General features: G+C 36.3%; 2 protein-coding genes across 5 annotated transcripts; one reads left to right on the plus strand and one right to left on the minus strand.

The window, feature by feature from the left end:
• Positions 1-15,638: 15,638 nt before the first annotated feature.
• chrna2b (cholinergic receptor, nicotinic, alpha 2b (neuronal)) lies at positions 15,639-31,092 on the plus strand. 2 transcript variants are annotated; one of them, XM_047801687.1, is made up of 8 exons: positions 15,639-15,885; positions 18,906-19,465; positions 20,222-22,841; positions 25,214-25,365; positions 26,467-26,511; positions 26,834-26,943; positions 27,837-29,001; positions 30,416-31,092. In XM_047801687.1, exons 3-8 carry the CDS (start codon positions 22,772-22,774, stop codon positions 30,539-30,541), a joined length of 1,668 nt encoding a protein of 555 aa, XP_047657643.1. In that variant the 5' UTR covers positions 15,639-15,885; positions 18,906-19,465; positions 20,222-22,771; the 3' UTR covers positions 30,542-31,092. The 2 variants fall into 2 exon arrangements, with proteins under 2 accessions (XP_047657643.1, XP_027005568.2); XM_027149767.2 differs by having other exon boundaries at positions 15,643-15,885; positions 18,945-19,465.
• Positions 31,093-32,496: 1,404 nt separating this feature from the next.
• ptk2bb (protein tyrosine kinase 2 beta, b) lies at positions 32,497-51,534 on the minus strand. 3 transcript variants are annotated; one of them, XM_027149879.2, is made up of 31 exons: positions 51,383-51,534; positions 45,612-45,846; positions 44,618-44,796; positions 44,295-44,382; positions 44,118-44,197; positions 43,889-43,951; positions 43,122-43,176; positions 42,520-42,660; positions 42,355-42,429; positions 41,752-41,853; positions 41,545-41,662; positions 41,322-41,361; positions 41,163-41,209; positions 40,993-41,040; positions 40,800-40,897; positions 40,603-40,684; positions 40,360-40,460; positions 39,524-39,639; positions 39,325-39,425; positions 37,451-37,540; positions 36,343-36,547; positions 36,155-36,263; positions 36,010-36,069; positions 35,785-35,907; positions 35,470-35,619; positions 35,319-35,348; positions 34,828-34,852; positions 34,656-34,702; positions 34,336-34,470; positions 34,139-34,219; positions 32,497-33,892 (listed from the first exon to the last, which is right to left on the minus strand). In XM_027149879.2, the coding sequence occupies exons 2-31, from the start codon at positions 45,795-45,797 to the stop codon at positions 33,653-33,655; spliced, it is 3,015 nt and encodes a 1,004-aa protein (XP_027005680.1). In that variant the 5' UTR covers positions 45,798-45,846; positions 51,383-51,534; the 3' UTR covers positions 32,497-33,652. The 3 variants fall into 3 exon arrangements, with proteins under 3 accessions (XP_027005680.1, XP_027005679.1, XP_047657642.1); XM_027149878.2 differs by having other exon boundaries at positions 36,010-36,090; XM_047801686.1 differs by lacking the exon at positions 35,319-35,348 and having other exon boundaries at positions 36,010-36,090.
• Positions 51,535-72,089: the final 20,555 nt, after the last annotated feature.

The raw sequence follows: 72,089 nt of genomic DNA on the forward strand, positions 1-72,089 counted from the left end.
GAAAGTGGCAAAAAATAATAGTCATTTATGTGTTTTTTGTAGTTTCTCTGATTTATTTAACTGCACACTGCATTAAACACCATCAAAAAGTGTGTTTCTATTCGTTGCCAGATTATGTCTTACAAGAACAGACAATTTTTAACCCAACTGATCTGGAAACAAATAACATTGTGGTGATATGCATTAATTTAGTTTTTAATTCATATTTAACTTCCCACTGAAATGGTTTGTTGTCAGTTAAGAAAGTTTTTGATTGCTCTCCATGACCTAATGCCTCATTAGTGCTTGCTCAAGAAACTTCAAGTAGAACAAAAACATTTTAGTTCCTTTTAGGTCCTTTTAAGATATTTTATGGTGGGCATTATAGTTCCCAATGATATTTCATCACCCCTGTGCTGTCTCTTCAAAGCATATAAAATATATAGAGGTACTTAAGAAGAAAATCAGGGGGAAAGGCAACACAAAATGAAAATAGTCATAACTGGGAGAAAGGATTTCCAGTGACCACAGAGATACAGCCTGTAGATAGTCAACATAAATAAAACCCAGCAAAAAAATTACATCAAGTAATGCAGTAAACTAATACACAATTCCTTGTGCAGCTCTTTATGAATACGTCTGTATTAATAAAAATATTTTAGATGGATTATTGACTATTTATTTTGTTCTGTTTTTTTTAATTAAAACTTCATGGTTTATTTAAAAAAAATAAGTTTATATAGATTTAATTATGCATCCTGATCATGATGAACTTTAATCAATCAAATGATCATCTCCTCTCCTAAGTGCTCACGCGCGTATCTCGAATCCGTCAGCAAGTGTTGACTAAGCTTTAAGCTCTCCAAAAAAAGCTGTCATTTTCATCAAATTAAATTCTCTGCTCGACTCTCTGTGCACATTTTCATATGGGCTCCAAGAAAGTACGGTTATGTCAGAATGACCTGGCACGGTGCAGACTAACCGGGGTATGGTAAGTCTAATTAACAAGAGTGGAGTGCATGGCCGGCTTTCCTGAGGGAATAAAACAAGGAATAAATCAAATAAAAAGCTAATGATAACAAGAGAAGTGCAGAAGTCTGAACGCTCTGGTGAATTGTTTATAGTGAAATACTGATTGAGATCATTTTATATCAAATAAAATTATAGAGTTGTTTAGCAAAAATATTTGAAAATAAAGAAACATAAACATTGAACCACTACAAGCATTTAATTACACTGTAAGAAATCATTGTATTGTATGTATAATCCATTCATAACTTACTATACGTAATCACTTTTGTAGTGATTTACACACAGTGAGGAGTTAATAATGAAATTGTTCATATCAGTATTAAAACCTCAGACCTGACTGATGCACTAATCTCTCTGCAGTTGTACACAAAGAATGTAGTCTGAAGTAATTACAGATTGTAAATACTTTGATACGTCATTTTCCATGTAGAGAGATGTGTTCGAAAAACTACTGCTCTTGAAGGAATTTCTCTCAGTTTTTGTTGTTTAAAGCTATATAAATTTCTAGAAAATTCTTGCTCTGTTGCAAAGGGAATTTGGTTGTGCAGTAAGAAAAAGCAACAGATTGCACATCATTATTCATTTCTACTCATCGGGTTTAAAGTCAGATCGGTGAATCCTGCCAACTTAAAAAGGCCAATCTAGATTCATTTTTACATTCAACTAAGCCAGGGAATGAAGACATGGTGGAAAAACGTCTAGTTGGTGCCCGACTGTAGCAATTTTATCCTCCATCCTACCATTAATCAGGACACTGTAGGCTTTCAGTGTGAGATGTTTTTACCCCTTTTGGAAACTTACACATAATTTTAGTGTCTGAAGACTTTAAATTTTTTAGATGCTTAAGAAGAAGCACTTATGGCATCTCAGAGAGCAGTTTTATATCACCATTTACTTTAAAGACAGGAACATTTGCTTTTATTTGTTTTTATAGAAAGTTTTTATTTTCTTTTTGAGCTTTTAGATGCATATATTGCCCCTAGTAGGGTAGGTAAGTGTCTACTTACATATGCGAAATGCAATGCTGAATATGGGATCTCAAAACTCTGGTAAAAAGAGTTAATAAATAAGAATGTACCACTTCTACAGTTTACTGTAAGTTAAATAGAACACTTCTGCAAATGCTGTAATAAGAACATAATGCACTTCCAGGTGGCCTTACAAACTAAAATAGATTAAGTCTGTATGATATCTTCTTTAAATACTGTGTTTAATGTGGAAGACGGGTCATAAAAAAAGCATTTTAATCATCAAAAACATGGACATACCCTAACATCAGTTGCATAAAATAATCTTCTCGATCTTTCTAAGCTAATTTGACTGTCACTTTAATGAGGTATCTTGTATTTTAAACTATAATGCATGCAACACTGTGATTATAGGGATCCTGTCATTGAATTTCTACAATATAATCCACTGAAATGTTCACAGATTTGCTGTCCATTTCTTAAAAAAGGTGCTAGTTTGTTATATTCTCAGTTGTTTCCATTAGGGACACATCACACAATAAACAGAGATGTCTATTGATTTCCCATTGGACAGGGTGACTGCATGAGACATCATGGATGAGTGACCTTTTATCAGTAAAAGTAATCTGGGAGTGTAATTAAGACAACTATAAGATTATGGATTACCTACTTCTGACTTTCATACCATCCAGTAATCGATAGCATGACTAAAGCAGTCATCGTTCCAGGCTAGGTAGTTTATTATGTACACTCCTTCTCTCTACCTTTTCTCTTAATATATGGCTCTGGGTATTTGAGAAATGTCTAGAACAGTGTTTTTCAAACCTAGGCCAGAAGTCCTCTCTCCTACCGATGTCAAAGCTTTCTTTACTGATTTAGTCGGTTATTATTATTATTATTATTATTATTATTATTATTATTATTATTATTATTATTATTATTATTATTATTGTTGTTGTTATGAATATTGATATTAATATATTAATAACTGTACGATCTCGGATCGCAAAACCCTGCAGCGGATAGTGAGGACAGCGGAGAAGATCATTGGGGTCTCTCTTCCCTCTATCATGGACACTTACACCACACGCTGCGTCCGCAAAGGCAACAGCATTGTGGATGACCCCACACACCCCTCACACACACTCTTCACCCTCCTGCCGTCTGGAAAAAGGTACCGAAGCATTCGGGCCCTCACGACCAGACTGCGTAACAGTTTCTTCCCACAAGCCATCAGACTTCTCAATAACCGAACTGTACTATACTGAGCACAACATACACACATATCATCTGTATGGACTGCACAGACCCTCACAAAACACACACACTGTTTTGCACACTTTTCTGCTGTTTTTGCACATATTGGACAATATCTCAGTCATCTGCTGTTTTTTTGCACAACTCCATATATAATCCAAAGGACCTGCTGCTAAGAACCTGCTGCTGTTCATTCTTTTACTGCACAAAATACTGTTTGAACATTCAGTATTTACACTGGTCGGTCGGCGCTGTTTCTGTTACTGTGTATTGTCTTTTGTGTATTGCATTTTTTGTACTTTTTGTATTGTCTTGTAACTTAATGTCTGCACTGTTTTTTGTCCTGCACTGTCTTTTGTCCTGCACTGTCTTGCTTGTCTTGTCCTGCACTGTTTGCACCAGGTTGCACAGTTGCACTTTATGTGGCTAAGACTACTTACATGTCCTTAGCCCTGTCTTTGTTTTATGTAGCACCTTGATCCTGGAGAAACGTTGTCTCATTTCACTGTGTACTGCAACAGCTATATATGGTTGAAATGACAATAAAAAGCTTCTTGACTCTTGATAATATTATATAATTATAAAACAGTTTTTCCAGGACTGCAGCTGAGAAGATGTAGACATATTATGTAGTTTAAATATAGATGTCTTAACATTTTTTATATTTATAGATAAATCATATTTAGTTACTACTATAATGGGATTGCTGTGTAAATGTGTATAGTATGATTCTTTCATACTTGCAGTTACCTTTTTATACTGAATATACCTGTGATAATAAAAACTAGGCAGTGGGGCAGCTGTAACCAGCTGCAAAGGGGAATGAAATGTGATATTAAGCTGGAAAGTAGATTCTTTAGGTCTGATGAACGCTGTGAGAATTCTTATTCTGATCACAAACTGACAAACTAAAAAAAAAAAGTATAATAAAATGTCTGTATACAGTATATGACTGAGATATGGATTTTTCTACTATTTCATCCTTCCTGACTGCCGGGGGGGTGAGACGTCTGTGTATACTTGCCTTGACCTTTCAGCAAAGTCACAGAGACACATCATACAGTTTTTGCAACAAATACCGCTGCCATACAGCCATAATACCCTTTCTTCTGTTCCTTGGATTCTATATGCCAGATCACATGTATACAATACAAAGCTATCTATTTGGCAGCTTGTGACAGTGATTGGAGCTTCAGGTGGTTTTAAAATCTTCTGCCATTTCTTCTGACAATTTTGGGTTATATCAAACAGTATTATTCTTCGCTCTTACCTCCAATTTAATACGAGAAATTAAACAAGGCATGTTACATATGACGAACAGTACATTCTGGGACTAATAAATAGCCTCAGCTACACTTGACATCTTTATCTATGATGATTTATTGTTACATTCTCCTTTTTGTCTTGAGCTGATGATGGTCTCCCTACATCAATAACCTATTCCCTCACACCAATCGCAGCCGAGTTTTTTAATCTTATTAATGAAGACAAAAAGCTGTTGGTAAAAATTCAGTGGCTAGTGATGGAAGTTTTGGATCTTTCAGGGATGCTTCATTTGCTATAGTAAATAAACCCTGACCAGCCACCAAACAGTAAAGCTGTTGCTAACTTTAGATACATGATATATAGATGCACTGCCTCATGCATTCCTTCTGAACAATGTCTTGATTGTAGATATTGTATAAGAGTGTTACAACTAGCATTTTTTCCAATAGCATCTCAGATTTAAAAAAACAAGGTTGAGGAAAAATATATGCATGAAAAATTTCAGCACTAAATTAAAACTCTTTTCTTACTGGGTTAATTGTCACCCCTTGGCAGAAGCTTGAGCACTTGAGTCAAACAGGGTAATACGTCAGTGCAAATGGCGCTGAAAGCAAATCTATGACCAGCCCTTTATCATATCACCTAATAACTTGCACCTGTGACTCATTTTCACCCTGATTACCTCCGTGACATATTTCCTGTCTGTCAGCGTCTTATGCTTGTCCTTTGTGTACTACATCATATTGCATATTCTTTGTTTTTGCCTTGTATCTGTAATGTGTAGATCTTTTGTTTTGTCTTGGTTTTTTACAATTTAAAGTGACAGTCACTTGTCAAATATGTACACTTTTGACAAGTGACATACACTTTTTTTAAATTGTTATCCCAACAACCATGGGGCACGGTGGCTTAGTGGTTAGCACGTTTACCTCACACCTCCAGGGTTGGGGGTTCGATTCCCACCTCCGCCTTGTGTGTGTGGAGTTTGCATGTTCTCCCCGTGCCTCCGGGGTTTCCTCCAGGTAACCCGGTTTCCTCCCCCGGTCCAAAGACATGCATGGTAGGTTGATTGGCATCTCTGGAAAAAAATTGTCCATAGTGTGTGATTGCGTGAGTGAGTGAGTGAGAGTGTGTGTGTGCCCTGTGATGGGTTGGCACTCCGTCCAGGGTGTATCCTGCCTTGATGCCCGATGACACCCGAGAAGTTCGGATAAGCGGTAGAAAATGAATGAATGAATGAATGAATGAATCCCATCATGCTAGGCTTGTGATTTCACCAGTGCTACTCACTAACTTACTGAAGTCCAAAGTAAAAAAGACAAGCACACTGTGTATTATCGTAGTTAGCAAAACTGTCCTGCAGAATCTACTGTAGTTTTTTTTTTTCAAATTCATTTTTTTTTAGACTTAAACCCTCTTTCCATTTTCATTTGGGAAATGCTTTATATACATTTGTTGAGCAAGACAACTATGTTTAACTCTTGGTAAACTAGTGTCAGGTATTTAGAGCTCATAGGAGTCACAGTGAGTGACACAATGTTAGACTGACAGCACATTGGTCTCTGTAACCTTTAAAAGCTAAGCGATCATTACCCTGACTAAAATGTTTCAGTTATGGACTGATGCAGTGGAGAATGGCGTGGCTTTGAATATCCAATAATTTATTGATTAAGAGACATCAGTACAACTTCTGACACCTCACTGCCTGGTTGGACTTCATTTCCCATCAGCCTCACAGGCATTCAACTAGGTCACCTGACTGCTACTTGCGCTAGATACTGATTATGCATGACTGTTCACAATCATCACAACAGTATATGGATAACACAAATACAAAGACTTTTTATGGTTTATGGTTTTAAATCTAGTTTATTTGTTCCTTTCTTACTCTTTTTACTGTGTTGATGCTGATTGCTAATAACCTGTTTGCTGTTTTGACTGTTACTGAAGGCCCCAGTGGAATTTGCCTGCATGCTGTAATTAAGCCTGCACTTGCCTTCAGTATAAACCACCACTGGGACAAGTGTATATGTAGTTCAATTGGCTCTCTATCAAATTATAATTAGTTCCATTGCTTCAAAATTCCCAAAGCTCTCAACAATTGAATCCAATTTGTTCATTTGAGTATTTTGAATATTGAGTATTTGCTACTAGAATACATGCATTGTTTAAGGTCTTGGGCATGTTTCTATGTTTCTATTTATGTATGTTTTTTATTCACACAGTCACACTTTGACCTTTTTTTCTTGCTCATTATTAGGTCACTGCAAGCTTTATCTACCTGGATTTTTTGACATATGAGGGTGCGAGTTGCTTAGTATGTATAGAAATGATGAGCAGGTTTTATTGTATTTGATTGAGCTTCCAAATGCAACTGGTGCTCTGCCTATACATTTATTCAGTATAGAGGTATCTCAGCGTGGCTGTCTGGCTCATTATCATGACCTTTCAGTGACAAAATGATGCAAGCAATTTAACAGTCCTACGCTAAATGCCTGTTATGTTTAATAGTGGATAACATACCATTTTGGCAGAATCATTTGTTCTTGGCATATAACAGTTAAATATTGCCAAGCTAGGCCATGTAATGGAATTGTCCTGCTAGGCTAGTGAAGGTAGTATTATCATTTCTTTGGATAGTTTTTGTCAGCTGTCCTTAATGTTTTTTACAAACACAAAGCCGATAACCAGATGATAAAATTCCCTATATTTCTAATCTAATCTAATCTAATCTAATCTAATCTAATCTAATATAATATAATATAATATAATATAATATAATATAATATAATAAAATATAATATAATGTAATATAATATAATATAATATGAACTTAAGGTATGCCTCATAATTCAAAGAACTAGCTTTAAAAAGAAATAAGCTGTATATCTATATAGTGTTAAAGAGTCTGAACAGTTAGAGGTAACACACATCTCTAAAAAACAGTAAGAAAAATGAACAGTCTGATTCTGTCAAGTTAGTGTTGGCTTCTGTGTGACAGGGAATAATATTATGTCCACACTTTCCCTTTATATCTCCTGCTGGCCAACTGTTTCCTCCCACTGTTTTCCAGCTGGAGACTTCAGTCATTATTTTAGCTGTCGCTTATCAACACACCTTATATCCTGACAGTAGTTTTAAATTGTATGCCCTCTGTTAAGGCAGATTTTAAGCATGTTAAAGCAGTTTTTTTTAATGTACTGTATGTAATGTTTTATTTAAATGCATTTTTTATCTGGAGTAATAAAACAGTAATTCTGCTTTGTTTACAGGAATATTTTAATGCATTTTAAACATGTCTGTTTACATGTTAACTTACTGTGAGTACATTTTAATGGCCAGTAGATTTTTGTTATAATTAATGTCAGATTTTTTTCCACCCTTAATTTGATATACTGTAGCAAAGAACAAATTTCAAGTGAAAATCAAAACAAAACAAACAAACAAACAAACTATAAAAAACTAACAAATAGAAATTAATGTTTTAAGGGGAAAAAATTAAAGAAACTTACAATAACCTAACCCAATATGCATGTATGTTCATTTTGGTCACAGACACATGTCCCGTTATCAAAACGCACCTTTTGTAAAACCTTTTTATTTTTGCCCTGACCACCCTGCCCCTGCCTCTCCCCTCTACGTAGACCATTATATTTTTAATGTAGGTAAGAACAGAAAAAAACATATCAAACATGATCATCCATGGTGTATATTTTTTATAAAGTGCTGACCTATTGTTTGTAGTAGATCTGAAAAGCTCTGTACTGCTCACTAGTTCTGTGGCTTCCACTGTGGTACAGCTGGCAAAATTTATGAGAGAACAGAGCCTGAACATTAAACGGTACTTTTATCTGAGTATTGAAAAGGGGTTTGCTGCTTTACTAATTAGAGTCCAGAGATTTTTGTAGGTGAGCCTACTGTATGTATGTCTGGCACCAAAGCTTCCAGTCAGTCTAAAATTGGCTTCCTTATAAAGAAAAGCTCTGTTAGAAACTCAGAAATTCAGCATTTAAAATTATGACTGTAGTAGTTAAAGGTTATACACTCATCCTGTCTAACTCTGGCATTACATAAAAGGTTAACCAAACACTCGTGCAGATCTAACATAACCCTAAAGAAATGAAAACCACTCTCTCATCTATTTTAACGGAGATTTATTATGACCACATGAAGATTAATGGCCTGTGTGACACTTATTTTCTTTTATTACTTAAAAATATGAGCTTTACCAACAGAAACAGAGGAAGATGTTGTTTTGTCAAAAATATAAGGCATAAATCATATCATATTCTTTAATATTTTTACTTGGCAGAGATGATAGAATGTGGACAGATCATCACTTGTGGTGATGAGGATGAATTAAAGGCTCTGTAGCGATTAGAAAAATAAAGGAAATGCTTTGGGTTGGTTTGCATACAAAATTCATAAACATCTGCACTCTGTTATAAATAGTCAGTGAAGCTGTCATTGTTTGATTAAACTACATCTAAACCTCATTTGTCAGTGTCAACATTACAACGTTATTAAAAGTAGTTGTAATAGACATATGAGCAGTTGGGTGTCGATCGCAGCTAAAACAAGCATTTAATATAATATAGCAACCGACAGCTTTGCAGCATGTTTTATGTGCCCTCTATCACTCACCTGACCCACACCTCTTAAAGCTTGACCGCAATCAACAAAGCTATTTGGTATCAGTCCAGAGGACTTTCCCTATCTGACTTCGGGGTAAAGCATTTTAAATGGCTGCTTCATACAGTAAGGTGCACAGTGCAAAATGCTCTGTGTTGAATTAACACCTAGATTGTTGGGTGAAATCTTACAGCTGGATTTCTAAACTCAATTGGTATTAATGCAACACTAGGAGTTTTGACGTATGTGGGTGGGGATGGAGATTATCTTACATCAGGTGTGTCTAATCTTATCCAGAAAGGGCCAACATGGGTGCAGGTTTCTGTCCAATCAAGTAGGAGCCACACCTGAGTCTACTGTTTAATCAGTTGATCTTGGGTTTCACTAGACTCAACTGCGTCTTCTTCTTGGTTGGAGTGAAAACCTTCACCTATACCAGCTGTATACAGTGAGATAAGATTGGACAAAACATTTAGCATTATGTGATATCCTACAAGATACTATTATATAGGCCCTACAAGATACTGATACAAGTATATCTGACATTAATCCATCCTTCTAGTCTGAACCTTAATGCTCTCTCTCTCTCTCTCTCTCTCTCTCTCTCTCTCTCTCTCTCTCTCTCTCTCTCTCTCTCTCTCTCTCGCTCTCGCTCTCTCTCTCTCTCTCTCTCAAGTGCAATTAATTAAAATTTAATAAACAATAATTGGGGAATATGTAATATTGTTTAGATTAAGGATAACAAATTAAGACTATTAAGGCATATATATGGTTAAATAATGATTATAAATGACTCTGGTGACTATATACTATGGTTATGAAATAACCCAGAAACATGTTTTACACTTTAAAATAAGGGTCACAATGTAGAAAAACTAAAGTTTCTATGTTTTTACAGATAAATATAAAATACGTTTTATAAAAAGAAAAAAAAAAGTTGACTGTCGACTTTCAATCAAGTCATTTAATAAAGGACAAAAGATGATGGACAAATAAATGGGGAGTAACTGTTACTTATTCTGAAACATACATTTAATCTTGTAATCATACAATTATATCATAGAATTCAGTGTATTTTAATATTTCAAATATTTATTCAAAATAGTGTGTTAGTTTTCATTTCTGCAATCAATTAAAGTTTAATCTGATTATTTATTATTGTTTTAGTAAAGTGTATTACTATTACCACACTTAACAAATGTTTATAAATGAACCAAGAATAATATTTAAAATGGTTACTGCTATAGAAAATATTACAGTAGTAATTTCTATAATTATTTAATGGTTCATATACATGCAATGATTTAGTAATTATTAGTAGTGTAATACACACAAAACATCATGTACTGTATCACAGTGTTACCCGTAAACCTGACAAATTTCCCTGTTGTCCTTTTATTTGGATGCAGGAACAGAGCATGGAGAAGTACATGTAGTAAGGTAAATGTGAGGACAGTGTGCAAAGCTTGCCAGCATAAATGTGCAGCCAACAATCAGCGTAATGGAGCTCGAGTGTGTCCAAGGTGCAGAGCCTCCTATTTCAACCATTAGGCCAGCAATCTTTCAGAGTGGTGGCTGAGAGGGATTCAGTCCTCACCTAAATGCTACTAATTAACCTCAGCCAATCAAATGCCATCGCACTCTTAATAGCCCAGAACACTTCTGCCAAATAAAAAAATTAAGAAAAATTTCCCAATGTCCAAAATGACCAGTAATACATGAAAGAGAGGTCAGAAGGCCATACACCCTGAACATACCATATTTACTTATGGTTTACATGGTTCATTCATTCTTTTTTTTTTTTTGTTTTTTTTTTTTTTTTCATTCCCTGGCTGCAATTTTTTCAGGTGACAGTGTAGAGAGAAATTTATTCATCTGTCACTATAGAAGTGCAGCTGTCCCTTTGGGTTTCAAATGCACTTATGTTAGAGTATATCCAATGAAACAAAAAGCAGCATGGTTATAGCTGAACAGCTGGGTGGAGATCTAGCAGTGCATTACCCATAAATGATTTAATACAAAGCAACCTTCCACTTTCTTTATTGCTTTGGTTTCCATCACCGTCCTCAGTGTTTTATAGACGATATATGTATGTAAGTACTGATGTATATACCTGGTAACATACCTACTAACAACTTGATTCCACACTGGATTAATAAAGAATTTCTTGTTACTAAATTTGACATTTTCAGACAGAAATTTAAATATAAGATACTTTGACTTACAGTATATGCAGGTATGTGCTTGTTGTGTGTTGTACTGCTGAACTCTCTGTGCTGTATTTACACATGGTTCCTATGATAAAACCAAGCAATTCATAGTCTTATACAGTGTGCACTTATACACCAAAGGGAGCCTGTTAACTTTAGAGAAAAGAATGACAGAGTTTTACCACTTCACTAGATTCATACTGTTATAAAGCTTTTGTCATCTGACTAACAACATAAAATACACAACTTCCCCCCACGCTACTGGAGGCGATAACTCTCCAAAACACACACACACAAGTGTAATTTCTGATCCTCCGTGGCCAGTAGCTTGTTCCTTTTTTCATCATATGGAGCAAGGAGATATGCATCTGTTTCACAAATGCATAATAAAGCTCAGTAAGCTGTCAGTGAGGCTTTTTAGAACAATTAATCATCTATGGAGGCAGATATGAGAACTCAGAGTGCATTTAATGGATTGGCACTATACTGTACAAACTAATTGGTTTCTCTCTGATCTTAAAACATCATAGATTAAACAAAGAAAATCTGAACCATTGGCACAACTGCCAAATAACCACTTTATCAGAAATAATATCTACTTTAAGATAGTATATCTCTCTCATCACATGATTTACAGGTTTCACTGGTGTTGAAGATGAGTTAAAGAAACAATAAATAGATCAAACAGACAACAATATAAAGAAGGACATAAAGAACTCTCTAAACGAACCTCCACAAGGTGAGAGTCATAAGAACAGAGACACAGAGGAGATGAAAAAAAAAGATGATAAGGAAAATATAAAAGAGATGTACATAAAATAATCTTCTTTGATTTATGAAGTTTTGTGCTGTGTGCAATGGAGTGGGACGTGATACTCTACAGCACCAAGGTGAAGTATCTGGAAACCTCTTTAATCGTGTGAGCACCAAGATCAAAGTCAAGTAATGCAATAATTTGCAAGATATATTTGCTATAAATATCACTGCTTCCAGCCATCTTTCCAGTTCTTTTTCTTGCTTCATGCAAACTACCTAAACGTGATATAGATCTACAGTGGCAGCTTAAGAGGCTGGAGCTGCAGGTGATCTCTCTTAGAAACCTGGGGGTAACCCTTCTATCATCTGTTTAATATCACAGATTTATGAAAATGATCACTATGTGTGATGGAGTGGCAAAATATTAGCATACCTTTAGCATACTTAAACATATCTTCCAAGTTTCCAATCTTCAGTCTATTCTTCATTTTGCTTTAAAATTGCTGGGAAAAATTGACTCCAATTCCTATCTACCTCTATGAGTATGCTTTTTCGTAAACATTTTTAATAAAATACTATGGACATCCGTACTGTCTGTTAGCCCTCAGTTAGTTTTCCCCTCATTAGTATTACTGGCCTGTATTTTGCTAGCTATCTCTGCTTTCTGTGCATGCATGGTTTCCGCATCTATTATGGATGCTAGGGCTGATACTGCTGATGCATTTACGATCCCCTTATGCTTGATGGAGCTGTGGGCATTCCAGAAATTGGAATTAGCCTACATTACAAGGTCAGAAAACATCAACCAGTGAAGGTTGTCCATCGTCCATCTGGCTATTAAGCGGTTCTTGACACTGTTTAGATATCACAATGTGTTGTGCTGCTCAGAGACAATGTATAATCAGTGGTCACTTTAAAAGCACCCACACAAAAAGAGTGTGCTCAGTGTGCTGACTTTATAGCTCTCTGACTTTGAAAGTGACACTAACTAATGTGCAGAAAAGGAACATTGCTGACCCATGACAATTTTTTCTGCTGCCAAGGTGAGAGCATAGCATGAACAGTCCTGACTAGCTGTCTGTTTACATCTAATCACTGGTATTTTTAAATAAGTGATACATAGACCTAAATGTATTGCAGCTAAACAGATGTAAAACAAAAGTACCACTCACTGTAGACAATGTGTTAAAATCTTACTTAATATTCAAGTGAAAATTGTATAAACTTAAAATTTACAAAAGAATTTAAAATGAAGTAGGAAAGTGAAGAAATGATGAAAAATGATTTAATGTCTGTTATAGAAGATGGCTCGTTGTATATGAGTGTTTGATCCAGTACATTGGAATATTAAGCCCTCACTGCAGTCTTGTGGATTATCATTTTCACATGCATACAGAGTGTGTAGTTACAGGTCTATTCAGTGATTCCTAAGACTTAAGACTTAAGTGAAGTTAAGTTAAGTCTTTTCTTCAGTGAGGTACTTGATCAAATGATGTAAATTGAAAGTTCAATAAAATGCTTGGGATTTGATTGACATTGCCACTTTGTTTGACATATTGCATATAATCACTGGCTAGTGTGAAAGCTGATCAGAATTGATTTTAAATTAGACCAGTTGTGTCTTTACCAGCTTACTTTAGGCTGTGCACAATCTGTGTTTTTAAATTCAGTGGAAATGAGTGTTTATTATTATTTATTTAGTGCCCCTAGCCCACCTTGTACAACCAAAGAAATGGAGTTTTTTTTAAACGATTACTTGCATAGTTCCCCACCAGCAGTTTTCCCCCGAACGTAAGCCCATGTTTACTTTTATACATTGGTGGAGCACATAAAATCTGCCCTTCTCAGTTATCCCATACACTGTACCTCAGAACATTCACATGATAAACAACACGTGATAAAATCAGTAAGATTCATGTCACATGTTATAATTGAATACAAACTGTAGAACTTCACAGTCTCTTAAATTCAGCTGCTTTTCACAAATCTGCACATTTGGTATTTAATTAATTATTGAGCGTTTTTAGCCTGTTTGTTCCTGATGATTAACTGTTCATACTCTCAAGTGTGGATAATTGTGGTCTATCACATCTATTGACTTGAATTACATTTATCTATCAATTTTCTTTTTCATTGAAATAAATTCCTGTTTCCTGCTGAGGAACAGTTGCCATTTAAATGTTTATATCACTGACAGTTATTACTAATAGGATGAAAAACATCCATCAAATTCATCTATGATTTCAATCACCATCTTTGACCCCAACTGTGTATTCAGTATAACATATATTTAATGTATACATACTGTATGCAATTAAAGAATGTATATCTGTGCTATCCTGTATGTAGCTCAAAATCTAGGATATATAATAAAATACTAAAGATTTTAGCAGAAAATCCACAGCTTATTCAATTTCTTGCCTTATTATTTAGATGGATTTAATCTTGTAATGATTCTAAGTTATGATAAAAGAAAAAAGGTATTGCACTAAAAGCTGATGTAATACGCTGGAAGAAGAATAACGAAAGCCATGCTAAGAATCTAAATGCAATAAATGAAAATTATGTTCTTCATCATGTCTAAAATACTCAATGGATTGCAGAATAAAATGATGGATCGTGTCTCTTTTTGTAGCAAGCAAATGTTACGAACATCACAACATGTTGCATTTCCATTACATGAAGGAAAGGGGCTTTTTAGTTGTTGGTTTTATGTCTCTCTCCCATGAGAATGAACTCGACATTAATGACAGGTGCAATAAAGCAGCACAGTGCAGTTTTTTTTTCTTGAACTGATGAAACTCAGGCTTTCTCCTAAAGCCTTACTGAAGGTTAGGTGTAAACATTAGCAACTGAAAATATGTTTTCAGCTGATGATTTATAAATGCAGTATGCAGTGCACAGTTCTTTATAGAATTCATGCCGGACCATGGTAAAATATCTACAATACAACAACCTTAATATCTATACACAAATACATCCAGTAATTGCTGTTTTCCTGAAGTATCAAATCATTTCCATTTCATTTCCATTCTTATCTGATGACCAATTACTTGCATTTCAGGTTTGTCTGTCAGTCAAATCAGCATTGTAGAGGCCAGTGATTAAGTAAGATGGGTTGTGGTGCAGGACACATGTACAATAGTCTGTTAAAGAGCTGCAATACAACGGTGAAAGTTATATTTGGTCAAGCACATGGTGCTCTTTGGAGTTAGCTTTGTTGTACTTGTCAGTCTATCAGCAGTAATGTGAGTAATGTCAGGACCTTTGTGCACAAACTGAAGCTTAAGCACTAGCTACAAGAACACAGGACCTAAAAATTGTTGCAACTTATTAAGTTAGAGATCTCTGTATTATTATAATTATTATTTTGATGTACCAGTCATAGTGTAATGCTGTTTGGGCAGTTTGATAAAACCAGCTGTTTCAAATTGAGAGGAGCCATAAAAAGTCTTTCCCTTGGTTCACTAAATTTCATTCTGTCTAGAAGCTCAGTGCAGATGTGTATTAGGTCAACACCCCCCCCCCCTCCCTTCTTACTGCACTTTCTGTCTCCCTCTTTCATTCTGTCTTCCTCTTTCATTCTGTCTTCCTCTTTCAACTGTGAAAGTACTTACTGTACCAAACAGAAGGAACCTGGTGGAGTTAAAGACATTTTGAGCTTTCAAACAAACTCTGCAAACTTTTATGTTGGAACAGGAGCAATGAAGTCATTGATGGATTGATGTTTTTTTCTGTGCTACCATTCAGCCTCTGAAAAACCTGGACTTATAGGCTAAAATTAGGTAAGTTTGTCCAACTTTTGTACTTGTTAGCCCTGTTACATTTGAAAAGTAGAAACAGAAGAAAAAGAAGAAGAAGAAGAAGAAGAAGAAGAAGAAGAAGAAGAAGAAGAAGAAGAAGAAGAAGTGGTCTTCTACTGTATATTCTTCTGTGTAGAAATCTTATAGACAGTGTATTACTTATGCAGACTTGAGAGCTTTAAATGTTCTCCAGAAATTGACTGATACCACAAATAGTATCTGTTAAGCAACAGTTTATTTTAAAAACAAAAAGTTATTATTCTTGTTATGCGTTTAGTTGAAGAATGAACAGAACAAATGCCATAAATGGCTATACTGTTGACTATAGCATAAAAGTTTGCCTCTGATGGATTCTCAGTGAAAAAACTACAAATGTGTCTCTATTTTATTAGGAAGGTAATATTTGATTATACACTGAAACGAGGCACTAAGCCAAATTATAAAAAATTAAAAAAAAGAAGTTATTTGAGAGTATTTACATCCCATTCAAATAAAGGTAACAAACATTCATTAATCATTTATTTCTTAACACACTATTTGGCCATTTGGTTGTATGTGCGTTTTCCTCGTATTGTTCGTGATGTATGACATTTTTCACACCCAGCTGTTTCTTTTGCATTCGGTATAGAACATGCAAATTAGTTTTCCCTTCACCATTCCAGGAACGATGTTGTGGCACAATTTTCTATGAATACTTGAGGTTAATAGTGGCCTTTTATTTGTATGGATTCATACTACATTTATGTATTATAAGCTACTTCATTAAACTGCTTTGGCATTTATTTTCTTAAAGAGCACAATGCACTGGCAGAATAAACAGAACCCAAAGAAATGTAAAGGTCAGAAGCAGAAGTCTTTTCTGACCTCAATTATATTTCTTATTTTCATTTCCATTATACGAGACATTTGAAGCTTCCAGAAGAACTACGACATAGCAGAATCAGAAAAGCGAGGTACATCCAGACATTTTAGCTAATGTCCGTTTCAAATTAGGATAAATTGAGCAGTCTGATTATGACACACGCTCACTTTGTGTGAGTCTGGAAAATGTCTATGTGCCCAAAGTCCATAATTGCATTGATATTTAACATATTGGCTAAGTTAAATGTTAAAAACAGAAATTACACTGTTTCTCTTACCATCGTTATGATTTTATACTAATCTGGTGCTGTTCAAAACGCCTTTCCCTCAATTACTCTCTCGTTATTTAATTTTAATGAAAAAGACACAAGGCTTTTGATTTCAGGCTGTGAAAGGCAGTTCGTTATTTATTTCTGACATCACTGCTTCATTACTGATCAAGTGAGTTTGCTGTGTAACTGATGTGATCTGCCTCCCAAAGAGCACACAGACATGAACAACCCATTGCTAGTCACTATAGCAGTCTATAGGGTTTTACAAGGGGGCTGTTTAAAAGCTTGCATTTACTAATGCTGCATCCCAAATCATCCAGAGATTAGAATTAGTGTATACCAAATCACATTGTGTTGAAATGAGCATGGGACTTCAACCCACAAGCATGAAATAAATGTCAAATTAATTATATAGTATAAATTATATAAGGAATAAATCAATTCTGAAAAGCAATGAGGAGTTTGTTTAACATTGTCTTCTGTTACATGTTATTTTTTCCCAGAAATTTTGCACTTTGGAAAGTATGTACATTTTCTATATAAAAAGAGTACATACTTCTAGTGCACTGTATAAGTAGGATCATTTATAAGCAACACGTCATTTCCTCTGCACCTTCAACTCAAGTGACGTCACTTTTTCTAATAATTAGAGACTGGAAGAAAACCCAGCTTGAATGTGGCTTTTCATGCAGGTGTAAGTGTAGAGTCCTGGTTTATGCATTTAATGGTAGACGGGTGAAGAATGGATGAAGCAAGTAAAGTGAGGAAATTATGTGATTAAAATGAAAAGGTGACAAATAGGTTCCTTGAAAAATTTTGATTGAGCATCGTTGTAGCTTTGCATGAACATACACCACACCAAAACATTATTAGTTGTATAAATGATATAAATGATCAAAATGCAATTTGAAGTGAAGCAATTTATCTCCGTTGACACGATGTTCTACAGTATCTGTCTTGTCTTAAAATACAAATCCTGAGCATACTGACATGTAATCATCAAGATTTGAAAGATCATCCTTATGGTTAGAAAGGCTTAATGTCACTTCAGAAAGATCTGATGCAAACACATGGATCAGGGCTTTGTGGACAGAATGTGCAGAAGTTATTCTTAAATCCTAGTTTATTATTTATTTAGCTTTTTATTTGTGTCCCTAGCCCACCTTGTACAACCAAGGAAATTGAGTTTTTGTTAAACGATTACCTGCATAGTTCTCCTCAAACAGTTTTCCCCTGAACGGAAGCCCACATTTACTTTTATACATTGGTGGAGCACATAAAATCTGCCCTTCTCAGTTATCCCATACACAGTACCTCAGAACATTCACAACACAACATAAACAAGACGTGATAAAATCACTGAAATTCATGTCACATGTTATAAGACACCACAACACCAAAGTTGAAAGACAAGCTACAACATCCACATGAAATGAAATCTTCTTTACGAGTCGGTGGCTTAGATCCTTAGTACCTTCTGAGCATAGAAACTGCCCCATTTTGGTCTTTCTTTTTGTGACATTTTCTTACACACACACACACACAAACACACACACACACACACACACACACACACACACACACACACACACACACACACACACACACACACACACACACACACACACACACACACACACACACACACACACACACGCATAATGTTTTCTTCCAGGCCATATTTAGAAATCTAGTGGTCTCTGTGGAGCCTCAAGTCAAACATAATTTATTAACCCATTATACTCTTTGCTGAGGTCAGGACTTGGCAAAAACACCTTCATATTTTGAATAATACCCTGGCCATTGTTGATGAGATTGATAAGGTCTTACATCTCTAGCTGTCACGGTCTCATTTATAACTCTTTACAGGTATGTAGGTCACCATAGTGAACCAATTCTCTTTCCTAGGCCATAATGGAGCAGTGCTGGATGTTGTGTGCATTGCTATTCATAGCCACACTGACACTAGGCCACTGCCAGAGTGGTGATGGAGGGGACTGGGGATCAGGCAATATGCCAGAGCTTTTGTTCACCAGCACGTCGACTCCTATTCCAAACACAGTCTGTAATGATCCAGCCAATCCTGGGAGCACAGACTGGTCCAAGCCGCTTTTTCAAGTCATTCCAGACAGTAAAGCTGATGGCTGCTCGGTCAATTTCCACACCAGCCAGGCTATATCCAGGCGATTACAAGTGGCCAAAGAGGAGATGGCTTATCTGAAAGCCCTCCAGCATGGGAATCAGGCAGTGATGGAGAATCTGATTCAGTTTGTTGGAGCAGAAATGGGGGATCAGAGCTATCAAGAGATTATTCAAGAAAATATTGTTGGGATCAAGGAGAATCATGCAAGTTGTGTGGGAGTGCTAAAAAAAGCAAGTGAGGAATTGGAAAACCAGCTAGAAGGAGCTGATCTTGCTGGAATTCAGAAGTAAGTAGAACTTGTCTAATAATTATAAGGTACCACAAGTATGTGTACATAGTTGTGGTCATGATTGTTGAACATAAGCAGAACAATTTGGCCACAGCATAGAAAGAGCAAAGAATTCATCCCTAAACAATTTGCTACTGATGGAAGGTTTAAAATACCTGCACAACTGTGGATAAATACTTTCTCTTAAGAGGAGAGAACTGAGGTTAATTTATATCATTTCTAGCCTTAAATATTTTCAGAGAAAAGGAAAGTTAGCCCTTTACTGAGAACATGTAAGCAAAGTTCTTTTTTAAATGATTTAATTTCAAATAATTCTGCAGTTTGTTTCATACTATGATGTTTATCATTTTTATAGTTTGTACCTCCTGGATATGTAAGCTCTATATTTTATTTAAATCGCTTTTAGACTTTTTAGACTTAGGCAATAGTAAAGAAGTTAGAATTGTAGACTTGTATGTGTCTTGTGTGAAGACTATCATGTCTAGTTATTATTCTTTCGGTATATGCTATGAACATACAGATTCAGTGATGTTAGAAAAAAGCCCCAGACCAGCTTGTGCTGATTTGCCTTGTCTCTGCTCTCTGGGTTTTCCATCATCTGCATTAACAGTTGGAAGGAATGTGGGTTTAGCCCTTTTCAGGCCTCTAAATTTAAAGCTGTTTTGGACCAGGTTGGAGTCCCTCTGCGCATGCCTTTCCTTTTTAAACACAATTTCAAAACTCTGAGCCCTCTGCTTTGTTTCTCTCCATAAGAATCAGCGAAGAGTCTTTGACGTTTGAAAAGATGCTGCGTGCCACAACAGACATCGCCAAGCAACTGGAGACCTCGTCACGAACCCTTCACCTGCAGATAACAGAGCAACAGAGAAAGAGCTTAAAGCTAAAAAGGATGTAAACTCTACAGAAGGAAAACTGTCACGTTAATAACCTAAAACCTAAAATGGCATGAATATAAAAGGCATAAGAGGATAATTTAATATTTCATTGATTTTCAATGGTGTGAATCATGTAATTAGACTGTAGGTTAAAATTTCAAAGCCTTGCACAAGTTTTAAATTTGTTACTTAAAGTGGTCTATGATAAAATGTAAAATGCAGAATATTTTGTTTTTTTGTTTTTGCAATTGTTTTTGAATTATAGGCAGCTACTGTAGCTAATTGTATGGTTTTCTTGGTGCAAGGGTACAGATGGAGAGCAGACAGCTTGGGACCCTCAGTCAGCACAGATACATGTGTGCAGGAAGGAAAAAAAGAGAAATGACAGTGAAGTCATAGAAAAACAAATAGAGCCTCATCTGGCAGCCAAAGCAGAAAGGGTGCTTGTTATCACCATTGTTTAATTCTTCTCTATTAATCATAATGAAACACTGTGCAAGTATGATTTATGTTGGCCAGCTGTAAATGGGCTGTGTGCAGTATACATGTGCATTATTAGATGATAGTGCTTGGTTACTTTTAACTTCATTCTTTATTTACATTATTTTGCACAGATTGCAAATATGAAATAAAAATTAGGAAATCCACTAAATATCACAACAGACCCTTTTCTTATTTTTAAATAAAATAAATAATTAAAAAATAATTCCTAGAACTTCTAGGAGCTGTTGCCAGTTTTTACTTTTCTATGTTTACATTTCTGAGTAGTTACTGAACAGTTCATAATATAAACTAAATAATGCTCTAAAGTCATTAACTGAGTAACAAATACAGAGTTTACAAATGTAGCCATAAAATCATTATATCCACTTACAAGACACAACAATTTCAAAATACTGTATAAATACTTAAAATAATATTTCAGGTCAAACAATTTATAATGCCCCTGTAAACTAATTTTCACAATTATCTGTGCTAGCTCCTGTGTTAATAAAGTTAGAATGTTTTAGCATTTTGCATACACAAATTTTAGCGTAATACTCTAAATTTTGGCAAGTCTTCTTATAATCTGCTAAAGCAATTAATGCTCTGACCGGACAGACTGGTTAAGTTCAATGGGCATGTGACCAGGTCCACTAGGGGGCCACAGACAGACAGACAGACAGACAGACAGACAGACAGACAGTCAATCATCGATCGATCCCAGACTGAATTTCATATATTACAGAAGGTATATATAACTAATAAATAAATATATATTCAAAGTGTCAAACTGTATTGAAGTCAATGAGTAGGTCATTATTCCTATGTAATATCAAAGAATTTTACATCAATTTAGAAATGTTATTGGTTTGTAGGTAAGTCTTTTTCATGGTCAATAATTACCTCAGTCTTCTTCAGCCTGTTTTATGCTGCAAAGAAAAGTAGTGGCATAATTATCATAATAGAATGATAAAAATGGTTAAAGGGTAAATCCCACAGAATTGCTAACACCACACTGACCTTTCAGCACTACTGTTGTCACAGTGTAGCTTTATGAACCAGCAGAATTTAATCATAGACAAACGTTCCTCTGTAATATTGCACCTTCTCAAAATGTTGCTGTCTTGCTTGAGTTGCCTATAGGAGAGGGTTTACATCCTATTTCTCCCTTTAAACATCATAGTGTCAAGAGGCTGTAGAATTACAAGATTTAAAATTCTATAACACTGGCATCCCCAACCCCAGCAGAAAAAAAACAAGCTCTGTGGCTCTGCCCCCTAGCTGTGACATGGTGCTATAGGACTATAAGGTTAAATCCAGTTCCATATTAAAATGATATAATTATGTGTTCATTCATATATATGAAGTCATTATTTGGCACGTTTTCTGCTTTGCTTTGCTTTTCTGCTTTGCTCAGTGTGTTCAAATCAAATTCAACTTTTAACTTAAAGTCTCCTTTCTAACAAATGAGAGGTAGAATATCTGCTGTCCAATGATCAGAGGGAGTTTTATTGTTAAAAGAACACCATTCAATTCACCCCAGTCAGAGAGAGAGAGAGAGAGAGAGAGAGAGAGAGAGAGAGAGAGAGAGAGAGAGAGAGAGAGAAAGGAATTGACCGGAAACCTCGCGCTAGGTCGGTCCCCGCCCCCTTTACTTACATCACTTCGGATGGACAGATTGTGCGCGAGCTTGGTCGCCTGGGAGACGGTAGGATGAGGAGTGTGGACCGAATCACGGGGATGCGCGCGGGGGAAAATGTCCAAGCCGCTTACTACAAAACTTTTCAACGAATATGGAGCAACGTCAGAAATGTAGTCGCCTTTTGGGATCAAATCTGATATAATCTTTAATAATAAAACCTGAAACTTAAACGTTAGAAGAAATGAAGAAAAGTTGACAGGGAGACACTGAGTGCGCACATGGAGAGCTAAATGCAGCTGTAGGATGGAGCGCTCTGGGAATCTCCTGGTCTCCATGAGGAGCACTCTGCTCTGGAGCATCCTGTGGCAGTCAAGTAAGTTTATCTCACATGCTGCGTTCTATATACACAAAATCAAACAAAAAGCCACACAATAGATTTCACTGTTATTCTTAGACACCCTTGATCCCAGTCCTGCTCGTGGAGTACCACATTATTATCATTAGCTGACCGATTCACACCAAAATGTGCATTTGTGTTGAGCTCCAAAACAATTTAGCTATGCAGCTCTGATTTTACATTTTGTGGCTGACGTCTGTTGGATTACTTCATTTTTATTTGATTAAATATGTTTCGTTCTCTTTCAGCTGATTCTTATTATTTGTGACTGCATTCTTTTCCAGGATGTTCTGACCTGATATACATCTTGGCACTAATCTCTCTAAGCATGTTATTGCATAAATGACTGAAAAGCTCGCTATATATTGGATAGGATTTCACACATTTTTAGACAGGACATGAGACGAGTTGCACGACAATACCGAAACAGAACTCTGACTACAGTACCATGTTTTTCCATCTGAACAACTTTCTACAAATAAAATTCATCCACGGGGAAGATCCTGTCTCCAGATGTATCCTTCTTCCCTTTGCATATGACTGAACTGTTATTCACCACCACTCAAGTTAGCATTCTCTACCTGTCTACCACATACCATTTTGCAGCATGCAGCCAGCCTATTAGGAAGTAGAGCTTATAGAGGAGAGTGAATATATTTCAGCAACCTGACAGTTTGGTGGGGAACCACGCATAGAGAAAGCACAAAAATGTCATCCAGCGAATAAGAAAAAATCCAACAGTTTTGGACATGTAGTACATTACATCCATTGTGTACAGAAGCCATCATTTCATAACCTAAGATTTCATGCAAAACTATAGGGAGACAAAAGCAGACAGAAGCAGTGTATCATTGCAGGATCTTACGTGTTATGAGGCTTGATCTACCCCCACATGGATCGATCTTAATAGATGAATCTTTCCACTAGGTCTAAGACTCACAAATCCCCTTGTCAGGTCGTCAGTATGGACAAAATGCTGGTTAATCTCCTGGCATGTAGAATAAAATAATAAAATAAGACTTGGCAGTTAAATGATTAACAAAACACAATTATTGACTAAATTCTTTACGATTACATAGTCAGCACTGGTACAATATTGGTAGCATGACATATTTCTAAAAAAAAGTTTCACTAAGTATATAATCATACACATGTACGTACATATAACCAGAATAGGTCTTTTGTTTTTTTTGTCAAATAAAGTAAGTCCTGATAAGCGGGATGTTTGACAATTTTGTTCCCAAAAACCGTACAAAGCCAAAAACCTGATGTAGACCATAAATCTGACTTGATAATGAGATGCTGCTATTCGCTCAGAGGTTGATTTATTTAATGTGTTGTAATCGATAAGCTGGTCCATCCCCAGGGAGCTCAGACTGAGCTAATCACACTACACTGCAAGAGCTCCTCCACCCATGCCGAATGACTGGCCTCTCACGTTCAGTGTAGGCCCCCAGGGATCAACGGTAAGATCTGTGTAGCTTGGAACCGAGGCTTGAATTTAGCCATTCTGCTGCTGCTTTGCCCAAAAAGATCTTTCTGCTAAATTAAGAAAGTTGTCTGTCACAGTGAGGCAGAACAGATGTACCAGGTACAATGATGCAACATGGGGATTGCAGAACATGACCCCTTTCAAAAATAAAAGCATTAGTTACTAAATATGTTCTGTGCTGCCCGAACCACAGTAAAACTTGCAGGACTCTGGCCAGTATTAAAATATCTCAAAAAAAGACAATGGATATTGGAATGAGTCTTTATTACTGTATCTGCTAACAGGTAAAAAAAAAAAAAAAGGGACCAAAAAAAAAAAAGGACAAAAAAAAAAAAAAAAAAGGACAAAAAAAAGCTGACACAGGACACAGAGGTTTAACAAAGGTAACACAGACTCTGGACAAATACATTAATCCTTAATAGACCATCATCCTCATGAATTGAATTAAGCCATTCAAATTTTGCTTATTTGCAAATATTCATATTAGAGAAAAGCTCAAAAATGTCTTATATGCCAAGAGGGTGATTTCTTTAGACCTCTTCCAACAAGTGAAATATGTGACATATGGCATATATGGCATTAATATGTTTAGATTACATTGTTCCAAAGGCTGGGCACTACTGATCTAATCATTTGCAAGCCAAATGACTTCCTCACTGATTCATTAATGTCAGTGTTGCATGTCTGTGTAAAAATAATTATAAATTTATAGATATGTAATTTGCTTTTGCACATATCATGTATTAGGTTAAACCTCATTATACTGTAATGCTCTGATTTTGCGAATCTGAAATATAAAAAAATAATAATATTAATTCAGCTCTGACTCTGAAACAAATCTTTATTAAATTGGCAGTGTCCTGTTATGAGAAGACTCATTCACATGCTGAGGATGAACTCTTTAAGAAGCTTTTTGTTGGATACAACAAGTGGTCAAGACCTGTACCAAACACCTCAGACGTGGTCATCGTTAAGTTTGGCTTGTCCATCGCCCAGCTCATTGATGTGGTAAGTGAAACAAACAGAAATTTTAAATCATGGCTAATACTTCTACTGGATATTGAGTTATGTTTACTTATAGACCGCATGGTAAATCTCAAAGTGACTGAAATACAAGCTTCATTTTACGAGTAGCTGATTGAGCAGCTCCTTCCCAGCTCATTGTCAGCTGTTTGTCAAGGCATATTGTATATCTTGTGTGATTACCAGTGTAAACCACAGTTATATCTGTAACTACAGTACATATCTCTTAGTTGGGTTAATGCTAGTCCAGATCATATTAAGAAACATCTCAAACACTGAACATAAATGATATATGTGTTATGTTGTTTGAGGTGATGTGTAGTGTGCTATCGATTAGCTGGAATAACGACATGCTTGACTGACAGTCGCTCATTAACACGAGGACAAGATAGTACTGAAATAAATAAACAGGATTGATTTTTTTTAAATTGAATTTTCTCTTTGCCAGATCTACATCACCAAAGAAATATGGCAAATATAAAACACCCTTTTCTTAATAGGATTGAATTTGTAATCAAATATCATATCGATACTGATGTTATGTCAGAAAGTTTATTTCCAGTTTACTAACAGGCTGTGAGGCTTCAATGTGAACTCTATGTGGTCCTCTCATATGTCTTGTCCACCTGCTAGTCAGACAGCACTGTTGTGTAGTAGTCAGGAGTTTTTTAAATTATATATTGAATTTGTATATAGCAGCTTCTGATATTGCAGCTGTCCAAGATAGCTTGCTGTTATGGAAGTGCAGTGCACATAATCTCCAAATTCAACTATAGACTGTGAAAGTGAAGAGCATTTTTATATTTCTATAAAACTTTTTATATAAATTAAAATATATATATATATATATATATATATTTTTTTTTTTTTCTGTGAAGTGTCCTAATCTGCTATTGACAAATTGTACATATAGCAATATCAGGTTTCCCAGAAACCCCATTATTACCTTTAACCTGATAGTCCTGATGAGTCAAATGTTCCTTTACAACAGTCCATCAGGATATTACACTTCAGATGCTGCTACTGGAGCAAACCCAGCTTCCTGTCTCAAACACTCCCACACACTATCTCTTTCTATTTCTCTAGGATGAGAAAAATCAGATGATGACAACTAATGTCTGGTTGAAGCAGGTGAGCCAAGTATATTAACAACTTTTGTAAGCTTTACGAGCAAATTTGCTGGAATGAAATATGATGCCTCCAAAAATGCTAGAAAGTAGTTCAGTGTGTAAATGTTATAGTTAGAATTCAGAATTCAGAATTCAGGTTAGTCTGGATTTTTATTAAAGCTTCATTCGACCGAGATCCTTAGCATGACTTATGTGAATTGATAACTGTGACAGAAAGGGGACTGAATTGCAGTGAGACAAAACCCATCATGCTCAAGGAAGATGAAAGGGTAAATCTACACTGGGATAAAAACAGATATAATAATGTCTACCCTCTTTCACAGGAGTGGAATGACTATAAATTGCGCTGGAAGCCGGGTGATTATGACAATGTGACGTCTATCAGGGTGCCGTCAGAGCTCATCTGGGTTCCAGACATTGTGCTTTACAACAAGTGAGTAATATAAAAGGAATCTTAAAAAACTGAAGCAAAAGAACTCTAATATAGAGACAGGAACAGAAGGAACAGAAACCCTAAGCAATGTTACATGCCTTTGGAACTGACCTGGTGGAATAAACACCATCCTTCCAAAAGATATTGTCACCAATGGTGTCTTGAAGGTTTGGTGCACAGCACTGTTCAACTCATCAGTCCAAAATCCACTGTAGGTGTTCAGATGAGTACAGACCTAATGCTAGTAAATGCAACATCATAGGTATTAAATAATATTTAAACTCATTAAACCGATTAGTGTTTAGTCAGTAGATGGGCTGAATTTTCAGTCATGGTAGAGAACTCATATTAGGTTAGAAATGATTCATCGTAGGATAATAAAGGTGACCGGTTTTGAAGGACTGTCTACTTATTTGCAGTGAACCGCTCAATGGACAAGGGAATCAGAACCAGCTCAATTCAAAGTATAGCAGTCACTGTTTTATTTATTTATTTGTCACTGTGTCTGTATTTGTAAGAACATCAGGGTGAGTGGGATAGATGATTAAGGCAAATTTTCTATAGTGTAGGGACAATGCTGAGTTGGCGTTCACTGAAGAAGGTGAAACAAGGTTATCTGTTGTGTTACCACCAATGTAATACAGTAAGTTATTTAATACGCTCCTATTTAAAAATGTCATATCAATACATCACCACCTGGTGTTTTTTTACTGGTATTACAGCTTTACAGTATCAATAGCCATTATAATAGCATGGTTACTAAAGATGTGTAGAAGAAAAATAGTATGAAATTTCATAATAGGCATGAGTCTGATATTCCCAACAGAAATCTATTGCTTTTGTTTGTTTTACAATCGTTATACAATCTGAAACAACTTGTGTTTATTTTTCAGTGCAGATGGGGAGTTTGCAGTGACCCACATGACCAAAGCTCACCTCTTCTACACAGGCAAAGTCCGTTGGGTTCCACCTGCCATCTACAAAAGCTCTTGCAGCATTGATGTCACCTTTTTCCCCTTTGACCAACAGAACTGCAAAATGAAGTTTGGCTCATGGACATATGATAAGGCTAAGATCGACCTGGAGCCTTTAGAAACCACTGTAGACCTCAAAGACTACTGGGAGAGTGGCGAATGGGCCATCATCAATGCTGTGGGAACGTACAACACCAAAAAATACGACTGCTGCCACGAAATCTACCCAGACATCACATACTTCTTCATCATCCGACGCCTTCCACTGTTCTACACCATCAACCTAATTATCCCGTGTCTGCTGATCTCCTGCCTGACGGTTCTGGTCTTCTACCTGCCATCAGACTGTGGTGAGAAGATCACACTGTGCATTTCCGTCCTCCTATCGCTCACCGTTTTCCTTTTGCTTATCACAGAGATCATTCCGTCCACGTCGCTGGTCATACCGCTTATTGGCGAATACCTGCTCTTCACCATGATCTTTGTCACATTGTCCATCAGCATCACTGTGTTTGTGCTGAACGTGCACCACCGCTCACCAGGCACCCATAAGATGCCAAGTTGGGTGCATACGATCTTTCTTGACATCATCCCACGTTGGCTGTTCATGCGCAGGCCGGCTCCCTATGGACGCCGTCGGCAGAGACTTCTGCTCCTGAAAAATAGAAGGTCACGAGCCCTCGGGGCTCCCGCTGGATCATGTTTGAGCACTTCAGCCAGCTGGTTCAGGGAGGTGGCTGAGGATGAGGAAGCAAATACACGATGCTTCTATGAAGACCTAGAATTAGGAACGCTGTCTTCTAATTTTTCTTTCTCCTTTCGCCCTCCTTCTCCTCGTCCACCTGGCTCCACTCCAACTCCTTCTCCTCCACTTCCTCATCCTCCTTCATCTCTGCCACTTAAACATGGACCTACCATGAGACATGATGCAGTGCTGGGTGCCAGGTATCCAGGGGGTAGAGTCAACCATACTATGCGGCAATCAGACAGTGAGCGATTCTCTCTGTCTCCCAGCATCATGCAGGCTCTGGAGGGAGTTCACTACATAGCAGATCATCTGAAAGCACAAGACGCTGACTTCAGTGTGAGTAAACAGGCAATTATCTCCTTGCTCAAGTGTGACTATGAGGGTAATCACAATTACTAAAGACTGAAATCATGATATTTGACTCACTTAGTTGTATTTTTTTCACACTCAAACCATGAAGAAAGAACAGTTTCTTCATGAAAATATTTCTATTTCATGAAATTTGCTTGTCTTTTGCACTTATGTCGACCAGAACTAAAGGTTTAGCATTTTAAAATTCAATTTACTCCCACAAGTGAAAACAGAAAAAGCCACATTTAAAGACTTTGTTACAATTCCACTGAAAGACATCCCACCTACCTCTATATTTCTAACTTAATAATTTGGATAAACAAGATTACTGTCAAGGTTTAAGGAATTACTAGTTTACAGTGGAGGTGGAAAGTGGTGCAATGGTTAACACTGCTGTTTCAGAGTGTCTGTGTTTACAGGGCAGAGTTGCACATGTTCTCCTTGTGTTTGATCAGGTTTCTACAGTGTTATCTGATTTTCAGAAAACAGGAAGATCAGCTATCCTAAATTGCCCCTAGGTGTGAACGGGTATTTGTAAGTGGGTGTACAGCAAGCCTAGAATGAATGAATGAAAATTATTCTTGCAATTACTTGGCTAAGAATAAATGGGAGATGAGACCTTATAACACAAAACGTCATATAATGTGTATTTAAAGTGCACTAAATATATACAAATAGTTTATTTTTGATACATAAAGTCTCAGTATACTTGAAGTCAAGCAAACTATTCATTCTTATGTAAGTCCGGTCTTATGCTGTATAATATAACATGTACAAAATACATTTTAACAGCAAATTGAAATAGACATATTTGTAAAAAATAATTTAAGAGAATTGAATCCCACTTAACTAAAGGAATTTGACCAGCCTTGTAAAAAACAATCTGCATTTAAATTAAATGTTAATAATAGAAGTTTACTCATGGGGAAAAGTAATAAGTATTATGCCAGTGATCTAACAATCCCGTTAAAGTATTTTTCTATAAGGAGTTTACTACAATATATAAATTTTGTCAAAATAGTGTCTGGAAAATATATAAAATTATGGACTGTGATATACTTCATGCAATTATAGTAAATGTCAACAAGTCCCACAGTAAGCTCTATTAGGAAAGTCAGAGCAAGTGCATCTGTGGTCTAGTGTTCTGAGCTTCAAGATTACACCCACTACACCTAAGTCATGTAATCCCTCAGATAAATGGAATACATCTTCAAGATTAAACCTCATGTCCAGTTGCATTGATGTAGTTCTACTAGACGGTCCTTTCTAAAGGTCATTTAGTTAGATGGCTCGTATTCCTCTTGATACACCACAGATGAAATAACTCAGTAGTAAATAGACAGATGAGATGAGAACTCTAACACTGCCTCTCTTTGATTTCTCTGATCTTTAAATGCAGGTTAAAGAGGACTGGAAGTATGTTGCCATGGTGATCGATAGGATCTTCCTGTGGATGTTCATCATTGTTTGTCTGTTGGGTACCATCGGCTTGTTCCTTCCCCCATGGCTGGCCGGCATGATCTAGAGCCACTTACTTATAAACTTGCAGACATGCCGGACATGTGCGGTGGAAATACTCGTCATTACAGACATGGATCGAGAATGCAACGAGGATAAATATGGATAAATAATACAGAAAAATAGTGAAAAAATGTTTCCCTGAAGAGCTACAAAGTCATGAAACAGAATGTCTTTCAGCCCTGTGCAAGAGATTTAGCGTTGAATGTAAGAATTGTAATAAACACTGATGAATAAAATGCGGCACCTTCAAAAAAGACTTCTGCATGAGTGCAAGCAGGACTATTAATTTTGTGTCTCTTATCTATTTTTTCTCTCAAGATCCAATGGATTAACTTCTGATGCAGTGAGATTTAGAGGATGTGACATGTACTGACACTGTGGCAAGCCCAGGGAGAGTAGCTGCTAAGAGAAAAAAAGCTTTAGGGAGCTGTCTTTTATTTTAAATCCCACACCAGACTGTGTCTGAGGGACAGATTTGTATGAAGTAAAAGACACTGTGTTCCTTTCCATTCACGTTATTTCCCCGCCTTCCGCCCATGTACCATGACTAAGATACTGAAGTAGATACTGAAGATGAATGAAGGAATGAATCATAGACCTTTTTATACAGTGATTTTAGAAAACTGAGCTTCACATAGGTTTAGATACCATGTTTTTATTACAGTGCACAAGTAAACACTGTGTTCATGGCCATGTAGAAATGGGGACATTTCTGAGCTCCAGTTTAACCAAGTTGCAATTCTCACTTAGAAGGATGAAGATGAACAAGAGCCCTGTTTTTTAAACTTGTTAATCTGTGTATTCACTTCGACCAATTTGTGTCCATAGCTTAAGAATTAGAAACATATTTGAAGCTTTTAAAGTAGATTTTCTAGCTATCTATACTTGTCATTTTGACCATAGCTGACACAGTACACTGTGAAATGAAACAATGTTCCTCTGGGACTCTGGTGCTACATAAAAACACAGGGCTACATTAACCAACACAGAACTAAGGGCTGAAAAGTCAAAGTGACCTATTCACATTAGCAACAGGATAGTTGGCTAATTGAATGATTTATACCTTTTTGAGTTAAATTTTGATCAAACTCTGCCATTTTGGTGAACAGTACACTTTATATTTATAACTAAAAAAGTACTAAGCAAGCATGATATGCAGCTTTGCAAGACGTATTAAAAGCAAATTGTAAACTTTGTATTACACAGAAACCAAACAAGTGTTACAGTAGCTAACCTTCAGCGTATGTGTTATTCTTTAAAAAACGTGAAGATGTGTGAACACACTGAAGGTTCCAAGCTGCCATGTAATCTGCATTAGTTACATAGTTCAACAACTTACAGTTGTTGTTTAGCAAATCCAACAGATTAAAATATTCTCCCTGATATCTTAATGATCAGGCTTAGACTTTCTCCAATATTCAGTCTGGCCAACATGTAATAACAGTTAGCACTGCATGTGGATACTAATCATGGCACCAGTATCCAATTATCATGCGGATAAACAAGCTTTTTCTGAGGTACCTTTAAAAAAATCCTGTTGACAAAGAATTTCTTAACTACACATCAAGCAACATATACAGTAAATATCTGCACACTCACACATACAAAACACAACCAAAAGAAATGCATAGTGGGTTAAAAAAAAGATATAAGCATGACAGGACAGAATTGCCTTTTGGCCATTTTGCATCAATATTCAGGTGCAGGAAGATATCCCATGGGGCTGCCAAAATTAGTTCTGCTAGTTTTAGCCTGTCACGGGGTGAAAAGGAGCTTCTCAGCTGAACACCTAAGAGTTTTTGGCAGACAGATTCCTTTTTGTTGTCTGAAGAAAAATGAATGGTGTTAAGATATTAAAATCTGTACTGTATATTCTTGATACAAAGTTAGCAGAATTATATTGACAGTGTATACAGAAGCCTTTGTAATAGAGTACTAACACAATTTATACAAGCAGAATTTCACTTTTGATTTTATTCTTTTGAAATGAATGACAGTCTTGTACAAAATTCACTTTACACAATTAAATGAGTTCATAGATGCAAGATACAGTACAGGGCAATGATTTAAAACTACAAGCTCTTCAGCCTAAACCGAGTTTATACATTTTGCTAATGGTCATTTGTCATATTTTCAGATGAATTACGCACCTTTTTTATGCCTTGTGTTCGTGAAATGAGACATTTTTCATTATCACTAATCAAAGTACTTAATAAACTAAGACCCAGAGATTTTATATAATTCGATAATTATTTCAAAACAGTAGTTATATAACACCCACAGACACATCTACAAATTGTTTTTAATGTCATACAAATGTTCATTATGAGACATTTATTTTATTGTCATTTTATTAGCTGGTTTGTTGCAAAAATGAACAAAAAAATTCAAGACTCAACACTAACATGTCATTTATGAAACCTGATAAAATTTGATCTAACTCTTGCTTCTAAATATGTCGTCAGATATCCTTGAACCGTACAGATTTGAGAAAGAATATGAAAGAAGATTCTTTCTTTTGCTCTATATATTAGTGAAGATCTGTCTAGACCACTGACTGTTTGCAAAAGTTTTACACTAATAGTATTAGAGCTAATCATCCCTTTATACAGCAACACGCTGCCACTGAATTTAAGGCATGTATTTGATTGTATCAGCAGCCTGCAGTTCAGAACAGGAAACTGAAGGGAATATATTACTTCACTGTAGAGAAGCGAGGTTGCTCTCCAGAATATAGATGAAACTGAGTCCAAAATTTCGCCAAGAAATTTAGTTCACACTAAAATATGCCCCATAACTCGCCTATATTGAAGATTATATTTCTTGAAGCCAGACTTTGTAGTTGTCCAGTGTCCAGAGACAGTCGGGGTTCCTGACTAAAATGAAAATTATGTGATAGTATAATTTCTAATCAGCCATTTATTTCTCTCTCTCTCTCTCTCTCTCTCTCTCTCTCTCTCTCTCTCTCTATATATATATATATATATATATATATATATATATATATATATATATATATGTATAAATTCTACTGTATCTCTCTCTCTCTCTCTCTCTCTCTCTCTCTCTCTCTCTCTCTCTCTCTCTCTCTCTCTCTCCCTCCCTCCTTCTCTCTCTAGTCTGTATCATTGGAATCTGCACTCTCAGGTTTGGGCTTGGCCAGGTTGGCACGCACACGCGCCTGGTCAACTGCATCCAGCAGGTTTTTGGCATCCATGGCCAGCGTGTGAGCTGCTGCCAGCATCTGCTTCTTGCACTCCTCCTTCAAAGAGGTGATTGCGTTTTGTTGGGCCAGCCGCATCTTACCAATCAGCTCCGCCATGTCCTTATTCAGCAGCTTCTGTGTGCCCTCAATCTAGAAGCACAGAGAGACACAACCTGAACCACATGATAACATGTTGACACTTTCCTAATCACTTTCTTATCACCTGGGCTCCACTTTCCTGCCTGAAACGTTTAGCTTTGAGGGTAGTTTTACAGTACAGAGAGATAACTGTGGATGAAGAAAAGGCTTGGGATATTAAACTAGGAAAAGAATTCTAAGCTGATAAAAAAAAAAAAAACCCTTCAAGGTAATTGTGGGAAATTGCAGAAAATTTACCTCAGTCCTTATAGCTCCTTGTAAAGAGGGAATAATTTCATCAACACTGGAAATTAAATCCCTCAACGTCATTCCAACAGACTGTTGAAAGAAAAAGAAACAAGTATATAAAAAACAATATGAAAGATCAAAAAACTAAATATGATACCTGGATAAACATCACCGATCTTTTCTCAAAATGGTGTCACGATGGTTACCTTGACTATGGATATGTACTCAGAGGATGGTAGTGTGTTCACATCATTTTTCAGCTGCACTACCATTTTAACCAGATCCATGACACACTGGTACACCTTGTCCTCAGAGCGATCTAGCTCTGCTGTTGGGGCAGGCTGACAATGATTTACAACAACACATTAAAATTGATGATCAGTCATCCAAAATATTATAAAACTATAAAAGTGGCTGTGATTGAACTTTCAATGAACTTGAAGGGAAGATTCACTTGAAAGATTATGTATATTATATCTCCTGACTATGCAAAGAGTGTGTGTGGATGTAAACAGTATACCATTACCTGCACGGAAATTCTTGGGGGCTTTTCAGGGGGCTTTTGAAGTTCATCTGTAATTTAGTTTAAGGAGGAAAGTTAAATAAGACAAACACTGGAACATGAACATACTGTAATGTGTGTTTTAATAGACAGTAAACATTCCTATATTTTCATTTGGACTGAAAAGAGCGCTTACTGTTATTCGGCTGAGGGTCTGGTTCCTAACAAGAAACAGAAAATAAAAATAAAAAAAATCATAAAACAAACAACAACAAAAAGAAAAAGGCAAAGGTTTGAGTAAAGTGTTTTGCTTGGTCTTAAGTTTATGCCTAATATTACATAACACTTGAAATGCGATATAATAAAATGGCCATAATTCAGTTTTCTGAACATGAAGCAGTACAAAAACCTTTTTTCTGTTTTTTTGTTATGTTTTGTTTTTTTCTTGGTCAAGTATTTTCTTTTTGAACTATGACGTCTTTTAATTTTACAGCATAAAGTTATTTTACACTGTATGTTGTCCAAATACAAACTTGTTTCCATACAAACGTTGGAAAAAAGCAGTGCACCTAACAACCACAAGCTCAATATATCCCGAAACAACACTGAAGCATTTACATCACTCTTCATGTGCAGGAACTGTATATGCCATAGAATAAAAATGGGAATAGACTGAAAACCACCTACCATCACTTTGCTCTCATTTATTTTAGGGTCCTTAAAAAGAGCATAAAAATCAGTCACAGTGTACAGTATGTATCACGCATCCCAAAGAATAACATTGATGTGATGTGTGGATAGTTTCATATGTTAAAGTGAAAGTTATCTTCATTCCCACCAGAAGTTTCTCCTCTTTCTCCAGCCACTGTTTGTCCTCCACCATCTCATCTTTCTGTTTCGTTATGGTCTCCTGCATCCGTGCCTTTTCTAACTGCCACAGGCGCTGTGCGTCCTCCATGCTGGTTGGTCCTACGCTGAACTCCCCCTCCTATCCCATTTGAACAGAATAGAAGAAAGTGCATTGCAAATCATTTAAATACACATACACAATTAGTTCCAATGAAGATCTTATAGGCAAATCGACACTATTGTTACACACAATCACACTGTAAGTATCAATAAAATGTTAGAATAAGCTGAAAGGCACACTTACTCCAAGACTGAGGCGCCGAACAGGCATGTTGGGAACTACGAGGTTGTTGGTGGAGTCTACAGGAGACTGATAATCACTTGGACTAACCAAATCTGGAGAGCTGGCACACAAAGCCTCACTTAGCTGTAGAAGAATATGTAGTTCATTAGAGGAAAGCCCACACAAGGACTGTCCAAAGTCTGAACATAAATAAATCAGTACTCCATATATAATTTCCCACAGTACCTGGATGTGCAGACCGATGGTGAGGGTATTCCCAAAACGACCAGGGTTTTGTCTTGAGGGCTGCATGCACAAATAAATAGACTGCTATGAATGCATGATGAATCTGAGGCACACTTGACTAAATCATAATGAGGCCCTTTGGTACCTTTGGAGGAGGTTCACTAAAGTTGAACTTGGGCTCTAGAAACCTGGTGGCTCTCTGTCTGCCTCTCTCCGTCTCTGCTTCCAGGTCCTTCTCCATTTTGTGAACATCACTGGACCATTCAAAAAGCTTAGGTTAACAATTCAGTGACAACACAGCAAGATATTAGCAAGATATAGAGTATAGGTTACTTGATTTTGCAGACAAGTTCAGTAAAGGTGGGCCTCTCGTTTGGGTCGTAGCTCCAGCAGCGGGTCATGAGCGAGTACAGGGCAGGAGGGCACTGCTCTGGCTTAGGCAGTCTGATGCCCGTCTCCAGCTGGTTAATAACTTCTCGGTTTTCCAGCCAGAAGAAAGGCTGCTGCCCCCGACTCAGTATCTCCCACATGCAGACAGCTGGATATAAGCAGCACAAAAGCAGCAAAATTGATTTTTCTCTAAGCGAAAGAACCAAAATCCACACCAAAGGATCGTTAATCCAATCCAATTACCAAAAGTACTGCAAAGCAATTAATGGATGAATGTAATCAACAAAGAAGTTAACTCAAGGTTCTTTTGGTTAAACCTAATTTCATGGCCTTTTAGCAGCAGATCAAAAAAAAAGAAAAGGATCAGCTATCTACTGTACTCATGACTCAAAACTGATTATGTGACATCTATAAATGCAATTTTTCCATTTATAACTATCTACCAGAAAGGATAAGTCCATTATTATAATTCAGAAAAGTCTATAGCTCAAGTCCTCTGAAGTTAGGCCAGTCTAATGTTTAATCATCTCAAAATATCACATAGTGATTCCAAATTCTTTGACTACTCAGATTTAAGGGGAATGCTGGCATTAAAATGAAAGATGTCTAGTCTGTGTTTATACCCAGAGGCACAAGTGCAGAAATGTTGACCCTTGCATCTGGAACACTCAGTAGGAAGGTTTATCAATTTATTTCCCAGCTGTTTGAATGTATTATTACATTTGAATATAGTTAAACACTGTTTGTAAGCTGCAGAATCAGAAGTCCAGTGGGTGGATCGTAGAAATCTAACCCTAACCTTTAATTCCTAACACCATTGACTTTTTGTTCCGCACTGAGGGGAACTTGCAATTTTGTCTTTTAATCTCTCGGCCATGATGTATTCACTGCTAGCTGAGATCTAGTGTAACCTTCAATGGCAGTGGTAAAACTTGCGTAAATAAAACTGTGTGTACATTTAATTCCAGCTCACATGCCCACACATGCATCTTCATCCCATAGTAGTCTGCAAGACAAAAACCTGGCATAATTAGAACCTTAGACAACTTACCAAACATCCACACGTCACTGGCTGTGGTGAACCGACGGAAGTTTATGGACTCGGGGGCCATCCACTTGATTGGCAATCGTGTAACAGAAGCTAAAAAAAATGAACGTGAAAATTAAAATATTTATCTTTTTGAGTTGAAAGCTACATTATATAACAACAGAAATTTAGTTATGTCAGCATATGCCACAATCACCCCCCCCCCCGAAAACAACCCCCCGAACACACACACACACACACACACACACACACACACACACACACACACACACACACACACACACACACACACACACACACACACAAAATAAAAAATAAAAAAATAAAAATATGTGCAATAGGTTTTTTGTCTCAAGAACTTTTTGGAAAATTATAAAAAAATGTATAAAACTTTATAAAAACAGTTATATTCTACTATACCAAAATATACCGACATGGTATTGAAATACTGGTGAATCATTGAACAGAAAACAGTCAGTCTGAGGCTTTAAAAAAATGGTAACCATATTGTAGGGTTTCATAACAAAACACCATATTCATAGAAGCACAAGGTTTGCAGATATAAGATTTCAAATAGTATATAAATCCAGACCAACTCAGGACCCCGAAGCTTGCATTTCACAAGATATCCTGTGTGCCTGTAAAGGATATTGGAAATCAGATTTCTGTTAGATTTAGCCTGTGATAAGGTTCCCCACTCCCTAAAGCTCTGCTCAATTCCCTTCTCTTAAAACATGCATGTCCACATTGTTGTAGTACTTTTATAGCATTACAATGGAGAAGTTTCCAGAGTCAGTAAAGGCTTTCTTTTCCTTCACATAAGCATTTATTGACCTGATTCCAGAACAATAAAGTTAGCAATACTTATATTTGTAGAATAAGCTGATTGTGCAATTTCAGACAAAGAAACCTGTGCTTTCAGCAGCAGTTTTGTAAGCTATATGCAACCAGATTACAAAGAGGAACAGTGGCATACATCAAGTGTCTTTTTTTTTCTAGCTAATTAAATTGTGTGTTAAATTTACAACGACAGCAAAAACACAAGAACCACCATCCAAGCAAACATAGTTACCTAACAAGCAGCTAAGCAAAAACAATTCACACATCTTAAAGTTGTCATTCTTGGCTTCTATTACCTGTTCATTTACTGTCTACATTTATATTTACAGTATGGTACAGTATTTGGCAGATGCCTTTATCCAGAGCGACGTACTGTACAACATTGCTTTGCAGTCTCCATCAATGAACATATCAATACTGGTTCACTAGGAAAGCATCAGACTAAAAACTTTGGTTGGAGAAAAATATCCTATACTGTATCCTATACTTAGAACTAAATAGGAAAAGTCATTAAATGCAAATTCAGTAAAAACAATATGAATGTGATGAATAATGGCAAGTAAATGGTGCAGAGAGCAATAAATGTATAGTTACACAATCAGTAACATAAAATAATGCATGGTTTGCTGTTAAAGAATGAGATGAGGTTGTTCATCGCTGTTGAAGATTAATATTAACGACTGAGTAGTGTTTTGGAGATTAAGCAATTAACATATGCAGTTACGACAATTTCTAATGAAAGCAATGGACCCGTCACAAGACAGTAACACGGATCCATGCCATAGTTGCACCTTGTTTGTGGCCTCACAACAGCAGTTCTGAAAACATTAAGGCACACTTTTAATAGACGGCATGGATAATAAATACAAGAATAGGATTATACAGTCATTCCATCCTGCTACGTGATGCCTCAGTACATGGCTATTGAGCTGGTCATCATTAATATTCTGCTGGAGGTTTCCTGACTAAGATGGAACAGCTGCAGGCCTTTGAAAAGCCCAGTGCTTTTATGTGCCTACAAATCAGCTGAGGCTTACCTTTGTAATATTCCTCATTCTCTATGTATCTGGATAGGCCAAAGTCACCGAGCTTCACACAGTCTGGTGTGGCGACAAGCACATTTCTCACCGCGATGTCTCTGTAACACATAGAGAATTTAGTGGAAATACGTTCTTTATCTTTGATTGTAAATATGCATTGAAAGGGCAGAGATTTAAAGGACTCGGATAAGCATACCTGTGTACCATGTTCTTTCCCTGTAAGTAAACCAGAGCTTTGCAGATCTGTAGGCTAAACAGGACTAGTGTGACATTGGTCAAAGTGTTCTGGTTTTTGTTCAAGTAATCTCCAAGCTGAAAATAAAAGTAGGAAATAAAAATCAATGATTAGAATTTAATCACTGGAAACAATGCATTATACAGGGGGATCTTCTCATTGATGGAATTCTGGATTAATCAGGATTAAAGCATTTTTTTCTGCACTGATTTAAAAGCCAGCTAGGTACAATATCGATGTCTTTGTTGTTCGTTTATAAACAGCGTTAATGCAAAACTACTGCTTTGAATTGCCGTTATATGTTATGTTGAACACCCACAAATAAGCATTTCAAATCACAAACTCGAGCGCTGCCACCTACAATTCTGCAGCATAGAATTTTCATTTTGTATCATTTAGCTTGAAAATATACTGTAACATTCTACACTGCCTTTTAAAAAAACGTGTCATTCTTGCTTGTGGATGTTTTGCACTTTGTACTGTGCAGTTTTAACACCAATATTACCTTTTGTCTCGCTATTTATGCAGAATTTTTTCAGTATAAACCGTCATTAAATACTTTATCACAAATTCTGGTTCTAAACTAGTAATACAGCACGCACACCTAACAATATTCTACAGCCAGTCTCGTATTTGAAAATGAATTAAGGTATCTAAATCAATCTGGACTGATCATTACTTTATAATCAGCACTAACCCTTAATAAATGAAATACATAATCGTGTTTGGGGTTTTCGACTAGTAGAAATATTTAAAACATTTTCCAATATGCACTGCGAAGCGTCACTGCCACTCACCTCACCATGCTGGTAGAGCTCCATGACGATCCACACAGGTTCTTCCTCTATAATACCTATCAGACTCACTATATGAGGGTGGTCCAGCTTTTTCATTAAAGCTAAGAGATTAGATAAGCCAGAAATATGAATGACTTTAGCAACAGAACAAAAACCTGCAGAGTCAACAAACTAGAAAAGCTGTTAATGACTAAGCTTTTTCATTCTATATAGTTTATTGATTGAAAACTTCTCAAATACTACCTGCTTCACTCATGAATTTATCCATGATATCAGGTGAGCACTCTTTACAGGTCTTTACAGCGACTTTGATCTTCTCACCATTCTAATTCAGACACAATCCAAGAAACTATATATATATATATGTCCAATATAATTTCTATGATATTCATTCATTTAGTAGAAACAGAAATGAAAGAGAATCAGCTTTTGCAATTCACCTCTTTTTTGTAAACTCCTTCAAAGACCTCTCCAAAAAAACCTGCGCCCAAAATACGTCCCAAAACGATGGACTTTCTCGAGATTCCGTATTTCACCACTAAACATGAAACATAAAGTTTGAAAATGTAAGATGAGTTAGAGGAGTAAACTGTCCATAAAAACGTAAACACTAAAATAAAACACTATACATACCAGGAGGTGGAGGTTTTTCATCCATAATTTCACAGTATATATCAGAATCTGAAACATGCAAAAACGTACTGTATATGAAAAAGCTTTTAAAAATAATAAACAAACCAAACCAAATTAAAGGGTGATTTGTGATGACTAATATCCTGAAGAGCAAACATATGCGTACTCACTCCTACTGTGCCGTTCATTATCTTTTGATGGTTCAGGCATGCCTAGACTAAAGAATAGTGTTGGAAATCATTTAGGAATGATCGGAAATACTTTGAAATATTCTACTGTATAGTTAAAACCATAGCTGAGTTGAAACAATGCATAAAGAAGGAGCTTACCATGAGGGGATGGCAGGAAGGGAGTTACGGAGCTCTGTATCTAAAACAGTTGAGAAAGATAAGTTATGATTCAAAATAAGGCAAGACATAATACGAATTATATCTTGTGTAATTTCACCCACAGATCATCAACTATCCTGACGCAATTCTACAGAAATATATAATTGCTGAACCATATTATATGACACCTGGAAAGATAAACGGAACCTCTTATTTGGCTTACTTTTATTGGGCCGAGATATTAATGATGAATCTGTGTTGTTCTCCAACCTGCAGTAGCCATCGATCAGGTCAGCCATGTTCTCTGCCATTGCTAACGTAGGCACATTGACTGAGAAGGGCTGAGAGGTAAATGGGCACAATAATGCTGTTATAAAAGCGCATTTTACGTAGTATATTTTACGGCTTGGACCCACAGTGAGATGCTTACCTGTTTAGCTCCCTTGATGTCAATGTCTAGCAGAGATTTGGTGTCACTTTGTGCAGTGCACTTAATACTTCGGATCTGTTTAAACTCAGCTAGACAAACTGTCTGAAAAAGAAAAATAGAACTTGCAATGAGAAATTGCAATGGCAAAATTTAGGCTCCATACAATTACGAAGGTGGTTTACAGAAGGCACATATAAATTATGTGCATGGTCCTTAGAATCCGAGTCTAATTAAATACACACACTCTCACTCACACTTATGATTTAGCCAATCCACCTACTGCAGATTGGGGGAATAAGGTGTGGAGGAAGAACACATGAAACAATGGAGTCCCTGGACTGTAAACCAGCAACACTACCTGCTGTGCCACCATATTTTGAAATGTATTATGAAGTTGTTTAAGATGCAGAAATACTGACCACAGCATTTAAACGAAGGGATAGTGTGAATAATTATCATAATATTCTTAACTAGTAAATCATAGCCTTGTTTAATTGGTATTCATGACTTAGAAACATAAACCTCTGTCACAGTAGGTCATTATTAATGTAACTGCTTATTTCTGAACACCTAAAAAGATTTACAGTATACATGTTTTTTTACCGATGAATCGCTTTGTGCACGTTGGCGAATACCTCTTGCTCCGATGACTAAATCCACTGTTAGACTCCAGCCTTGCTGTAAGAAAATGACCACAACGTGACATCTAGATCATTTAGACCCAGGTAATTCTCAAATGTATATAAATAAAATAAACTTTGAACTCACCACTAGTTCACAAGGAAAAACCTCTTCATTAAAGTTAATGAATTCCCCATAGGTCTTAAAGAATTTGACCATGCACTCTTCCTCTTTGAGTGTACAATATTGCTGAAACGTCTGCTGGATCATCTTCCTGAGTTGCTTCGGCTAAAGACAAAGAATGACAAAAACAACAAAGCTCTCCATTTAGTCCATTATAGATCCCTAATAACTACTGATATTAGAGGTCATTTATATGACTAGACGTTATGTCTGTAATGTGCTTCCACATTGGGTCTCTCGTTATCCTAATAATCACCTCCATTCTTCTTGGAAGGCTTTCCACTAGATTTTAGAGCATGGCTGTGAGGGGGTTGTGATCAAGGAATGTCATCTCTTAGATACTTGGATGCCACTTGGATGCTCCATAATACTGTATTAAAAATTAGTTTTTCTTTAAGTGCTCAGGATTTAGCTCTATTGGGTTTTACCTAATTATACATTTATGTATAAAATACTAATTTAAACTTATCAAAATTGGTATTCTAACAAATAATTCTAACATAAAATCATGCCTTTATATAAACAATATATATTCAATATAAAAAATTTAAATCTAATAATCTTACTTTCATACTGTCAATCAGTTTCTGTGGGAAAAAAAGGTCTAGTCCGACATCTTTCCTAGAAGAAAATATTAAATAGAATTTCACTGCTGCCAAGAATATGGTACACATTTTACTCATTTTTCGCTAATGTAAATTTTTTACATGTGTTTATTTTACAACACACACCACAGTGTTGCTAAATGCTTGAATTTTTATAAATGTTTATCTCAAATAATTTGGGCTGCCAGATTGTACACATTCATGTAGTTATTCTATACAGTTTCTATAGTAACAACATGGATTAGCAGAAGATTGAAATAAATGGATTAAAAACAAGCTGAACTTTCATTCAGGAGACATTTGTTGAGCGTTTTTGGAAGGAGTCAACAATGTAAATGCTTTGTAACTGTCAGAATTAAAGCTGTAAACTGTTTACGGATACAGTCTCGGCTTTGAGGTTTGCATTTTGTCAATAAGATGACAAGCAGCATATTGTTGTTTTACTAACGTCGAGAAAAAAACATAGGCTGAGAATGGAATTATTGTTATAGCTGTTAACATAATAATAATAATAATAATAATAATAATAATAATAATAATAATAATAATAATAATAATAAACATCTTTATATGTAACTGCAAACATGTACAAAATGTCATTCTTAATTAAAATATTAGCTTTGACAAAGTCGCTGTCATATGAGAGGAATAAAATGCTCTGGAATGTGTTGTTTTAGAAAAATGATCAATCCTGTTGATTTCAAAGGCATGAATGATTGACAACTTACTCTAGCAATTCAAAATTGGACTTCTTCTCAAGGCCTTTGGCATTCATGTCTTTGTAAAACCTCCTGGAAGGAAAGTAAACAAGACAAATCAACCATAATGGAGAAAATTAAATAATTAAAAAAAAAATCAATTCTACTAATATGTAGACTAATAATCATTTTATTACACAATAATTATGCGTGTAATTGCTTTACATAAAAACTGTTTAAGAGTTATTATTAATCCTACCTGATCTCCAGACAACCCAGCTGCAATGCCATACCATCACTGACTTTACTAGAGTAGTGCTGCATATAGTCACTGCGAACCTGTGCCACACCAAGCACCAATACATCATATTAACTACCAAAATCAATCAATCGGTTCCAAATAGGAGAACAATATGCCCTGTGTTATCATTTTAACCTGGTGATAGAGATATAACAGTGAAGTTCTGTCTTCTTTAAACTTCTCCAAGAAATTAGCTGGTATGTAGCGAATCCTCAGGTCATATCTGAAACACAAGCAATGGTGTTAGCAAAAGTGATGGCTGTTATATGCATGTAATTATACTGATTTTTATTCCATATTATTTGGGAGCTGGTATTAATTACTTATCATGTAAAGCACTTGTAACTGTAAATATGTGGAAAGTACTATTGAAAGTATAATTATATAGAATATTATGCCTTATATCTTTCTGAGTTTCACAAATGATGTAAAGTGATGTATTGTGCATGGCTTCTCACCTCCACTCTGCCTCCACATGGAGTTTTTCATAGCGCTGCTCTACCTCACCAACAGTCAAATCAGGATGTAGCCAGTGATGCTCCTCAGACTTCAGATGTTTGAGTCTTAGGCCAAAGCAACTGGCATTCTGTACATTAGGTCCCAAACGGCCACTGATCAGGATGGACTGGATGATGGCCTGGGAATAGAGAGAAGGAACAAAAATTGTGTGTTTACTCAGAAATGGGTAACCTGAATACAAAAGATAAATCAGTAAATGGGCAGAGAAAGGTGTTTAGGTCATATGCACGTGAATGTTTTAAAGATAAGGACCCATACACCCATATTAATATATTTATCTTTCTTTAAAACGGAATTCCTTAATGTGTACGTTCATTATTTAAAATCGGAATTTCAGAGTGGTTACATCAGCAAACCAACACGAATATGCTCATGTTCACTGTCAGAATCCTCCAGTAAGAAGTCTGATAACTAAATACAGTTTTCAATATGCACTCCAATTAACTTTTAATGGAAACAAGGAGTAAAAATGACCGGGTGTTCTGTTACAGGAAAATAATCACCAACAGGGAGGTATGCTGTAGTCTGAACTGATACTGTTTGATCGTTATGATTCCTTTGCTAAACAACAGCAACTTTTTAATCAGTTTATTACCAGTATTCTATTAGCATGTATCATTGACAATATGTGTCCTTATAAATTAGTTGCACCTATAGAAACAACAAAAGAAATTGAAGGATTGCATTGATCCTTCTTAATCCCTCAAATCTGGCCCCAATCAGATTTGAGTATTCAACATGGTGTGCATGTAAATTAAGATGTCACAGTAATTACATTTTTAAGAAATATTGCATAACAAATGTATTTTAAACCTCAAGACCGAACACAATAAAATCTACATTTTCTGCTTGAAGAATTATTTATACACACATTGAAGGACATGTTATGTCGAAAAAAATTCCCTGTATACTTTGCCGTTTATTGACTCTTACCCTTATCTGCCAGGAGCTATCGCACTTGACAAGTTTGAAGTTTTTTAGGTTGTTGCTGCTGCTGAAGCAGACTTTAAGGATTTTCACAGGGCCTTTCTCTCCAGCAAGGGCAAACACTGGTGATTTGGGCCCATCAAAGTCTGGGCTTAGCACCCTCCATGACAGTGTGTTGGTATCACCTGCCATTTTGAAGACTGCTTATGGCAAACAGCACACCATTACACCCACGCCAGGCCTGTGGAGAACACACACACAAACACATTTGTAAAATATTGAGTTTTTGTTCTTTACAATGGCAATAAAATTTAAACATATTTTTAAACTGTTAGTTGTCTAAAAGAACAAAAAGTAAAAAATAAGTTCAATTCAATTTATTTGTATATGTCACACCGGGATGAGGAAGACAGACCCAAATACAGGACAGCTTCAAATAAATAGGTTTTAATAACTTAAATACATAAAACAGGAACAAAGACGAAAACTACACAGAACAAAGGAGGAGGGTACACTGAAGATGATTCGGCACGGTTAAATAGACATAGCAATTAACAATATGGAACAGGTGTGCAGAGACTGGGAGGAGTAAACAAGGGTGGGGCAGACACGTGACATGGTACATAAGCAGAAGCACATAGCCAAAAGTCCGGCCGGGTCCTGACGCCCCCTCGAGGTGTGGCTCCCGAAGCACCAATCCCATCTTAATGACAATCCCGACAAGGCCCAGGAGGAGGGGAGCAAGGCACATGGCAAGGCAGATGGGGGAACAAGGCACACGGGGAGGCAGATGGGGGGAGCAAGGCACACGGGGAGGCAGATTGGGGGAGCAAGGCACATGGCGAGGCTGAAGAGGGGAGCACTCACACGGCGGCGCAGCCAGAGAGGGCCGAGCGACGTCCACCGCCTAGCAGAAGGGCCGAGCGACGCCCACAGCTGAGCAAAAGGGCTGTGCAACACCCACCGCCGAGCAGAGGGGCCGAGTGATGTCCACAGCCAAGCGGAAGGTCCGAGCAACATCCACCGCCGAGACGTCCACACGACACATTGCAGGCAGACCACATCTCGAAGACCAGAATGGAAGGGAGGGAGGGCGGGAAAGATTCTCCACAACGGGCCTGCAACAACCTCTGCAGAACATAAGTAAGGCGATGTCCTCCATGGAAAACCAGGAAGTGAAATGACATCCCCCACTGGAACAAGTGGCAAGCGATGCCGTAGGACACCAAAAAAAAAAAAAAGGACAAAACCGGGATCATGACAGCCCCCGCAGAACAGAAGTAAGGCAACGTCGTCCTCGGGAAACTGGAAGTGGAGCGGCATCCCTCACTCGATAAAATGCGGAGTGATGTCAACGAAAAAAGAAAAAAGTCCAGGAAAAAACAGGAAGACTGGAAGAACATTCCAGGAAGAGAATAAAAAAATATGCTCCCAATAAGCCGGTCCAGGCTGGAAGCTGTCCTGCTGGGTCCAAGTTTGTGCGGAATCATTCTGTCACACCAGGAAGATAGACCCAGATACAGAATAGCATCAAACAAATAGGTTTTAATAACTTAAATACATAAAGACGAAAGACAAAAACTACACAGGACAAAGGACGAGGATACACTGACTATGATTCGGTTACATAGACATAACGATTAACAATAGGGAACAGGGCACAAAGGCAAAAGTCCTGACAGTATAGTACTTTTAACAATTCACAGTGTCTCAAAAGTGGCTTTACAGAATTACTGAAACAAAAGAGAAAAGAGAAAAAATTATATAAAAATAATAATAAGAAGAAAAATAAATAAATAAAATAAATAAACGAATACATACATTTTACAGTTTAAAATTAATTTAAAAAATCAAAATACTATATAACTATCCCTAAAAAAAGATCCAGAGATAAAAAAAAATCTGGGAAAGGTTCTGGAAGATCAAAATGTGAAGACATTTAAAGTTAAAAAACAAACAAACAAACAAACAAACAAACAAAAAACACTGAATGATGACATCCTCAAGCTGATTAAAAAGACAAATAAATCAGTGGAAAAAATTCCAGCTAACTGTCATCTGTTTACCTCAAAGTTTCCCTTACATGTAGGATCTAAAAGCATAAATCCATCAGGCCAATATTTGCATGTTTGCTCTCACTGCCATGGAGATACTTACACAAGCATAATGCCTTCACTTCTGCAAGAGCCTTCTTGCACCACCAACTATTACAAAATGAATTTACAGTGTGTTACTCTGTTCCCTTTTAAACATTACAACCAGTTACCAGATTATTTATTTGTTTGTTTGTTTGTTTGTTTGTTTATTTATAATCACATCCTATTGTGACTGGGATTCACATAGAAAAAATGACTCTTGTCCCTCAAGCGCAGGATATTTTAATGGCTCTGTGGTGATGTTTATCCTGATAAAACAATGTTGCCCAGAAATTTAGCTAATCTGCTAATAGCTAATCATTTACCAAGCTAACAAGTTTATAGCAATAATGTAATATATTAATGTGTTAGGAATTGGTGGCGAGATCATGTTTAACATTAGATAGGTTGAATTTATCACAAATGTAGCTAACTCTTAATTCAAATAATCCTGAAGAGTCCTAGCACCTCACCATGAAGACAAACTGCCCAGAAAAATATTTGTAATGTCAGTGTTTACATTTGTCAGCAGATATTGGGAAGTGCACAGTATTTTGAGTGTGTGTGTGTGTGTGTGTGTGTGTGTGTGTGTGTGTGTGTGTGTGTGTGTGTGTGTGTGTGTGTGTGTGTGTGTGTGTGTGCGTGCGTGTATTTGTGTGTGTGCGTGTGTGTGTGTGTGTTGTCAAAAAGCATGCCTTGCTAGTTTCAAAAGCCTTGGGCAATGAATTCCTCATGAGGCTGAAGCTACATGTCTCGTTCTCACATCTTGTCATACTATCTATAGGATCATTTAAGAGAATATCTGAGTATTATTTCTCACAATTGCACTTCAATTAAACAGTGTTCTTGTATTTCAAAGCTAAGTACCAATAGATACCAAAAGTTACTGACATTTCATTTCTTTTATATGTGAAATGAAAACAAATAGCTCTAATCACTGGCTTTTGCAGTGGAATGGAACCAGACAGACCGTTTCTACACCACACCACTACATCATCACCACCACAACAAACAGAAGTTTTTTTAAAGCTTGAAAATGGTAACACGTTAGTGAGATCCAACCCCCAGAGGTCACTTTTAAAACTCACACAGAGAAATATAACAGGTTAAAGGAAGGATTCTCTACAGAAGAGCAGGGTAGTGTCTATAAAAATATGATCTAACCGCTTAGCAAGATTTCTCAGTTCTGCTTACTGTGAATGATGAAAGAATAAGCAATTACTTTACTGAAGGTATTTTATTGAAATGTAGCCAACTGTGTCCTTTCTAGGTTTGGGATCTGACTTAAGCTGAATTTTTTTTTTTTTATTACACTGTACCAAGCATGCAATTATCTGTGAGATCACTACTGTGGCATTTATGTTGCACAGTTCACATTTTTTTACAATCAAGTAAACATATAATAATAATAATAATAATAATAATAATAATAATAATAATAATAATAATAATAATAATAAATAAAACTCTTGTCCCTGTAAATTAAAAAGGAGTAAAAAAAAACATTGGACAAACAAAGAAACTGAAAATAAACATTAATCAACAAAAATGATTAAAACACCAGTACAAGAAAGTATTTGTATAAATTCATGTAAATATAATAGGCCTTTCATCTATTAAGATAAAAAAAAAATATGATGATCATTCTGAATGAATTTTTAATCTGAAAGCTTATCCTCCATTGTTTTTTAACCCACTCTTCATTGGTGTCGAGGTATCCCCAGTGTTTTGCATTTCTTAATTATATATATATATATATATATATATATATATATATATATATATATATATATATATATATATATATATATATATATAATATATAAATATAAAAGTTTCAACAGGACAATGACCCCAAACACACCTCCAGGCTGTGTAAGGGCTATTTGACCATGAAGGAGAGTGATGGGGTGCTGCACCAGATGACCTGGCCTCCACAGTCACCGGACCTGAACCCAATCGAGATAGTTTGGGGTGAGCTGGACCGCAGAGTGAAGGCAAAAGGGCCACAAGTGCTAAGCATCTCTGGGAACTCCTTCAAGACTGTTGGAAGACCATTTCAGGTGACTACCTCTTGAAGCTCATCAAGAGAATGCCAAGAGTGTGCAAAGCAGTAATCAAAGCAAAAGGTGGCTACTTTTAAGAACCTAGAATATGACATATTTTCAGTTGTTTCACACTTTTTTGTTATGTACGTATATAATTCCACATGTGATAATTCATAGTTTTGATGCCTTCAGTGTGAATCTACAATTTTCATAGCCATGAAAATAAAGAAAACTCTTTGAATGAGAAGGTGTGTCCAAACTTTTGGTCTGTACTGTATATATATTAAAGATTTATTAGATCTACTTAAACATCTTGACATCATTTATATCTCTTTTTGCAGCTCAGTGAAAGCAATCTTTTCCACAGATTTTAAACTCCTCACAGCAAATGGTTTGAGTTTGTTGTTTGCCAATTTTTGCACAAACATGTTATCCCTGTCTTCATACCGTCTTTATGATAAAATTAAGCTTGCAAACAAACCTAATTTCTTATTTATTATGTCATTACCTGCGATATTTGTTTTTTTTTTCGTGAACAAGAAATTCTGATTTGTAGATAAAAACATGAATCTGAAAATGACAAAAAAAAAAAATGCTCTACGGTTGTTATTGTACCTATCATAGTGAGTTCCTAAGGTAGGAATAAACTGTAGGAAGCAATGAACTCTTAGGAATCCAACAATTTTTTTGTATTTCAATATCTATATGTATCAACACAAGCAAAGATAAACTTTTTTTTTTAATGTATATCTCAATCAGTACAGAAAATATTCAGAGCACTACAGGAGTTACACATGCCATGTGCCAACAGATAACAATGTCCCAACCCCAGGGATGAAAGTAAACAAACTAAATGACTTTGGGTTGTTCTGCAAATCCTGTCAGATGTTAAGCTTAACAACAAAACAAGCTCAGGTGTCCTAAGATATTATGGTTGTGACACATCCCATTCATACAGGTTCATGTAGGACTGGGATATTAGTAATATTGTTAAATCACTGCAGAAAACAGTCATGATACATGAATGGTACTGTACTTTTCCATTTTGCTAGGATTGTACATGTTTTAGTGGTATGTATCTGTCTAGTATACAAGGTAGGGAAAAGTTAATAAAATGTAGTGATTTATTACGCTATGCTTATTAAATGGTGATCCAATCGTGCAACTATTTAAAAGTATACTGCATTGAAATGACAATATAATAATAGTTAAGTGTCAGGCTTGAGGAGACCAAGGCAGAGAGAAGGATATGTGCTGTTTAGTAGTTTTATACCTGTGTATAAACCTGAGCTAGTGGAATGCGCGGTGGAACAACCTGACCTGCGCAGACATGTCCTACAGGGGAGCTCCTTATAGCCAAGCAAATACAAGCTTTTTGTTCCGAAATCAAATCAAAGTTAATCCATTATCCCAAAAGAAAGTTTATTGCGGCTTTATGTTTACAGGCGTAAATATAAAGTATGTGCATTCACAACCCAGCGTGCCACGAGCACCTGACGCTTTTAATCAGGTTAGAATTGAGTTACCACGCAAGATAAACGCATGAGAGCGCGCAGCGTCCCGCGCCTTAAGTAACATTTGCTGATTTACGCACCTTGTAAAGCGCAATAGAAGAGTCCCTGTTAGCGGTGCCACTCGTCCCGTCTTCAGGTAGATGGAGGTGAAGCGACTTACAGGCCACACCTCAGCTTGACTTGCACTTCGTACTTCCTTGTTTTCCACTGCAACTTGCTCCAACTTTAATGGGGGAGGAGATTGAAGGTTTACTCCTGCTGGTAGTGTCTGCGCAAGAGGAATAAATGCACCTCAAGAGGGGTAAATGGTCTTCAAGAGGGGTAAATCACCTCTATTTCACAACTTAGATAGATAGATAGATAGATAGATAGATAGATAGATAGATAGATAGATAGATAGATAGATAGATAGATAGATAGATAGATAGATAGATAGATAGAACTATATTGTCATTGCATAGTTCAGGTACACCGCAAAGAAATGCAGTTTGGCATCTACCAGAAGTGCAAAGATCAGCAATTGTGCAAATAGAAAAGTGCAGATAAATATGTATCATATGTACAGCAAGTTTTATATATATATATATATATTTATATATACACACATATATATATATATATATATATATATATATATATATATATATATATATATATATATATATATATACACACACACACACACACACACACACACACACACACACACACACACACACACATGTCCTACAGAGTTTAAGCCTAACAGTTATATCAAGACAAATGTGCAAAGATTGAGCAAACAATCTGGCAGAATTAGAATAAATATCAGGAAGAATGCTAAGAGACATGAGAAGGGTCTCCAGCTGTTCAGAAGATGTGGAAAAAGTCGAAGGTAATGAAACTTTTTAACTATAAATTAATGTAACTTAATGTATAAGTTAATGTATATATTAATTAATGTAATGTAATGAGTGCAAAATTGTAAACTATTAATACACTATTAGCATAGGCTATTTTTATTACTTATGATAGTGAGTTAATGTCTTTGAAACATAATACATTTGTAATAAAAGCATGCAAACTTTTGGAAAATATATATTCAGGGTAGTCTCTAAGACACACACAAAAACAACAAATATTTTTTTAATAAACTGGTTAAAAACAAATTTTATTCATTAATCTAACTCACATTGCAACCATCATAAGGTTTAGCAACACTGACATCTTGTGGCAGAAACTAGAACTTCGTTATCGGCTAAACTCAAAATGGCTTCCTATATAGTTGACTATATGGTACCATGTGTAGTGTATGATATTGTACATAGTGTACTGTCGTACTACCTCGGGCTGATTAAACTGATTCAATGGCGGCATAGTAAGCTCAAATACGCCTTAAAATTCTTCTGTACCATATCAATTCTTCATTTAATTCTCAGATGTTATAGTACAATCAGGGGCGGTTCTAGACCTTTTTTTAGGGTGGCTTCAGGCCCCTGTGTGTGATCTCAGCCACCCTATAACTATAAGGATAATTTTTACTTTCAAAAATAAAAAATAAAAATTACGTTAAAATGCAGGACATGTCGTCGATGGGAAAGAAAATTATTTATCAGTTTGATCCAAGGGCGAATTTTTTTTTTTAACTTTGCTTTTACACGTGTTTTTAGTCTTTCAAAAGTGCGTCTTCAGCTGTCTGCTTTCAGTAAGAACGCCGTGAAATGTCACTATTCTTATTACCAGAGTTGATAGCACAAACTAAATATTAATGCAAACAATCTATTCAATACTGAATAAAAATATAATTTATTGATTTGGTCTTTGTCTTGTGAATATTTATTTTATTAATGACTGCATTCATTGGACACACTGTTTGTAGAGAATGCACACATACAATGAACTGATTTGATTCAAGACTGGCATCATTACATCATGCATAAGATTTTATTGTCCACTTTTGCCATTTTAAATAATATCGTAACTTTTGGCTTACTATGTAGTCATATAATATATAATATAAAACTCTTCTTGTTTTAAATTCTCACGAGGGCTAAAACCCCTAAAGATGAAATGCTAGAACCGCCCCTGAATACAATTAATATGTAAGAATACTGGAGTTCTTTTATTTCAACATATGATATTGTGCTAAACTCTTCCTGGACAAACAGTTTCCTGATTAGTGACCATTAACAGATTCAGATTGCATGCACCAATTTTTCCTCATCCTCAGTTGATCATCATTCTGAGAATGTGGACACAAGGGAGGAAGCAAAGGACCTTCATCTGTTGAACAGAACTCACACAGACCAGGCAAACACATTTAGACCAAACAAAACCAGATTATTGATTTTTAGGCCAAAGATTTAAGGGCATTTAAATGTCATAACCATATATATTGCTGAATATTTGTATGCGGTAACATTACAATTTACCTTCTCTGCAAATAATGAGCCCAAACCCCTTAAAGCATGACACTGCCCCTGGGGCACCAAGCAAGGTCCATGAAAACATAGTTTTCTAATTGTTCAAGTGGAGGAATCTGAGTGCTCTTTACAGATCCTTCACCTCATCACCCCCCCCTAACCTTTGGGATGAACTGGAACACCGACTGCACCCCAGACCTCAAAAAGTTAAGGTCAAGAAGTTAAAAGCTGCTGCGTTTTGCATTTAAAAAATAGAAGCAAGAGAAAAAAAAAACAAAGTCTCCATTTAAACGGTCACAGTATCTCTCACTTTGCAGCCAATGTCCTTATAAATCTGCTCATATTATACCTGAGACTACATATGCATTTATTATCTGAAAAAATATTGACATGTTTAATTTATAACTATTTACCTTGTTTGGCTTATTACTGTTTTTTAATGCAGATTTTTTTATTTCATTATTTACGAAGCCATCTTTGCTTTACAGCATTTCTTTGCATGTGCCATTTGTATAGTACTGTATGTGTAAAAACACAATGCCATCTGTCCTTATTTTCACACTGTGTCTCTTTCCATGTGTAAGTAAGGCTTAAACTACATGAAAATATGTAATCCAGCTTGCACACTGATACAATCGATGACCTGTGAGATTTATAAATAGGCATTATCTATAACATTACTTTAGCCTTTCTCGCTGTCAGTGTAACTTGGCAGAGTTTGAGCTCTCTTTGCTTTTTCTGTTTTTCTTTTCTCCTGCCTCGGCTGAGTTGGTGCTGGTATTTGCCTGAATATGATCCAGCTCAGACATATCAATCATGTCAGTTAAATAAACAGAAGAAATACACACAGATCTCTAAGGTTAGTCTACAAATCCTTCAGTGGCACTTTTTACATAAGCTTTTTCACTGAGAAGGAAAAGAAAAGGAACGATCAGCACATCCTCCAAATCACATCCATAGCTAAGTGTAACACTGACAGTTTAGATTTTAAAGTTGCTATTAAAATACTTCTCTCCTCTACCTCTAACTGACCCACTAGTTTTGAAACTCAGAATATAGTCTTTTGAAGCTAGAATATAGCATATAATATAGAAATGCTGCACTTGACAGGCTAAATAGAAATAATGTTTTCTTGTATCAAAACTAAGTTGGTATAAATATAGCATACATACAAAAACATCATTAATTTAATTATTTAATAATTCCATTAAAAAAAAAAATCCAGTAAAAAAAACTAGTGCCAGAATTTAGATCACATATCTTTAAATCTGTTTTCATATTTTTTTTTCACAACAGAGAAAACAACTGAAGGCATCACACCTATTTGGCATTTGCGATTTTATTTATTAAAAAGTACACAAAGGGAAAAAGATGGAAAAAAGTGGAGAGTACTTTTAAAAAAAGCACAGTTAAATCATTTTTGACCACAAAACATATACTTGTTGTTAAATAAATTTCAGTCTTTAAGAATTTATTTATCTCTTTTCTTGTTTTTCCTGCAATCAAAGTACACTTGAGTAAGAAGTGTGTGCCTGGAACAGTGGACATCATTACCATATCATTATTACAAGTACAACAATCATACTTTTATTCCCACATTAGGAAAAGAGATATGGAAGACAAGAAGAGAGACATTCAGAGTGTGAGGTAAAGACAAGATGAAATAGTAGTAATAATGGTATGATATCTTTTAATATATACAGAATAAATAGGTAAGAACAGATACAGTATTCATGAAGATGGATGCTCTGTTTTTCGGATAATTCGTGTTAAAAAACATGGTAAAGAATGTGTAGATATGTGCACACCACATGTGAAGCAAATACAAAAATACAACAAACAAATGTGTGTACAATTGAACAACTCTCTTACTGTTTATGTTCTTCGACTCTCTCAGTCTAGTAATAAATAAGAAGCAGCAATGAAATTACAGTAAACCTAAAAAATGATAGTCTTTAAAGTGACCAGCACCCAAACGTCAAGAATATAGGACTAGCATAAAGAAGAACTGAAGCAGCAGATAGATGCTGAATTGTGGGGTATTAATTATTTGTATAAACTGCTGTATTTGTGCAAGCTGCTGAATTTTCAATTTATTTTATTGCCTAACAATATAAACAGGAAGCTTTTGTTTATCAGTTGTGTTGCTCTGGATTGTTAGCTGCATATATCTTACAATACAGAATACTGCATTCATACTGGTTTTAGTTGTTTTTTCAAAGCGCCAATTCTACACTGGCACCAAAGCACAGCTATGACACACACTCATCATTTGATTCAATATTATCCTCTACTGATACGGAGAATTTGGTATGTGGTATGATAAAAATAAAAAAAACTTTGCTAGTGTAGGCCAGTAGCAGAGATATGAGGTTTCCTGTGAGAGGAGTGCGGGATGTGCACGTCAGTGTGTGGGGAAGATGAATGATGCCTCTACCTGCTGCTGTACTATCGTCAGCTTTTTTACTTTTTTTCTTTCTTCCTGCTTGCGCCTCTTTTCTGACAGCCAGGATGAAACACTTGTTCAGTCCTGCAGCTGTGCTTAAACTTAGATTTGCAACTCTGAGATCTTGCTGAACTAATACAGGGTGTACCAATGGGATTAACATACATGGGGAAATTAAGGCAATTATCAGATTGAATGCTACAGTAGGTTTTGTGACAGGAGTTCTGCACTCAAACTGCTGAGTAATATTATTACATCATTAATTGTCATTAAATGCACTTTATCCTGATCAGGGTGAAGAAGGAATAAATCTTAGCTGGAACATCAGCCATGTTCAGGCTACTATGTACATTCATGTCTATTTGCACACTCATATTTTGGATAGAACAAAACGATATACAGTATATGTCACTGAAATATTGTTGTTCACGTGAGACGGACAGCAGACAGCACAGAGAGTAAAGTAACTGATAGCTAAAGCGAAAACTGTACAAAATTCTAGGGAAAAAAAACTGATCATCTCATTACCTGCAGTCTAATACCGGTGCATAACTTTTTGGCGTTAACACCATTACATATGTGATGTATGACATACACCTATCATACAACCATCTTACTCTGGATTCAAGCAGCAAAAGATTCTTCAATTCTTTTGGATTTTGCGGCGTGGAAATCGCATGTAATGTGATCACAGCCTATCATCTATTCTACACATATTCTCCTGGAAGAATCTATGGAAAAAATCTTGTGGAAATGTCATAGGAAGGAGAATGCTGAGAACTTGGGCTGAAGTTCTGGACAGCATTTACTTTGTGCTAAACAGCCAGACCTGCCACTGATGCAGTAGGGAGGAAGGCAAGGAGGTGGTGGTGGGTGTAGAAAGATGAGAATTTATTGGAAGTTAGCTAGAAGGGGGGAAAGCTACAGGTATGATCTTTCTTCCAAACTTTTTTTTGCCAGTAGTTCTGTATCATCTAGATATGTTTTGAAATAATGAATGCATGGGACACTGACACAATAATTATTACACTAATTACACTATCATCTTAATAATTAGAGGCCATGCTTCACTGCTTTGTGGTTAGTTTAGGTCCCTTACTGATTAGACGTGAATAAAGTAGTTAATCACGACACATCCATTTTACATATGTACGTTAAATATTATTAACAACAATACACTAGTAAGCCTTTACAGTGCAGCTCCATAATTAATGCTAAAATGCTTATTATCTTAGCAGTATGTAATCAAGAGTTTCCAATGTAGTTCATCAATAATCGCTCACCACCTCAACAACAAGCTACTATGTTGACTTGAAGTGTACTGTAGAAATAAAAATATAAAAAAAGTACGAATATTAAATTACTATCATGCTGATGAAATCAAATTAGAACCACTGTGTCTAGTTTGCCCTAACTTTGTAATTACATTAAAGCATTAAATACTAATAATGTTACCTATATGTTTTATTTTTGTAGTTACTAAATCATTACAGTTCAGTCAACATTATAGTTTATTGTAGTGATCAGTACTTATGTTACTACGGTAAGACATGACTAGGTAGTAAGTACTTTAGCATTTCCTAAGGAACTGTACTATAAAGTTACCAATATGTTTAATGCACAAAGTGAAAGAAAATCTTTGACCAAACTATTTCACACTATTACATAATTTACCCTAACACTGTTTTGCCCTCTAACAAACTAGTCCGAGGCATCACAACCGTTGCATCATTCATGTATTAAATGCACACCCAAACACAAAAAGACATACAAATGAATGTAGGTGGTCCGTCTCGCCACATCAGTAGTTGTCCCCTGGAGCACGGTCATTTTAATTGGTACTAGTCACCACTTCTTTATAGCGTGCCAACCCCGCATTACAGAGGAGGACATCACACCTATAATACCAGAGTCTCCAATTACAGCCTCCTCTGCCTTTCAGAGAGCAGCACGCTTATTACTGCCCCTGCTGTCCTCTAATGCACACTGGGACATCGTAGCTGCTTTCCTCACATCATCTTTTAATTAGACTACATTACAACAGTGACAAGCTGACAGACACAACCTCCAGTCCTGTTAGACACAGTAGAACTAATGATACTAGGACAGTGATGCACTCAGCATCCTGTTTACAAGGAGTTATTCACACAACAACACACATATGCATACACAAGCTAGACAGCTGTATCTGTATGAGGAATATATGAGGAAACATATAGGCTATAAAATATGGTTTGCGAGTTCATAATTGGGTAATTGTGCTGATTTTAGGTGGCATTTTAACAGGTAATATATTAACAGAGAATAAAAATCAGTGCAAACCATTAAAATGTTTGTAGAATCATGATTGTATTTGCAAGGCAGTCTGAGAAACATGCGGATATAAAGCAAAAACTATTGAAACTAATGAAATATCAGGTAATAACCAAAAGTGAGTTCATCTCCCAGTCATATTCTTTGACATCTATTTATATAGAAAATAAATCAATTTTTTAAGCTAAATACCCAACCTTTAATTTTTTTTGTTTTTGCCAACTGCCTGCAAAGATCACGTCTGTCAAATGCAGCAGTAATTTAGTCTTCCTACAGTAAGTCCTCGCTAGCTACGTGTGTTTTTTTTTTTCACATAATTTGATCAAGTTATTCTGGATAGTTACATGCCATAAAGAAACTGAGATAAGTCTAATAAATTCAGTTTGTAATTAGATACCAGCTCTCAAAATGTCTGTGATCAGATGTCATAAATGTGCCTTCGCATCATCATCAAAAAATAGAGAAGCGTAAATACACAAAATAAAATCATCACAAGAATTCAGGAGAACCTAACAAAATGTAGAAAATATAATCAACAGACCTGACTGAATGTTAAAAGTGCATGCTAAAGTTGATATATAATGAAAAGTAAAGGCTGAGTTTAAATTCTGTGTTAATTTTGTGAGAATCTTTGTTTGTTGAATCAAAGTAAGACCTCATTCATGTAATAAATGTGTAAGTCATTAATAGTGTAATCCTTAAAAATTTAATCCCTTTTTAATCGCTTTTTAAACGTTGTGTATAGTTGAGACACATATAGAGCAAACCATTACTGTACTGTATGCTGCTTATCAACAGAACTGCAGTGGCATAACAGCACCAGATGGGGGTAGTAACTTCTTATGGAGTCAGAATATAAAAAAAACAAGATTTTGCACATTAGTGTACTAACATTGTGTGAAATGGGCTAAGATACAAGAGTAGAAGAATCAGAGACACCGTTTAATTGTAAATGATATGATTTGCACAAATAATACAGCAGCCAGGGCACAGTGGCTTAGTGGGTAGCACATTTGTCGCACCGCTATGATTTGGTTTTTGTTCATGTTCTCCCTGCGCTTCAGGAGTTTCCTCCAGGTACTCTGGTTTCTTCTCGCATTCCAAAGACGTGTCGTAGGCTGATTGTCATCTCTGTGTCTGTACTGTGTGAAGGGGTCTGTGAGTGTGTGTGCTTGTGCCCTGTGATTATACCCTGTGATGGGTTGGTCCAGAGGGACAGATTCAACGTTCACTGGGGGACTGTGTATGATAAATGGTTTAGAAAACGGACAGATGTCTATAACAGTTCATCACTGGTACATATATGAGGACATGCAGAACTGTACACCTCCAAACTTGCAGCTATGCTCTAAGTCACGATCCACACTCCCCCTGAGTCATGATATTGTGGTGAAATATTGGGATTTTTATGCCAGGTCTCTGTTGGCTGAAATGAAAGTTATGTTTTTTCTCAGTTCCCAAAGCTTGTCCAGTCCCACTACTTTGTTAAATATACAGATAAACAGAACAATGTGCTGGGGACAAAAAAAACAACAACAAATATGTTATGTTAAAGGATCTTTGGATAACCACACTTTCACAAAAGTTTTAATAGAAGTGATTTATAAATAAAGCCTGAGTTCTAAGATGTTTTTGGCAGTAAAGATCAAAATTTTAACACACCGAATGGCTTAAACACTGGCCCAGGTCTTCATCTACTTAATGTAATGTAATGATAATGTCCTCTACACGCTTCTAAAATGACTCAATTGTGATGAATACCAATTAAGTCAAGTTCCTCCCAAGTCCTTCCTAATCATGACTAAAAGTAGCTTTACACATACTTCATCCCTCTAAGAGCTCAAATATTTTTTTCATGAATAATGAATGGTTCGATATTCCGCCACAAACCATTCAAGACAGTGTGACAGCATTCAAAGAAGGACTGGAAAAGAACGCTCCTACTCTGTATGAAGACCTTGATAATAAGAAGTTTATCATTAAGATAATGTCTTCAACTATTTTATGTTTCAGTTAACTTATCATAGCCCCTTGTAGTGGCCCATGATGAAAAGTTTTTTAATTATACAGTTCACTAAGTCGCAAAAAAAAACAGGCCTGAAGACTTAAAATATTAATGTAGTTTCTCATTGTGAATCTCGAGCGATTTCTCGTTGCTTATACATTTGCGGTCCTTTGACCTAAATATAGTGGCTTTGTTTTTATGATGCTAGAGAAATAATAACACGTTGATGAACAGTGTTTCTAATCATTTTTCATCAGTTTTCATACTAAGATTATAAACGATTTTAGAGAATATCAGATACAAACCAAAAAGGGGGAGGGGGTGGGTGGGTTTGTGGTTCTGTGATTGTTTTTTTCTTGATCATGTATTTAATGAACCTACATGAAAAGTGATAATAAATATTTTATTATACAGAATCATCTACACACAGTGAAGAGACATTTATCTATACATTGATTATAACATAGGAATAGATCTACAAACGTTGCTATTTGCTTGACACATCAAACTACCACATACATCAGCATACGACAGCTATATTAGTCTCATCGTCTGTCCTCTCCTCTTTCCTCTCTTTCAACTTTTTGTTCTATGTTGCTAATCGTCTCTTCTCTAGCACTTTGTCTCCTGGTGAGAGCAGAGCAAAAGGGGGGCTTTATGTGAGCATGGCAGTATTTGGCACTCATTCACACAGAGATTCACCTTCATACTCTATGACCACTGGATTACCCAGCACCATGTATCTCTCCTTCACACTCTCTCTCCTCTCTTTCCATCTTTTGTCTCTGTTCCTATTCAACCCAAGCTCAGTGGGGGACCTCCCACAGCTCTCAGCACTGCTCCCTGACCTTTCCTGGACTGTGTGTTTGCTTTCTCCTGGGAGGAAGGCACAGATATCTACTAAACATCAGTGACTGCTCTTTTACAAGCAGCTTCTGTCCCATCTCACTGTTTGTTTGTTTTTTTGTTCCAATTAAGCGCATTAAATTTTCAACTGATTTGACCTCGTTAAAAATGAAGGAGGGTAAAATCATTGATCCAGTCTCATCCAGTGATGACTTCAGTAGCTGGGAAAATGAAGCACACTGTGATCATGTCATCCAGTGGTTTGATTCACAGCTGTTTGAACTGTGAATCACACTTAAGGGGTCTCAAATGTGATAAATGTAAATAAATTGCACTTGAATAAACTGAAGGCAAATAAAATAATACTTGATACCACAATATGATTCTGAAAATCAGAATAATTTTTTTTTGTTCTCAAGCTGTCCTTAAATTGAGCAGTGGTAGATGATAAACCTATAGAAATAGAGATTAATTTTGAAAACTGAATCCGTAAGAACAATGTATTCCAGCTACGTGCTGAGAAGTTGACAGACAAGATGGATTTTCCTTCAGTGTAATTAGGTTGTTTAAGCTGGTGCCAGAACGCAGCGAATATACTGCTAGTAATATAGTTCAGACTGAAGGTCCTAAGTTTAGACTGCAGCCAGTGTGCTATGCATTGTCTCATTTTTTTCTTTCCCTTATACACATTCTCTATGTTTAGCACAAGGTAATAATAAAAAATAATAAATAAATAAATAAATAAAGCTGCACTGAGTGACATGGGCTGCAGATATTACAAGATCTTCATGTTCCCGGCATAAACCATGATAGTCACACAGTGGCACATTGTTATTTCATCATCTCACAGCCTGCTGACATCTAGAAAGGTCAATGAGGGAGGATCATCTTGGTGAGTCTTCTTGATGAATTTCACTTTCATAGTATGTCTTTTCAACCTTTCTCTCCATGTGTTACAAAGTGCTTTCAGTGTTCGCTGTCTAAATATTTAAAATAATGTGACGCAAAGATTTAAAGCATCTCGGCATGTCTAGCAGACATCTATTCATGGACCAGCTCAAACAAAATCCCAGTAAGACCATGCTCTCACGGTACAATGCATCCAAATGGGGAACTGCACATTCCCCTGCTGTTTAAATCACTTTACTCGCTTTTACTAGCTTTTTATTATACTAACTCTCTAACAGCATTTTAACCTAATGGTATTCCATGATACTGACATTATACTAGCACACTTATACTAGCACACTGAATCTACTGTATGAAGTACTCCAGTATGTTGCTCTGGATATATGCATTTGTACTTCATATGCCTGCATGCATTTTTATTCCCTCTATAAATAATAAAACTATGATTTACATTTTTCCAACAAGACTAATACAAATAAACATGAGCTTGAGGGCGTTCACTAATTCATTTGGCAGGTGGACATCTACAGTAAGATGTTTAGTACTGTAGATATTTCTCTATTGGCTGGTGCTTGCTGTTACTAGGGAAACCAGTCAGCATGCAAGATTCTGTGATGAATCCAACACCAAGGTATCAGGGGCTATAGATTAATTAGTACCATACTTTTGGCTGGATTTTGGCCTTTCTTAGTTTTGGGTAGGAATTATATAATACTGCAAACCTATTGTAATTCCCTGAAATCCCCCCACAATGCTTCACAAAGTTGAATTTAATTATCGCTTTGTAATGCACAAATGCTACACTCTCATTAAGGTCTCATAAAATAAGACATGACAAAACTTAGATGTTTCTACTAGATTTAACAGCTTGATCAGTGTAAAGTGATGACAGTGTAAGCATAACAAGATGCGCTTAACCAATACGGAAGCTAAAAAATTTGTTTAAAAAAAAGTTTTCTTGTCACTTTTTCCTCCTATACAGAGACGAGCGTTTATTGCGGTGGCCATGTCTGCAATCCTAATTCACATCTCGAATACAGCTGCCGTAAATCATTACGGATTTTTAACAGACTGCGCCGGTCAACTCTGAGTCAAAATTCTTTGTGTCCTTAATAATTAAATAAAGTGAACAGTAAGTCTATAGAAAATCCTGAAGAAAGTCTCAAATTTTGTACAGTTTCAATACAATTATTTCAGACATCAATCTGCTATTGCTCACTACTGCTACACAGGATAGAATAACACACTTAGAGGAAAAAAATCTATGTTGATACCCATGATTGGCTAATGTCTCTGTGATTGACAGTTTTTTTTCCATGTTTCTGAAGTGGAATTGTATCACTAAGTTACAGAAAATTTCATATAAAATATCAAATAAATAATTTATTTAAACATAACATAAAGCTACTTCATGCTTCATAAAAAACTGCAGTTGTATGAGAGTTTGACATTTTAGAGGTAGCTATGTTGAAGGGTTCGCGATCACTCCCACCCTAGTGTCAACAGATAGCACCTTCCTCAGAGTCTGTAATGCTAACCTGTGCCTCTTTTTTAAACGAGCAGTCATCCGAAAAAGATGTGGTTAGCTGGCTGCACATACAAAGAGAAAAGAAAAAACATCTCAGAGAAAGCAAGTGTTAGTCTTCATCCTTTCCAGCTGGTATTTGTCATGATGAGGAGAACTTGCTGGTGAAAAATAAATGACACTAATGAATGCCTACTGTACATTTTTTTTTGTAAATAGAAAATCCTATGACAACATAAAAGTAATACTTCTTATTTACTTTGATACTTAACACGATGTCTGCACTAGCTCGGTGCTAATAGCAGCTGGTTACAAATGTATTGCGTTCTTGTAACCAATTTCACATCTTTTCCCCTTTAATCACAGTAGCTTTGCCAGTTAATTAAGGTTTAGTTTAGGCAAGACGTGTCGGGTTTTTTTTAGTTTAGTTTTGTTTTTATTTTCTTTACTGTAATATCAGGTTGTATTTAGATTTTGTGGGGATGATAGCAAACAGAAAGGGTACTAATTATGAGGCATGTCTGGACATGTAAAAGAGGATCTATTACCCCACTGTATCAAGAGACTTTCCCTCTCTCTTACAGCTAGATTTTTGTTCTTATTCTCATGCAATATAACATGTCCCTTTATACACACACATACAGATGTATATATATTATTTGATCTGAGGAAAAGGTTCGGACACCCTATGCCCTAATAGGGGTTTCTTACATGCACAGTCCAAACAGGTTCGAATCACCCCACAGAATCTCTAATGTATTTAGATATGGGCTTTGACTTGGCCATTCCAGAATTCTCAATTTTTTTTTTTTACTTTTCAGCATTTCTTGGCGGATTTACTGGTATATTTTGGGTCATTGTCATGTTGCAAGGTCCAGTTTTGCTTCAGTTTCAATGTTTTGCCAGATGGTCTCACATGTTCCTCAAGCACCTTCTGATACAATGTAGGTCCTGCTGCAGCAAAGCATCCCCAAACCATAACACTTCCACCTCCATGTTTCACAGTTGGTATAAGGTTCTTTTGCTGAAATGCTGTATTTGGTTCATGCCAAACATGCCCTCTGTTTTGGTGTCCAAAATAATTAAATTTTAGACTCATCTGTCCAAGTCTTGGCCTTTGTCTCTGTGTTCTTTTGCAAACTTCAGTCTTGCCCTCATGTTTTTCTTAGACAGCAAAGGTTTTCCTTGCACAACTCCCATGATAATTAAAGTTGTGCAGTCTCTTTCTGGTTGTATATTCATGCACTCTGACATCAACTGTAGCAAGAGCTTGCTGTAGGTCCCATGATAATATTGTAAGCTTTTTGGAGACTTCTTTAAGCATCTTGCAGTCTGCTTCTTTTGGATTGAATTTGCTTGGATGTCCCGACCTGGCCATGTTGGAAGTTGTTTTAAATGTTCTCCACTTGTGAATAAAGAAAACGATTTTTGGACAGTGGAATGGCTGATCACAATTTTTTTTAGATTGTTTGATGTCCCTTATCAGACTCATAAACATCAACAATCATCTTTCTGTCGAGAGAGAAGGAGCAACATCGATTTAGTTTTATCATTCTGCAATAAAAGAATCCATTAAGACCTTTCCTCTTTGTATTCCAAAAAGATTTGGACATCATATTGGTGTTACGAGATACCACCATGACTTAATAGGATTTCTTCATTTTGTTAGGAATATTTCTGGCTCTGATGTTATTATGTAATGACTCCGTTATTCAGTTCAACCTACACAGCAAAAATATTCTCAGGCCTATAGCTTGACAGACTTTAAGATCCAATCTGAAACATACAAGGCATAAGACAAGTATGTATTTAAAGAAATAATAGTAACTGCGGGGGGCATGGTGTCTTAGTGGTTAGCACATTTGCCTCACACCTCCAGGGTTGATGGTTCGATTCCCGCCTCCGCATTGTGTGTGTGGAGTTTACATGTTCTCCCTGTGCCTCGGGGGTTTCCTCCGGGTACTCCGGTTTCCTCCCCCGGTACAAAAACATGCATGGTAGGTTGATTGGCATCTCTGGAAAAATTGTCCGTAGTGTGTGATTGCATGAGTGAATGAGAGTGTGTGTGTGTGCCCTGCGATGGGTTGGCACTCCATCCAGGGTGTATCCTGCCTTGATGCCCGATAACGCCTGAGAGAGGCACAGGCTCCCCGTGACCCGAGAAGTTTGGATAAGCAGTAGAAAATGAATGAATGAATAGTAACTGCTATGGTACATGAGCTACATTACCCATCAGCCCCAGCATGTCAGCCTCATCTATGTCCTGTTTCACCCTGATGAGCAAGCTTATATAGTTCTTGTTGCATATAGTTTGTTGCCATGCCTGCCATAGCCTAGTATGTAGGCTTTACTTTTTTTTGTTTGGAATTCATTGTTTCTTTGTTCTTTTTAGACCATGCCTTTACGAATCTCTACATTTTAGACATATTCATCCTCGACTACTGTAATTAAGAAAAATGCAACCCTGCCTACTTTGAATTATTGGAACATTGCTATACTTTGTGAAAGTTAGTTGCTTATAAACCACCTCATTTTGTAATTGACTTCTTTGTTTTCTTTGTTACCTCCTCAATATATATAATTTTGCTTATCAGAGTGTTTGTAGCATGGTTTTTCGTTCATTTGAAACCCAGTACAACATTCTTCACAAAAATCTGATTCCAGTCAAGCTGCTTCACTTCACCAGGTAGCTGTGCTTTATACTGAATTGGCCTCACCCATGACCATAGCTAGATTATAGCATATAGACAGCAAATTCCAGTTGATGCATTGCTACTGCTTCATTTTACGTTGATGCCTCAGCTTGAACCTTGTGTGTGTCTTGAACAGCAGTAGAACTGTCTCATGGAATGAGTCTATAATGAAGCTGAACTCTGTAGCCCTTAGTGAGTGAAACTATAAAGATGTAGCCATGATTACCAAAGCAGGTAAACAGAGGGGAAGCACACAGTCAGGATTCATCAATCTGCTATTGCTCTCGCCAAACCACACACTCATGCACACACCTTACTTCCAATATTGTAGGGAAAGCCTGTGTAATGAGTAAGCTTGGGAATACTGTTGAGACTTTATTTTAGGTAGGGTGACATGGTTAAGTATTGAGGACTCTTCGAATGAAACCTTACTTGAACATTAACAGACTTTTTGATTATGTTTTAAATTTTGACACGCAATTCAATGCCACAGTGATTAAAATAAGAGCCTGTAATAGCTTGGAAGCACATCACTTATTTTTCATATCAGGAATAGATTGCATACTTTCACAAAAACTAGATTCATAGCCGTCTCTAGCTACTGTACACTGATTATTTAGCGCATTTAGCTACCTAACACAGTATTCAAAACAATAGCAAATAGAATCATCTAACAAAAAAGTAGTTCTTTATTAAATAGTAAGAAAGACACCAGTTTAGTGGATCCCAGGTGGTTCAGAGGCTTTGAATCCAAGAGAACAAGCATGCCTCAATGCTTCAGACAGCCTTCCAAGTCACAACGTCAGCTGCAAAATTTGTCCTCAGGAACAACTTCTTTCCCAAATTAGGTGCAATTAAATCAAGCAGTCAGGTGAAGAGATCCAACTGTCTAGTTTCTGCTGAACAGTGGTTATTTGGTCAGTTGTGAATTAAAGTAAAGGCTTGTGTCTACAAAAATAATCCTCAAAGCCTTGATATTTTATGAATGTCCATGAATGTTTTTTACAAATGGATCACAGTCATAGATTTGGGGGCATTTAGTGGACATTGAATATGAGAGTTACCTCTTTTCACTGGCCATTTTAGCGGTAACACCCTCCTTGTACACTCATCAGACATTTTATGAAGGACCATATAAGTGCTGATTGTGTGTATGCACTTGGCTTGAGCCAAGGCACTTTACAATGCAGGGACACTGACATACTGCATTAAGGATATTTTGCTTGTACAAGGGGTTTCACGATCCTAGTAGTGTTGCTGCAATCGGTGCACTTATACCAGCAAAACACACAAACACACACACACACACACACACACACACACACACACACACACACACACACACACACACACACACACACACACACACACACACACACACACACACACACACACACATACTAGACAGTTTTGTGCATAGAAGGGTCAAATTATGTCTGGTCAGTGGTGGTCCTCTTCCCACGGAGGAAACAGGATAGAGATTATCTAACAAATTGTTTGTTTAAATAGATGGACTTAAGTCAGTACTTAAATATCTGCTTTTTCTTATACAATCCATATAGTGTGACATTTAGCCTAATATAAATATCACCTGGCTAGAATTATGTTGGAGGAAACCACTGGCCATGATCTTGCCTGGGGCCCTGCAGACACATGGGTTAGCTCAGCTCATTAAAAAGGTAAACAAAACAAGAATCCTAGGAGACATATTCAGTTGCTCACACACCTTATTCATTCCCTCCAGCATAAACATTGAAGGTGGGTGTGTTAATGACAAATGAGAAACAAGCAGGATTATGACCCTATATGTCATATGACATAGATCTCGTCTCAAGAGAAACACTATAAATATCTTTCAAGACATTAATAAATAGTCTCAGTACAAGAGTAGCTTTCAGGTGGTCCATTTTCCTTGTAAAAGTGTTGAGGAATGAGGTATGGCTTTTGATAAAACTAACCTGTTGGCATACTATGTTATGTTACCGAGGTGGAATTACGTACACTTTACTAACTTTGCAATTCGCTTTAGAAATACAAAGGCAAAATACAGAAGAAGATTTCAGAAAAATTAGCTCATTTAAATACATTTCAAAACAGCCCACTTTGTCTCAATGGTACCGTGTGACACTTATCTGTCTTTTTATGAGAAACTGATAGTAAATTGCCTGAAAATAGAATATACCTCCATTATACCATACACCATTGATTATGGTTAGATACTGAGATGTTACAACGATGCAATTGTTTATTTCATCCACTTATGTTCTATATGTAACTGTTGGAGTAACGCCCAAGCTAATTGATTGTAATAACAGGGTGGCCAGTGTTTTACAGAAATGTAAACACTTCTGTCTCAATATTGAAATATGTAACACATAGGAGCCAGGACACAACCGGAACCAAATTCCCAGCAGGGATTGTTATCACAATCAAAACCACAAACCAAGAGTAAGAGAGAGAGAAACCGAGAGAGAGAGAGAGAGAGAGAGAGAGAGAGAGAGAGAGAGAGAGAGAGAGAGAGAGAGAGAGAGAGAGAGAGAGAAAGAAAAGAATCCCCATCTTAGAAATCTACTGTAGATGCTAAACCTACACTGAAGCCTGTGAATGCATCATCTCATCTGTATAAATGCATTTGCCTTAATGACCTCAAGGTGTAATCACTATCATGGTTATGAATACGACAGTATTATTAAGAACAGAGCAGCACATATTGGCATAAAATAAAATTTCATCTGAAACCTTTTCAGATATTTCAAAGTTAAACGGGACATGAACACAATGTGACATGACTACTATTAGTGAATAATATTATTTATCTATGGAATAAATCTTATACTCATTCCTCAAGTTACTAATCTTTTCCCCACTACCTTGAATTTTTTTTCTACTTAAGATTCCTGACTTTGTTGCTTCTGAACAGAAAAAAACTAATAAAATTTCCTAAATGGTAAAACAATATTTGCAATTTCTCCTAGATAAGCAATTGACAAAATATCAGGATACATGTACTATGGAGAGAATTTTTTAATATGTGGCTCGGTACTGTTTTCTACATTATATGGTTTAGTATAAAGTTTTCCAATTTAATAATTCAAGTACCCAACTACATATACATAAATATATGTTGTCAGTAAAATGTTATTAATGCTTGCAGATCAAATAAGTACCGTGCTATGGGATGATTAAAAAACGTCAATCCATTTTAAAGTATAACAGAAAGACGTTTCTGACGTTATGTGCTTGCAGTTTCAGCTTAATAAGATCCTGCTGTGCCGTGTGCGATGCTTGTCCCTTTTGTTCAGGCAAATGCTTTCACAATGCCCATAGAGTACATCATTACGATTTGTCTTATCCCAGCTATTAAATGTCATTACTTAACTCTCAAGAATTCCAAGTCACTGGAAGACTGGTAATATACAGCAATAATAATTATGTGATATAATTTTTTTTTTAATTTTCAGCTTTTCACACTCTTTAAAGCATCCATCCAAGAAGCTAGTGTAAAAGGTTCGGAAATACGTTTGGAAGTCTAGAATTTTTTTTTTATAGCCTGTGGTGTGGCTATGTAAGAGTTTTCACTGATAGCAGGGAATCTTGTACATCTGACATTCAAGGAAAGTTTGCTTTCTTTACTGTAGATGGACCAGGGGGATCAGTATGATTAACAATGTGTGTTATATCTTTTATGGTCATTGTAACCATGGATACTCAGCTGCTCGATCAGAAATAATTGCTGTGGTGCACTTCGGTAGTGCTAGCACAGACTGTAGTTTTTGCCTAATCTAAGCCTATTCAAACACCACTTTAGTTCAGGCTGTGACAAGTGATGCCTTTAAATTTAACCTCACACTCCTGGGCTGCTCAAATTTTTAACTTGCCATGTGGAACCTGGTGAGATTTAGTTTGCTCTAAGACATTTCTGATGTGTGCCTGGAGACATAAAAAGCAAAAAAGATATCCGTTATAAATAATTTACATTTAATTCCTTTAAAATGGATAGTACTTGATATGTTCTCATAGGTAAGGTGTAGGAAAGAAAGCATAGGGAAACAGAGTGCAAATACAGATGGGATTTAATTGGAAAGTGTCTGTTTACTTATACCTAAGACATAGATACCTGTACACATACAGTATATATTTTTGGGAACACGAGTGAGACTCAAGCTTAACACAAACACCAGAAAAGTTTGAGCCTAGGGAAATACACCAAGAAATAAAATAAATAAAAATAAAATCAGGCTATTCCTATGGAATATGAGAACGAGATTCCGTGCCAGGTCAAAAACAATCACAGCAGTGAAAAAAACAGATGTTTTGTTTTCATTAATAACAATGCAGAAAGTGAAAAATACAAAACTTTCATTACATTTTTATTGGTTACCACACTGATAAATTATTACTGTCCAATTACTGTCTTATTTTTAGTTGTAGCGGTTTATCTTCATTTTCCAGGTGGTATTGCTATCCATATAAATAAATATATACTTCTGTTCTACAAATGAAAATCCAGCTAATTAATACATAAAAATTTTATTCTGTTTAATTACCTTTAACACAACGTTGGTGCTCAAAGGTGCATACATACTGGCAAGGTCTAAACCAAGAAATATTACATCTTGATGAATCCTGCAATGACTCTTATTAATAAAACACTTAACCTCCAGTGTTAATTGCTGGGTGTTCAGGATTGGGTGGATGAAATAGGTCTGTGAAGTTAATAGAAGTGATTAGCTGATAGCTCTAATTAGCTGAGAGCTCTGATTGGCTAAAGCTGTTTTAAAAGTGAATTTAAAACTTCTTCCAAATACATGTTCAATTTACAGGAAATCTGATTGACCAAGTTGAAATGCCTTCTTGTACTGATCTTTTTTTGGAATCGTTTTCAGAGATACCAATAAGACAATTGAGTTTAATTGACAGTTAATGTCTAGGGACAAGAACTTTGAAATTATTACAAAATATTTCTTATTCTTATTCTTATTCTTATTATCATCGCTTGAGGTATCATACTGAGGAACTGTGATTTTCCAACCAGCAGCTCAGTCATGTACACCCTGCCGAGTCAGCAGATAAACTCCCATCAGCTCTTACTCCCACTTACTTTCTCTGCATACGAGATAGAAGACCCTGTCATTCAGCATGTCCTTATAGTGTCCTCATTACATCTGTCTAGATAAGTTGTCTTTAACTGGCATCTCCAGAAAAAACTGTGAAAACGCAGAGTTCTCCATATGGCAGCTATGATCTGATCGTTATTGCCATTATCAATTGTACACTAACTACAGAAACACAGTCATTTTGGTATAAAGCAATACTTATATTGGCATCAAAAGGATATCATTCTGTTAAAAATAACTACAATATATTATGATTTGATCTGTTCATAACAATACAATTAGAAGCCTAAAAGTAGTCTGAAAGTTGCTATGTTTTGGATATTCATGCAAACACATATGCACTTGCTCTTATAAAAGGGAATTAGACATTGAAATTAAACAGATTTTAAGACAAATCAGACTATAAATGTACCGATACATATGGCTCCATTACCAGGATGAATAGCAATATGTTTCACAGAATCGACAAGACGTGAAATATTTTGATGTGCTAATTAGATTAAAATAAATCATTGGCAGTCTGCCTTTAGA

The sequence above is a fragment of the Tachysurus fulvidraco genome, chromosome 16 (genome assembly GCF_022655615.1).
Source record: "Tachysurus fulvidraco isolate hzauxx_2018 chromosome 16, HZAU_PFXX_2.0, whole genome shotgun sequence".
Classification (NCBI taxonomy): domain Eukaryota; kingdom Metazoa; phylum Chordata; class Actinopteri; order Siluriformes; family Bagridae; genus Tachysurus; species Tachysurus fulvidraco.

Excerpts from the sequence above, each read along its gene's own strand:
- chrna2b (XM_047801687.1), top strand. The coding sequence starts at position 22,772 with ATGGAGCGCTCTGGGAATCTCCTGGTCTCCATGAGGAGCACTCTGCTC. Across the intron at positions 22,842-25,213 it reads GAGCATCCTGTGGCAGTCAA|TGTCCTGTTATGAGAAGACT; the intron begins GTAAGTTTATCT and ends TTAAATTGGCAG. Across the intron at positions 25,366-26,466 it reads TCGCCCAGCTCATTGATGTG|GATGAGAAAAATCAGATGAT; the intron begins GTAAGTGAAACA and ends CTATTTCTCTAG.
- ptk2bb (XM_027149878.2), bottom strand. The coding sequence starts at position 45,797 with ATGGCAGGTGATACCAACACACTGTCATGGAGGGTGCTAAGCCCAGAC. Across the intron at positions 43,177-43,888 it reads TCCAATTTTGAATTGCTAGA|GAAAGATGTCGGACTAGACC; the intron begins GTAAGTTGTCAA and ends ATTTTCTTCTAG. Across the intron at positions 41,663-41,751 it reads ACATCAAGGGAGCTAAACAG|CCCTTCTCAGTCAATGTGCC; the intron begins GTAAGCATCTCA and ends TTTACCTCTCAG.